Here is a 72,089-nt window from a genome sequence, read left to right on the forward strand (position 1 = left end):
AAAAAAAAGACCAAAAAAAAAAGTTTTCTGAGAAATAGCAGCAGGTCCAGAAACAAGCGTCTATTATACAGTAGAATAATCTATAATGTCGTGTCTATATACCGCCTAGATATACATTATATATATACACTGTCTTCCATTGTACAGGGCTAAAGTGGGAAATTTACATACATTCAATATAGATTACACCTGATTGGCTGCCTCCTCCAGCCACTTTATGATGTCACGGAATACTGTGCTGTTGGCTCCTCCCCACACATTCTGATTGGTTGCCTCTTCCGGCCTCTTTATGATGTCATAGAATATTGTTCTTTTGGCTCCTCCCCGTAAATTCTGATTGGCTACCTCCTCCGGCCTCTTTATGATGTTATGGAATGTTGTGCTGTTGGCTCCTCCCCCGCACATTATGACATCACACACATTATATAAGGGGCTGCAGAGCTGACACTCCCCTGAGGGTTGTAGTTGGTGCTGGAGGTAAGTCTGCTGTGTCCTCAGCTCCTGTTGATTCTGTCATCTTCTTCTATCATGTCTCCTCCTCTTCAGTAATGGCCGCCTCTTTCCTTTTCCTCTTCTGCAGCTTTGGTTGGTGAATTGCTTAGAGTCAGGTAAGTCCATCTTTCCTGTAAGTGTACAATATGTCTGATTACTCTCAGCACCTGAGTATAACCGCATGTAGAAGCTTCACAGATGGACCCAGTAGAAAGGGATGCGGGTGGCAGTGATGTACCTACCGCAGAGGGAGACTTGGTGACTGCTATGGGACAGGGGCTGCTCTATGCATTTGCTTTTTCTGCTTCCTGTTGTGTTTTTCCTGCAGTGGTCACTAGGGGGAGCTCACTGTATTCAGCTCACATGCCGTTTGATTGTAGTTTTATAAATCCGTATGCACTGAGCTCCCCCTAGTGGTGGCTGCCAGCTGCTTTGTTAGGGAAGTAGGAGATTTGGAAGGGACACTCTGTGTTTTGCTATGTGGATCAGGAATATAACTGCTGGGTTTGCAGACATTTCAGTTGCTATGGGGTCAAACAACTAAAGGCCCATTTCCAGTGAGATATAAGGTGCAGTTAATGGTGACTATAGAGGATGGAAGGGGGTGTGGAAAATAGAATGTGGCCCCGTCCTCAGTGTTATTATAGATGCCCCATGGTCATCTCTGTTGTGTGCATCATTCCTGTGTCTGAACTTCATAATTTTTTCACCTATACAGAGTCTCTGTACTGTGACATCGCTGTGTTTATTATCTCTGTATTACCCCAGTACTTTTTGTGTATCGGTAACAGTAAGTAGGTCCTTAGGGTTTTGAGTGCTGGGGAGTTCCTTAGTCGCTGCTATAGGTTAGGGTTTTGATGGTCAGATAAGGGATAAAATGCAAGGACCAATAAGTGAAGACTGAAGATTTGAGGATAGGTCTTGAAGTTTAGATAATACATAAATATTGACAGAAATTTTTCGTTATAGGATCAGGTCCTGAGGTATGGGTACAAGTTGAGGATAGATCTGGTAAATGGGGCTTGTCCATTACTCATTTCCACATGACTATTCATCATTTCTATATCAATAGAGCACATAGAGCATGTCCTGGACTCTCACTGTCTTATCTACTTTTAGATTGGAGGAAGTCAAGGAGGAGAAAAAGGAGAAGGAGGAGATTAAGATTGAGGAGAAGGAGATGGAGAAGATTAACATCGATGATGAGGTGGAGTATGGTAACATCAAGAAAGAGAATGAGAAGATTAACATCTTGGAGGATATAACCATGGAGGATGAGATAGAGGAGATTAACACTGAGGAGGAGTTGGAGCAGATAAACATCAGGGAGGTCGTGGAGGAGATTAAGGTTGAGGAGGCGGAGGAGATTAAGATCATAGAGGCAGAGGAAGTTAAGATCGAGGAGATGGAGGTGATTAAGATCAAGGAAGTGGAGGAGATCAAAAATATGGAGAATAAGATCGAGGAGGTAGAGAAGGTTATGGAGGAGATAAACATCGAAAAGCAGGGGAAAGTGGAGGACAATACAATCAAGGAGGTAGAGGAGAAGAACATCAAGGAAGAAGAAGTACTGGAAGAGATGGTGGAAGTCATCAATACTGAGGAGAAGAATGAAGGCGCGGTGGTGGAAGAGGAAGAAGAAGAAAGTGAGGAGGAAAAATATCAGGTTCTCATGTAAGTACATCAATGTAAAGTTCTGTATATTGAGTTAGGACAGTGATTGAATTGATTAATCAAGAATATGGCAAAGAACCTGTGGAGCAGTTCTCCATAGCAGCTAATTAGGTCACAATTTACATTTTCCAACTGGCTTTCAGAGCTACAATCTGATCTTGCAGCAGTTTGATAAATCTTCCACACTGTGTAGAAGAATTACTGATCCACAACATGCAACATTTATTGTCCTGAACATCACCCCACATTCTACCTATAGGTAAAGCAGCCCAAGGTCAAAAGGTCAGATATAATCTATAATATTTCTATCTCTAGATCTGAATATTAATAGATAAAAGCATTCTTCATCCACAGCTCCACCTTCATATATGAGACGTCGATAGTGGAAAGGACACAGTATAAATCTCCATGCGTTGCACAGTGCACAGAAAACACACTTCAGGCAACCACAAAACATTTCATACAGTCATCAGGCCTCATACATAAAAATGCGGGAAAATGAACACAGAGATCTGATTGGCTGTTACTTTGGAAATCTCAAATGATGTCATATTGTATCATGTCTATGAATGAGAATATTCCTAACCTGTAGATATAATCTCGTTGTATTTCCCTAACAGGTGGAGGTGGACGGTGAAGGGCTCCGAGCTTCCAGTAAGGTGATTATATCATAGAATAATAGGGCAATATAGGCGTCTGCCTTACAAGGTGATGGATGAGTTGTCCCCCACCATATGTGACATGTATATTTATAGAAAGGACAATTCCCCTGTGTCCTCTAAAGGAAGGTAGAAGGAAAGCTTCTGAATTTAATATCAGTCTATTTATCTGAAAGACTCGCTATATTGATGACATTCTCATCATAAAACATTCTAGATGCAAGGGGTTAATTATGTTGTGATGTCATGGATATAAATTATTACTAGTAAATGTGATAATGATCAAAGGGGGCACCAGTCTTGCCACATCTTATATTTGGGGTGTATATTGAGCAGTTCCAGTAACCAGACCTGTTTTCTATTATAGGATACGAACAGTGAAGAAATTGGAGCCACCCTTTAAGATGGACACTATGTAAGTGTATAAACCGGGCAGGGAGGAACTGGCAATGCTGGAGCCTGGGCAAGGGGGGGGGGGGGGGGTTAGTACAAACTTTTTTACCTTAAAACCAGACCATAGAGCATCACACTGATATCCCATCTAATCTCCTCCCCTAATAATGATGAGAACAAAGTCCTGATATAATGTATGTTCTATGTCTAATAGCAAGGAGGAAATAGAACTGGAGGAAGAAGAGGAAGAGAAGAAGGTGGCGGAGAAGGAAAAGGCGGGAGAGGAGGAAGTGAAAGAGGAAAATGCTAGAGAGGAAATGGAAAAGGAAAAGATGGGAGTAGAGGAAGTAGAGGAGAAAGAGACTGTAGAGGAGGAACAAGCTGAGAACACAGCAAGGTGAGTACAGAGTCTATATATAATGAGCTGATAATATTTCCAGATATAGGTATATATAACTATGTGATCGGAGCCCATACATTGTTGTTAGAGCAGTTTTTTTCATTATAGACCATTGGACATAGAGGTGATGCCGGTCCGACCAACTGAGGAGACCACCCAGTAAGTTTATAGAATAAGTAAGACAGAATTTTAGTGGTCACATACTTTCCTGCTTTAAGCTTTGTCTCATTTAGTGTCCACAGGACATGACACAGGACAGTCTCCGTGTACAGAACTGTATAGACTGATCCTGTCATCACATGGAGCTGATCTTATCTACTTTAATCTTTCCTTTAGGACAAGACGCGGTTGGTGGACACCAAATTGCCTGAGAAGGCAAAACAAGAGCAGCAGGTAAGTAATAATTTACCTTCAGTCTACCTGTAACTGCCACTTGAAGGAGCTCACTGCATAGGGGTTTACACAGTGAACTCTATGATACATCAGCATGCAATGAGCTCCCCCTATTGGCCACAGAAATAATTGATTTAATGCATTAAACGTTCATGAACTAGGGAGGGAGCAAGATAGTTTTTTGGGGCACTAGGACCCCACTGTGTTTGCCGATGTAGGGAATCTTTAAAAAAAATCTATTCTTACTTTTCCAAGCAGCATCAGAAAGAGCAGCAGGAACAGACTAACAAGGTAAGTACGCTGGACTCACCGTAATCAGCTCGTATCTCTAGGACCTACTACCCTTCTCTTCATCGGTCCCCACTGTCACCTCTTGACCTGTCCACTCTCATGACCCCCCTCCGGTCTTATCTCCTGCAGATGCCTCAGATTCTTCTGCTGCTGCAGTTATGATGACACCGGCGAATAAGAGAAATATGAGATGTCTGGTCCTCATGGCGTCCTCAGCAACACCATGAACTTCACCTGAAGATCTCAGCAAAGAGGTTAAGAATATGAAGATGGTGCTGGGTCCTGCACTGGAGGAAACTGCTGACATCAGAGGAAATCCCTTCAATAGAGGCGGCTGGTGGGCAGGCAGAGGACACACCAACCATGTCTTCTCTGCATCCCTGTGTACAGACATTATCTGATGGCTGCCCTGAGTCCCCTTTTATATGGGGACATACATCCTGCTGCCTGGACATAGATATAAGAAGAAATACATGTAATAAAAGATAGAATATAGGAATCTAATAAATGGAGAAAAAACAAAAAATAAAGGATAAAAAGTATAACAGTCCATTATCTCTCGTTTAGAAAGAAGGAGAAAAGGTTTGATGAAATACATAACTCCTGGTTACAGGCCCGAGGTTCACTTGTCTTATCCCCTTCTACGGAGACACCACAAGAATACTTCATGGCTGAACATCTTCTGGACTCTTTTATATATAGTCTCATTGCAGATGCAGATATCATAAATTAAATTCTATTGTTGGGGCAATAAGACGGGTACTGTATTTTTCGCCCTATAAGACGCACCTGCCCATAAGACGCACCTGGTTTTAGAGGGTGAAAATAGGAAAAAAAAATATTTTTGACAAAAGGTGTGTCAAAACTTTTAATAAAATAACAGACCAATATTTTAACAATGTAAACATTAACAGTAGTAACCAGCAGCATTAACAACCATCATTATTGACTTAAATGTCCAGGTACAGTACTCCTCTATTCATCAGGGAACCCCAACAACTCCTCATCACTACTGTCCAGGTTAATCGCACTCTGTGGCTCAGTATCACTAGTATCGCTGCCTTCAGATTCGTCGTACAGCATATTGTCCTCAGTGCCATCCAAGGCATTGCTAATGCCACACTTTTTAAAGGATCTGACGACGATTTCATCGTTGACTGCCTGCCATGATGTTTTCACCCACTCAAAGACTTGGGTGATGGTGGGCCTCTTCATCCGTCCAGTGGGAGTCAGGTCATGGTTCCCAGCTGCCATCCACTTGTTCCATTCCTCCCTCATGAACACTTTAAATGGCTTATTAATGGAAACGTCCAGAGGTTGTAGCTGGCTCGTAAGCCCCCCAAGAATTACCGCTAGATGGGTGTTCACTTCCTTAAATCTTGTTTTTGTGGATTCGGTGATATGTGCCCTAAACTGGTCAAGCACTAGTAGGGCAGGTTTCTTCAGAAGTCCTCTAGTGCGTTTGGACCACACCTTTTCGATCCATACTTTCATGCCATTTTCGTCCATCCACCCTTTGTCGTGAACATGGACAATCACTCCTCGTGGGATCACCTCTTTTGGCATGGTCTTCCTTTTAAAAATCAGCATTGGTGGCAGTTTGGTGCCATCTGCGCAGCAGGACAAGACAACCGTGTAATGCGTGTTCTCGTGTCCAGAGGTCTTCACAGTTACGGTTTATGCGCCTCTCACATCGACGGTCCTATTCGATGGAACTTCATCCATGTTCCCAATCTGGCCTATTTCATAGCCATGTTTCTTTCGTGAATCCAGCACAAATTTATGAAAAGAAAGAATCTTGGACTCATATTCTTTGGGCATTTTTTTGGCAATTCTTGTTTTGGTGCGCATAGCAAGGCCACATCTCCTCATGAATCTGTAGCACCATGATGCCGATCCAGTGAAGTCGTCAATACCTCTCTCTGCAGCAAGACGTTTGGCTTCATAGATGATCATTTTTGTGGATACTGAGAAGCCATTGTTCCTGTGACATGTGATCCACTCTTTCATGTCCACGTCTAGCTGTGGCCACTTTGCAGCACACCCACGAAGAGTGTGTTTACTTTTCTCCGCTTTCTCCAACCGATCCTCTTGTTTCCTCCATGCACGAATCATCTTTTCAGTTGAAGGCGGCCCAAAATGTCTCTCCGCTGCCCTGTTTCCATGCTCTTTGGCGTACTTTATCACCTCTAGTTTAAAAGGAATTTTATAAGAAAACCTTTTCTGCTTTGACATCGCTCAGAAATGTACAGTATGCAGCAGGAGACTACCGTAATTTTCTGCAATAGAATACAGTAATGGAAGAACTGTTAGCACTACAATTATGGGGGTACTGTAGCTAAGGACATCAGTGGATGACAATGTTATGGGGGGGATCTGCCACTAACACAATGTTATGGGGGGGATATGCTGCTGACATACAATACCTTCCTTATTGGGAAAGGGGGGATCCAATGACACTTTAAGGCGTCATGCAGAAATCCATGGAGCATGGTCCGTGAAATCCCGTCCTGCTGAGTGCACGAAGGGCACAGCGTCATAGCAACCAATGGCGCCATGCGCTTCGTGCACTCAGCAGGACGGCAGGCTGGGATATCATGGACAGTGCTCCACGGATGTCTGCATGACGCCTTAATAAGGGGGTCACTTTATTAGGAGTCAGCTCACTTTATTAGGGGGGGGGGGCACTTTATTAGGAGTTGGGGCACTTTATTAGGAGGGGGGGCTGTCAAGTTTGGTGTTATGCACATTTCCTTCCCCCCACTTCACATTTAAAATGCTGAAATACATCCCTAAGGAATCACAGAGTTAATAAAGTGCCACCCATAATAATAAAGTGGTGTGCCCTGCCAGAAAGACATCCCTAAGGACCCCACTGTTAATAAAGTGCCCATCTCCTAATAAAGTGGGCACTTTATTAACAGTGGGGTCCTTAGGGATGTCTTTCTGGCAGGGCACACCACTTTATTATTATGGGTGGCACTTTATTAACTCTGTGATTCCTTAGGGATGTCTTTCAGCATTTAAATGTAAAATGGGGGGAAGGAAATGTGCATAACACAGCCTCAATGAACATTTCATACCGATCCTCCAGCGATCCTCTGTCCGACTGAGCGCAGCGTGACGACTGAGACGAGGGGCGGAGCAGACTTCCCTGTCACACTTGCCAGCTCCGCCCCTTGTCTTCCGGCTCCTGCGCTCCATTTCCTCCTGCATAACAGCGCTTCGGGCCGGCCGGTCCCTACAACCCAGCACTTACTGGGGCCGGCCGGCCCATACCAGACCCTCCATACCACCATCACCATCGTCAGCGGATCGCAGCATCGGACTCCCGCACCGCCGCCCGCCGCTCGCCGCCCGCTGGACATGTGAGCGCTGCCAGGGCTGCAAGCGCTACAGGTACAGTCGGCGCAGTGTAATATACAGTCAAATATAAGCGCCGGATATGTTTTTTTACCCCAGGTTTCACCTATATTCACCCCATAAGACGCACTAACATTTCCCGTCTTATAGGGCGAAAAATACGGTAAATTATTAGCGGCCCTTACTAAATCTAGTCAACTTTATAAACCAGTCATCCAGTTGCAGAACCCTCTGACTGGCACAGTTACTGCTAATCCTGTATAAATTGCTTAAATATTCAGTGATTACTATGAAGACCTCTATAGGGCAGTCTCTGCTCTCCTCCCCATTATTAAAGTGGTTATCCAGCTTTAAACCTTTTAACAGATGCCTTCAGAGTGTCCAAACCTCAGGTGGTGTTCATACTTATCTGGTCTCCACCACTGGTTTCTAGCTCCATCGCTCCACATCCACCTCCGCAGGTCCGGGGTCTTTGAGAATCAGCATCCTGTTGACGAGGTGGCACTTGACCGCTGCAGCAAATTACTGTTGTTTCCCAGAGACCCTGGACCTGCATAGGCAGCCATGGAGCAACTAAGCCTAAAGCAGGTACCAAGTAAGTATGACCACCCTACTGTTCCGGCTACTCTAATGGGGACTGAGGAAAAGTTTTAAGTTGGATAACTCCTTTAATTCTTTTCTATACTCATTGGATTCTGCTATCATGGAGGAGGAGGTTCGGTGGGCCATTTTTGTGGCATTGAATAGTAAAACACTGGATCCAGATGGTCTTTTGGCAGAGTATTGCAAAACATCCCCTCCCCTCACAATACCTGTCCTAACTGGACTATTTAACTCGGTTTTTACTCATCTGACTCCTATTCATTGTGTTACTGACTCCTGGACAGATCTCCATGAACCTGGTAGAGATCTCTTGAAGACTCAATTTTTCTGCCCAATTGCATTGCTTGACCACGATTATAAACTGTGGAGATTAGCTGTACAAATGGTAGGCAGTCGGCAGGATTGGATGCAACATAAGGGTTTTATTGGAAAAAACACAACTCAAATTTGGTCCAACAGGATGGCTTGGCTTCAGCCCATCAAAGTTCAGTCACATAAAGCACTTATCTTCAGCCCTCATGTGTCATATAACAGTTCAATTGTTAAACAGGCAAAATACAGGAGTCACCTTTGTGCAGAATCTTGTCTTTTCCCTTCTCAGGAACACTGTGGAGAGGAATGCTCCTAAGTCCTCTGCAGACCAACACCAAACACATACTGACAGTGTGTCTTTTAAATTAGCTTCCAGCTGGGTGAGGTGGTAACACAGGAGATGGAGTATGGGAGTGACCTTCCCACCCAAACTCTTCAGTCACTCCTAAATCCCGGACCCAAGTTCCAGCTACCACAAACTCAGCAATCTAACATCACTGGTTGCCATTTACCTCCGGGATTTACATCACTGAGAGCAGCAGCCTCAGTGACACATACTTACCATCAATAACCTCACCCTTTAGATGCTTACATATCCCCCCCCCTCTGCCCAAGGCCAGGGGACTGGGCACTTGACCCTGATAGACAGTAAATCCTTGACAAGGCATCAGCATTAACATGAAGCTTCCCTGCCCTGTGCTCTACCACAAAATGAAAGTCCTGCAACTCCAGGAACCACCGTGTTACCCTTGCATTGTTTCCTTTATTTCAGCACATCCATTTTAAAGGGGCATGGTCAGATACCAAGCGGAATTTTCTACCTGCCAAATAGTACCTCAAAGCCACGAGGGCCCACTTTATTGCCAAACACTTCCTCTCCACTATTGAGTAGTTTCTCTCACAGGAGGTGAGTTTTCTACTCGAATATATGATGGGGTGTTCTTCCCCATTTACCTCTTGTGACATTACTGCCCCTAAACCAACCTCTGAGGCAATATCCAGCAATCCCCTGGGATGTCTCCCATATAATAACTCAAATGGAGAGAAGCCAGTGGAGGACTGGGGGGACCTCTCGGATGGAGAACATGAGATATGGCAACAGACAATCCCAGTCCCTCCCATCCTTTTCTACCACCCTTCTCAACATCCCCTTTAAGGTTTTATTGAACCTCTCTACGAGGCCATCTGTTTGGGGATGATATACAGAGGTTCTTAGCTGCTTAATTTTCAGCAGGTTGCAAAGCTCCTTCATAACTTTTGACATGAAAGGTGTACCCTGGTCAGTCAGTATTTCTTTTGGTAGGCCAGTTCTGGAAAATATATGAACCAACTCCCGAGCAATGCACTTGGAGGAGGTATTCCGCAACGGAATGGCTTCAGGATACCTGGTGGCATAGTCCAGCACTACCAAAATATACTGGTGGCCTCGGGCAGACCTAACTAACGGCCCCACCAAATCCATAGCTATTCTGTCAAATGGAATCTCAATTATTGGCAGGGGAACCAAGGGGCTCCGAAAGTGACTCACAGGAGCCGTTACTTGGCAGGTAGGGCAGGATCGACAAAACCTTTCAACCTCTTGGTAACAACCTGGCCAATAGAACCTTTGCAGGATTCTTTCCTTTGTTTTGTCAGTCCCCAGATGACCACCAAGTAAATGGGTGTGGGCCATATCAAGGACCATCCTTCTATAAGGTATGGGTACCACCAATTGCTCCACAATTTCATCACGCATCTTAGTAACACGATACAGTAAATTATCACTGACAGCAAAATGAGGAAACCTTTGATCAGCATTAGGCTCCTGAGGTACCTCATTCAGTACAGTTACATTTTCCCATGCATGTTTCAGGGTGGAGTCTCGTAACTGAGCAGTCCCAAAGTTCTCCTGTGACACTTCCAAGTCTGGTACATTCTGCTCAGGGTTAGACTCCTCACCCTCATCCCCAGCCAATACTTCAAGGGGAAAACTGTCTGATACCTCATTGGTCACCCCTACAGCATCTGTTTGGGCTTCTTCCCCTAAAGGAATTGGGCTGAAAGAAGGTGAACATGCAACAGGCGTATCATTACAGTGGGAATGAGACCAGAGTTCCCAGAACAATGGAAAATCACGTCCCACAATCAATGGATGTAATAAGTCTGGTACCACACCCACTTCATGGGTCACTGTCCCGCAGCCAGTCCCTACAGTCACTTTGGCCAGCGGATAATGCTTAGTGTCCCCATGGATACAAACCACCCCCACCCGCCTTTCAGGGATGACCAGGTCATGGGGTACGGCAGCACACAAGAGGGTGACCAGGCTACCTGAGTCCAAAAGGGCCACAACACTAACCCCGTTTACCTGGAGTTGACGCTCCTGGGGACCTGGTTCCTGCAGGGGTGTAGCACTGCAAACAGGATGAGCAAACATGGAGAGGCGGCGGGTGGCACCACACTCCATTGGCTCCTCCCCCTGGGAACAGTGTGCTGAAATATGCCCCGGTTGCTGACACTTCCAACAACGGACTTTAGGTCGGCCTTCGAGTGGGGCTTCAGAACGGGAGGGTACCTTTCTTGGAATGAAAAACCTCTTTCCCCGGGGTGAGCCACCCAGGCTTTGTCTGTTGGCTCGGTCCTCCTGCTCAGAGGTAGAAATGGCTGTGGAGGTTGCCCTCTGTCGACGACCACCAGAGGATCCCACGAACTGCTGTGGTTTACCTTCAGGCCTCAGATAAGTCTCGGTAGTCGTAAACCGCTCCACAAGAGAAACCAATTGATCCAGGGTTTTGGGGTCTCCCTGAGCAACCCAGCGGTGAATGTCCCAAGGAAGTCCACTCACATAGCGGTCGAGCACGATTCGTTCGACCATGTCTGCTGTACTCAGTGTCTTGGGTTGTAGCCACTTGCGCACAAGGTGTAACAAATCAAACATTTGAGAGCGGGGCGGTTTTTTCTCTTCAAAAAGCCATTCATGGACTCTGCGAGCGCGCACAGATAAGGTGACTCCCAGCCTGGCCATGATTTCTGCTTTAAGGATATCATAGTCTTTGGCCTGTTCTGCTGTTAAATCAAAATATGCTTTTTGCGGCTCTCCAGTCAAATAAGGCGCCAGAACCTCAGTCCATTCAGCCACAGGGAGTTTCTCCCTTTCCACAATCCTTTCAAACACCGCCAGATAGGCCTCTATGTCGTCATCTGGGGTCATTTTTTGCAAGGCGCGGTGCACTGCTTTTTTTTCATTCACAGTCCCAGCTAACTCCTCTATATTCCTTGGCTGAGCTGACACACTCTCTCTCAGGACTGTGATCTGTTCCAGCAACAGACGGTTGGTTTCCTGCTGGGCAGCACTGACCTGCACAAACTGCTTAACCAGCTCCTCCATGGCAGGAGTCTCACTGGGCAACAATGTAGCAGCCTTTATCCAAGACATAAGCCGGTTACAGAGTAAAAAAAAATTATGCAGCCGTTACCCTTAACAACCACTTGCCCGCATCCGACACCATATGTGGAGATTAGCTGTACAAATGGTAGGCAGTCGGCAGGATTGGATGCAACATAAGGGTTTTATTGGAAAAAACACAACTCAAATTTGGTCCAACAGGATGGCTTGGCTTCAGCCCATCAAAGTTCAGTCACATAAAGCACTTATCTTCAGCCCTCATGTGTCATATAACAGTTCAATTGTTAAACAGGCAAAATACAGGAGTCACCTTTGTGCAGAATCTTGTCTTTTCCCTTCTCAGGAACACTGTGGAGAGGAATGCTCCTAAGTCCTCTGCAGACCAACACCAAACACATACTGACAGTGTGTCTTTTAAATTAGCTTCCAGCTGGGTGAGGTGGTAACACAGGAGATGGAGTATGGGAGTGACCTTCCCACCCAAACTCTTCAGTCACTCCTAAATCCCGGACCCAAGTTCCAGCTACCACAAACTCAGCAATCTAACATCACTGGTTGCCATTTACCTCCGGGATTTACATCACTGAGAGCAGCAGCCTCAGTGACACATACTTGCCATCAATAACCTCACCCTTTAGATGCTTACAAAACTCTAGGTGAAAAAATTAGCGAATCGTTTCCAGCTAATACTTCCCCGTTTGCTCTGCGATGCTCAGACAGGCCAACTTTTCAACTCTTAGACTGGCCGTCACGTCCACAGTACTGGCCCAAAACCCAGCGCAACCACCTACTATGCTTATGGGTTCTTGATGCTTAGAAGACCTTTAGAAATGCAATGTGGCCTTTTTTACATACAAATAAGGGTCAGTCAGCACATCCCAATGCCATAGCTGCACACACAAAGAAAAAAAGACAATGCAACAGCACTCTTCAAACATAATTAAAGTACAATATTGCCATAGTTCTAGAAAATATTCTGGTGCTAATGCTTTGTTTATTTTGTAAATTTGAGATTCTTGGCAAATATAATTTGTACAAAACTATTTGGTCCAGTCTGCCAAACATCAAGGCAATCTCTATAAGACAGGAATCTAACACTAAATACTACCTGTTTTTAGTACCATACTGGCCGCCATAAAATACAAGAAATGTCAGTTCCACATGCATGCTGGGTCCATACTCGCATACATGTGGTACCTGCATTCCCTGGATTTAATGGATGCCATTTTGGTACAAAAAATGTTAAAAGGCAGAGTGGATCCAGCATGCACGTGGAACCTGCATTCCCTGAATTTTAAGGTGGACCATATGGCACTACACCAGGTAGTATTTAGTGTTAGGTTCCCATCTTATAGAAGTCGCCTTGACGCCGGCAGATGGGCCCAAATAATTTTGTACAAAATGTATTTGCCAAGAATCAGAAATTTACAAAATAAGCATAGCATTAGCACCAGAACAGTACCAGATTGCCCCCTGAAGCCTATTTGCCATCAACACTGGAGCCAGAGGTCCTCCTCTGCTCCAGCAGGATCATCTGGGCAGAAGGGGCCACAGCCTCAGGCAGGCAGGAAACCTGCACTATCGTATCACAGCTGCAGGATATAGAGTGGCTGCCTTAGCTTCAGCATCAGAGGTCCTGTGATGCTATTCCTTTTTCCCCTTTCCTTTCTCAGGTTAATCAAAATTAGCTGAGCCATGGTTTATTAATGTTCAAACAATTTACCCAAGGAAAAAACTCGAGCTCCTTGTGCTTCCCTCACTTGTGTCTACAGGACTCTTGTCAGGAGCGCCCTGTTGTCAGAGTCTTTTAATGGGGACCCGACGGCATGGAAGGCAGCGCAATGCCTTCCTTAGGCATCGTGGCTGCCTTCCGGTGGAGAATACAGAAGTATTGGAATGCATTGTAAAGGGGATCAGACCCCAGAAGTTGAAGTCCCAGAGTGGCACAAAAAATAAAGTGTAAAAAAAAGTTGAATAAATAAATTTTTTCCCAAAAAATTAAAAGTTGCAAGTAAATAAAAAAAGCGTCCTTTTCCCAAAATAATGTAAAAAAAATCTTTGTAAAAAAATTTTTTATAAAGAAAATTGGGAAAAAATTGACATATTAATGTATTGCCGCGTCCGAATCGACTGGCTCTATAAACATATCACATGACCTAACCCCTCAGATGAACACCGTCAAAAAAATTAAATAAATACTGTGCTAAATAAACAAATTTTTTTGTTACCTTACATCACTAAAAGTGCGACACCAAGCGATCAAAAAGGCGTATGCCCCACAAAATAGTGCCAATCTAACCACCACCTAATCCCGCAAACAATGAGCCCCTACCTAAGACAATCACCCCAAAAATAAAAAAAATTATGGCTCTCAGACTAAAACATGATTTTTTTTGTTTCAAAAATGCTTTTTTATGTTAAACGTAAATAAAAATTAAGAAAAGTAGACATATTAGGTATCGCCGCGTCTGTAATAACCTGCTCTATAAAAATATCACATGACCTAACCCCTCACGTTAACATTGTTAAAACAATAAAATAAAAACGGCGACAAAAAGCTATTTTTTGTCACCTTACATCACAAAAAGTGTAATAGCAAGCGATCAAAAAGGCGTATGCACTCTAAAATAGTACCAATTCTAACCATCATCTCATCCCGCAAATAATGAGCAACTACTTAAGATAATCGCCCAAAAAAAATATATATATGGCTCTCAGACTATGGAGACACTAAAATGATTTTTTTTGTTTCAAAAATGATATTATTGTGTAAAACTTAAATACATTAAAAAAAGTAAACATATTATGTATCCCTGTGTCAGTAAGAGCCTGCTCTAAAAAATAGCACATGATCTAACCTGTTAGATGAACGTTGTAAATAAAAAATAAAAACGGTGCCAAAACAGCTATTTTTTGGCAAATTTTCCATTTTAATCCATTTTTTCCAGTAACAAAGCAAGGGTTAACAGTTAAACAAAACTCAATATTTATTGCCCTGATTCTGTAGTTTACAGAAACACCTCCTATGTGGTCTTAAACTGCTGTATGGCCACACGGCAGGGTGCAGAAGGAAAGGAACGCCATATGGTTTTTGGAAGGCAGTTTTTGCTGGACTGTTTTTTTGACACCATGTCCTATTTGAAGCCCCCCTGATGCACCCCTTGAGTAGAAACTCCAAAAAAGTGACCCCATTTAAGAAACTATACCCCTAAGATTTTACAAACTTTGTTAACCCTTTAGGTGTTCCACAAGATTTAATGGCAAATGGAGATGAACGTTCAGAATTTCAATTTTTTTGTTACTTTACATCACAAAAAGTGTAATATAGAGCAACCAAAAATCATATGTACCCTAAAATAATACCAACAAAACTGGCATCTTTCCAAAATGGGGTCACTTTTTGGAGTTTCTACTCTAGGGGTGCATCAGGGGGGTTTCAAATGGGACATGGTGTTAAAACACCAGTCCAGCAAAATCTGCCTTCCAAAAACCATATGGCGTTCATTTCCTTCTGCTCCCTGCCTTGTGCCCGTACAGCAGTTTACGACCACATATGGGGTGTTTCTGTAAACTACAGAATCAGGGCAATAAATATTAAGTTTTGTTTGGTTGTTAACCCTTGCTTTGTTAGCGGAAAAAAAATATTTAAATTGAAAATCTGCCAAAAAAGGGAAATTCTGAAATTTCATCTCCATTTTCCATTAATTCTTGTGGAACAGCTAAAGGGTTAACAACATTTTTAAAATCAGTTTTGAATACCGTAATGGGGGTAGTTTCTAAAATGGGGTCATTTTTGGGTGGTTTCTATTATGTAAGCCTCACAAAGTGACTTCAGACCTGAACTGCTCCTTAAAAAGTGAGTTTTGAAAATTTTCAGAAAAATTTTAAGATTTGCTTCTAACGTCCCCAAAAAATAAAATGTAATTTACAAAATGATCCAAACATGAAGTAGACATATGGGGAATGTAAAGTATTAACTATTTTTGGAGGTATTATTTATTATCTATTATAAAAGTAGAGAAATTGAAATCTGGAAATTTGCTAATTTTTGGTAATTTTATTTTTTTTTATAAATAAAAATGAAAATTTTGGACTTAATTTTATCACTGTCATGAAGTACAATATGTGATGAGAAAACAATCTCAGAATGGAATGGATAAGTAAAAGCATTTAAAATTTATTTCGACATAAAGTGAAACTGGTCAGATTTGCAAAAAATGGCCTGGTCCTTAAGGTGAAAATGAGCCCGGTCCTTAAGGGGTTAAAGACAAAAGCAGAGTTATTTACTGTGACATCATGTTTTGGATGTCATATAACCTTAAAATTTTGTGTTCACAGAAGCAAAAGCTTTAATTTTTAACGTAAATTTGTTTTCCCTTAGTCCTAACAGCAGCACAAGTGGGGAGTTCTCCCCTGTGAAACTAGTAGGACAGGTGGAATTTTTGATGAAAAAAATTTCCTATCAAGCAATAGTTAAATAATTAGTAGAAAACCCACCCCTATAAAGGACAGACTACCCATAATTTAGTGCTTTATAACAAGTAGAAACAAGACAAGGGTGGGAAATTTGTGTGCTGCTGTTAGGACTAAGGGAAAACAAATTTACGTTAAAAATTAACGCTTCCCTTACGTCCTAACCAGCAGCACAAGTTGGGACCTAGCAAGCAACACAACAAATTGTGAGGGCCTTCCTAAAGGTACATAATCTTGTCCTGTTTTTTTTTTTTCTTTTTATGAGAGGGCGGCAGACAGAATGGTACGTTCGAATACTACACCCTCCGAGCGCCTAGAGTCTAGGCGATAATGTCTAACGAAAGTGCTGTGGGAGCTCCAGGAAGCCGCAGCACAAATCTGTTCAAGTGGAACTAGATTTTTTTCCGCAAAGGAAGTGGATATTTCCCTCGTGGAGTGGGCGGTGACAAAGGATGGAGGAGCCAAGCCTTGAGATAAAAAGGCTTCCCGGATTGCCTCCTTTACCCATCTACTTAGAGAGGGTTTGGAGGCTTTTAGACCTTCGCTTTTACCGGAGAAAGAGAGCAGCAGGTGTTCTGATTTCCTAAAGTCCGCAGTCCTGTTCAGGTAGACTTTTAGATTCCTGGAAATGTCCAAGGAGTGAAGTGCTTTTTCTATAGGAGATGATGGGGTAGGACATAGGACCGGCAGAGAGATGGTCTGATTTCGGTTACCGAATGAGGGAACCTTAGGAGCAAAGGTTGGTAAAAATCTCAACAGGACAGAGTCCTGGAGAAAGAGGGTATAAGGCTCAGCGGCCGCTAGGGCCTCTAACTCTCCAATTCTCTTGGCCGATGTTATGGCCAGTAAAAATGCGACCTTTAAGGACAGATACCTAAGATCTACATTCTCTAAGGGTTCAAAGGGGGGAGAGGATAGCCCCTTTAGAACAATAGATAAATACCATTCAGGGATAGGTCTCAGGATTCTAGGTTTTAATCTTTCGGCTCCCTTGAGGAACCTCCTGAGTAGGGGGTCTTGAGATAATGGTCTGTCTAAAGAGGCAGAGAGAGCACAAATGTGGACTCTGAGAGTAGACGGGCTTAGACCCTTGTCCAGGCCGTCCTGCAGGAATTGTAAAATAGCTGAAAGAGGAGGATCTGAGAGTGCTACCTCTTTAACAGCACACCACTGAAGAAAGATCTTGTGAATTCTTGAGTACGCCTTGTTTGTAGACTCCGCACGGGAGTGTGAAATAGTTCTCAAGACCTCCGCAGAAAGCCCTCCTGCTTCTAGTAGGGACCTATCAATCTCCAGGCTGTCAGATTGAGTTTCCTCAGATCTAGGCAGGAACCTGTGTCCTGATACACTAGGTCCTGCATTAGGGGAAGTCTCCAATATGTGCCCTGACTCATCTTCATGAGCTGGGTGAACCAAGACCTCTTCGGCCAAAACGGTATTATTGCAATATCATGGAAAGAGGAGGGAATATGTATGCCAGCCTGAACCTCCGTGTAATGGACAGAGCGTCTATCGCCAGAGGGTTGTCCTCCTTGTAGAGGGAGCAGAACTTGTCCATCCTTCGCGTTCAACCGGGTCGCCATTAAGTCGATCTCTGGAGTGCCCCACTGTAGAGTGATCTGGGAGAAGATGTCTCTGTTCAGTGGCCATTCGCCTGGAACGGGTAGACCCCGGCTGAGTCGATCCGCAACTATGTTGAGATCTCCCCTGATGTGAACCACGGAAAGGTGGGATAGACTGAGCTATGCCCAAGAGAGAATTAGACTAACTTCCTGGAGAAGAGGTTGAGATCTCGTACCTCCCTGTCTGTTGACATCAGCGACCACAGTCGTGCTGTCCGAACGGACTCTCACCGCCTTTCCGCGGATGAGAGGAGCAAAGTGATAAAGAGCTAGACGTACAGCTCTTAGTTCTCTCATATTAGACGAGAGAAGCCTCTCCTGTGGAGTCCAGATACCTTGTAATGGACTGTCTTCCAGATGGGCTCCCCAACCTAGAAGGGAGGCGTCTGTGGTCAACGTGATCCAACGAGGTTGAATCAAGGATCTCCCATCTGATAGGTTCCTCCACCATTTGAGTGAGGACCGGACTTTGACAGACAGGGAGTGAGTCTTGTCCAACCCCTTGGGGTTGTGGTTCCAGACTGCTAACACTTCCTCTTAAAGTGGACTGAGGTGCCAAAGGGCCCAAGGAACTGCTTCTGCAGATGCTGACATATGGCCCAACATCTTCATCAGTATTCTGATGGACACTCGACGAGGTGCCATGAGAAACTGAGCGGCTCTTATAACTCGATCTTTCCTTTCTGGGGAGAGAAACAGTGTCATTCTCTGAGAATCCACTATAAATCCCAGGAATATCCTGGAAGTGGAAGGTAGGATTTGGGATTTTTCCCAATTTATCAGCCAGCCTAACTGCTGGAGAGTCTGAAGAGCCAGATAGAGATGGGTTTGAAGAATATCTAGAGAGGCGGCTTTTAAAAGCCAGTCATCTAGATATGGCACGATTTCTAGCCTTTGAAGCCTGAGTTTGGCAACGACCGGAGCCACGTCCTTGGTAAAGGTGTGGGGAGCGGAAGAGATGCCAAAGGGTAGAACAGCAAATTGTTTTTTTGTGAAGATAAAGGAGGACCGCGTCCTCTAGGATATTTTGTTTGATTTGGGGTAACGGTCGGGTTAACACAAATTTCTCCTGAGGGGGAGACAAGAAATCTATCGTGTAACCGAACAAAATTATATTTAGGACCCACTGGTCCGGAATTTCTTGCAGCCAAGTCTGCTGAAAAAAACTTAAACGACCTCCGACCGGAGGAACACTTGGAAGTTGTGCATCGCATGGAGGGTCTGGAGGGGAAGAGGGAAGGTAAGTGGGAGAGTCATAGGTCCGCCTTGCGTTCGCTGCCCCTACCACGTCTACGTCTGGAGGACGCCTGACGTCTCTGGGATCTCGAGAGGCCCTGAAGTCTTGTGTTTCTAGACCTACTGCGACCCCGAAAGGACTGTTGAGGGAGATTTTTTTTTAATCTGCCAAGCTTTCCATGAGCTTGTCCAGCTCAGAACCAAATAGCCTTCCTGGCTCATAGGGCAGGCCGCATAAGTTAAACTTAGAGGTGTTATCAGCGACCCATGGTCGTAACCAGAGGGGCCTACGGCTGGGAGAAGAAAGCACCATACTTTTCGCAGTCAGCTTCAAATGCTGCGCAGAGGCGTCACATAGAAAATCTGCTCCTAACAGGAGGGTCTTAAATTGATCCAGAATGTCCGTTCTGGCCGCTCCGGCCTCTAGGTCAGCTTGAATTCTTTGGATGCGGGAGCGTATACAAAGTCCGCGGTCTCAGAAGAGGCAATACTGACGCGGAGGCTGCCGCAGCAGAATAATTGCGCCTTAAGGTGCATTCGACCCTACGGTCTAACGGGTCCTGGAGATTACTTACCGTCATCTGACGGGACTAGGGTCCTTTTGGACAATTTGGATATTGCCATATTGACCTTTCGATTCGGTACCCAAAGGTCGGACTCCGATTCGTGGAGGGGAAACATGAGTTTGAACCTCTTGTTGAGGACTGGACCCTTCTCTGGGTGTTTCCATTCAGTAAGCATGAAACGCTTAAGGGTTTCGTCCACTTTGAATGTTCTTAACCCCCTAGAGATGGATGGTGGAGCTTCCCCTTGCTCAACATCACGATCCCTTGATCGGATGGAGCGTAAAAGCCTTTGAGTTTTTTCAGCTGGAAACAGGAACAATGAATCTTCGTCGTCCGAGGAAGAGGAAGAATGGTCGTCCACGGGGATTGCTTCCAGCATGGGCATCGAATCTGGAGATGATGCTCTTGATCTCTTGGAGGCGAGGGCGCTCTTAATTTCGGAAATAGAATTTTCCATAAAGTCCTTCATCCACCCAAACATGTCGCTTACGGTTGCGACGGAGGGGGACGACATAACGGACACCTATTGTACTCATAGGAGTCCGGCATTGGCATCTCGCAGGAAGCGCAGACTAACTGTCTCTGCTTATGGGCGGATTTCCCGCGCTGATCACCGTTAGGGGACCCCATCTAGAAAAAAACTTTAAGTTTAGTAGTAGTAGCCACAGAACTGCAGCTTAGCTCTCTGCTCAAGTAGTAGTAGCCACAGAACTGCAGCTTAGCTCTCTGCTCAAGTAGTAGTAGCAGTCACAGAACTGTAGCCTTAGCTCTCTGCTCAGAAGAGGAAGTACTCCTCTTAATGTGGGCTTATATAGGTGGACTAGCTCCACCTCTGACGTTAGCTCTGCCCCCTCCCCTGAAAACCCTGCCTTTCCTACCCTTTCCTGAACCCTCAGGAAAATTACCTCTGGACTACCTATATTTTGTATATTTGTTAAAATTGTGTAGTCCGCGGCGCTTATTTTGCAGAAAAATCATCTGCAAGTGGCATAACAAACCCGGCGTGAGCACCGGAAGTCGTCGATGACGCACTTCCGGTCGGCCGTGTAGCGGCGTGCAGCGGAGCCGGCGATCCACAGCCTTACCAACGGGGAAAGTGCCACAAGGCTCCGCCCCTGCAGCATGGACTGCCGCTACTAGAGCAATAAACGAATCGCGGACAACAATACCGTCGGCGGAGGGACCGAGGACGACTTGGGGCGAGCTAACATCAAGTGGTAGGAAAACTCTGTATCAAAGAAAGAAAAAATTAATCCTCTAAAAAATTATGTTGGACTGCTCCCTGCACCGTAATCGTCGCAGGCGCAGTGAAGATGCCGGCGCAGGGAGACAGTCACTGCGCCTAATACAGAAGCAGGCGCGAGAATTCGGCCGAGATGCAGAGAAGTAGTCTGTCAATCTAGAGGAGAGGGGCGGGCTGGAGCGCGCTGGGCGGCAGAAATGGTGAGTGGACGGAGCCTCTAGGTGCTGAAAAGACGCCCCCATAGCACCTAGAGGCTCCTTTGTATAGCAATAAAACTACATTTTTTAGGGTAACCGCTGCACAGAAAGGGATTACAATAGCAGGGTTAGGTAGAGCAGACACTAGCAGATCGCTAGTGTCTGACAGCTAAATAGGTGAAAATGTGGTGGTAGAAACCCTTTAAGTATAAATCCTTCTGCCCTTCAGCTTACTTGTCTGGCTGGTATACTGACCCTGCTTTGCTTGTGGGAACTTGGTTTCTCAGGAGGCAACTCTTCCCCTGGTGACAAATCTTCTGAGCTAACTCTGGCTCAATATCCTCAGGCTGGCTGATCCACACTCACTAGCCTCCTGGTGTCAACTAGAAACCTGGGCTGTCTAGTTGCATGTCAGAGCCTACACCTCAGCCCCACTCTGGCTAAAGTGTCTTCTGGCCTCTGACTCTACACTCACTACTCTTCTCCTAAACAGGACCTGACTATTTATGTAAGGGGTTCCCTAGCTCCCTCTACTGTCCTGGAGGTAGTACTACGCCCCAACAGGCCTGATACTCAGATAAACAGGGACATACACATAAAAGCATAGCAATACACACTAAAATGGACTGTAAAATACCACGCCACTGTTCCACAGGAGGTGGAGTATGACGTGGCCCAATTAACCCTTGTGTAGTGCCCACATTTACCTAGTGGGACACTACAATAGTACCCCAGACCTAGGGTGGTACTATTGTAACTGCAATGGTTTATAATGTAATGACTTGTAATATTCATGTTATGTCACCTTTCATGCAATACACTTTGTTCTCCAGCAGATGAGGTACGGTTGTCTGTGTTTGGCAACAGGAATGGGACTTACCACCCATTCTTCCCCTTTTGGTAGGAGGGGGCTGGTCTGGCTTCCTGCCAAGGGAGGGCAGAGCAAGTTAGAGCAGTTTTAGAGTTGGAGAGATGAGAGTGAGGAGTGAGGACGCATGGGTTCCTTGAAAAAGTATTCATACCCCATGAACTTTTGCAAATTTTTTCACGTTACACCCACAAATGTAAATGAATTTTTGGGGGATTTTATGTGATAGACATAAAGTAGCAAGTATGTGTGAAGTGAAAAGAAAATAATACATGGATTTCAAAATGTTTATTAAATAAAAATCTGAATAGTGTGGAGTGCATTTGTATTCAGCCCCCTGTACTCTGATATCCCTATATAAAATTCAGTGTGACCAACTGCCTTCAGAAGTCACCTCGCCTGTGTGTAATTTACTTTCAGTATTACTCCAGCTGTTCTGTGAAGGCCTCAGATTAGAGATGGGCGAATTTCCTTGCACTTTGTGGTAACAAATTGTATTTTTTCTAAAATGGCTGCTGCACATGTTAGAAAGAGGAAGTAAGTAACCCGGGAATAAAGATCACCCATAATGTCATGCAAGTAGCCAATCAGCAGATAGCCGGCCCCTGTGATGTCAAAGCCCTATATAAAGCCTCCTCCTGCCCGGTCTTCACCATTTTACAGTGAATTTAGTGCAGCGAGAGACGTTACAGGCACTAGGCACCGGGATTAGGAAACAATTTATTCACAAAAAAAAACTATTGAGCTTTTCAGGGAAAGATTATTCATAGTGTAGGGATATACTAGGGAGGCTTTATCCACAATGTAGGGAGAGAGCAGGGACAATAGAAGAGTGTAGAGCCTGGGTAATAGGAGCTATTCCATTACATCTTGCTACACTAATTGGAGATACAAAGTGCTCTAATACCACAGATTTTAGGATGTTTGCATTCTTTAATACATCAATTATTCCAGTAATCCTTGTTTCTGTTATTGGGGTGAAACTGCGGTCTAATAATCCAGAATTTGGGGCGTTCACAGTGTTTTATATATAATTTAATCCGTTAATCCTTGATTGTCTACTTGGGGTTAAATTGTGGCCTGATACTACAGATTGTAGGGTGCTCACATTTTATTATACATAAATATATCTGTTAATCCCTAATAGTGTAATTGGGGTGAAATTGCAGCCTAATACTACAGATTTTTGGGGGCTCATGTTCTCATATATAAGTACATCAATTCATCCTTGTTTCATGGATAAAATTGTGGCCTGACACTACTGCTCTTTTACAGTAACACAGTTACAGTACAGAATGTCGAACAGACAGGTGACAGGCCCTTCTAAGGGAACGGGCAGTGGCCAAAATGTTTCTGGAGCAGCCAGAAGTAGCACCTGAAGAAGAGTTGGTGGTAGCAGCAGTTGCAGCGACAGACCAGAGCTGTCAGTGTCATCCAGTGGTCGTGTTTTCACCAGCAACCCAGTTTTCCTTGAATGTTTGACTCGGTCTTCAACATCATCTCAAGAGACTTCAGACACCCCCATCCAGGAGTAGTTGGGTTCCACTGACACCACGCTTAGTTGGTACGGCCCCGGAACAAGCTCTGTGCCCCCACCTATCCTGAACCTGCCTCTTTAATTTTCTGTTCCTTCTGCTTGGGAAGTATTATTTGCTGTCGGCTTTGCTTTGCTTTTTAACAAGGACGGGCTTCTAGAGGAGAGATAGCAGCTACTGCTCAGCCAAGATGTGGAGGAGAGATCCGCTGCTTCCTCTGGTAGGCAGGCAAGTAGTGATGATTAGAGTTGCGTGAGAGCTGGTGTTGTGAGCGGTCAGGCACGTGGACCTAAGACTGGTAAGGGTGATATCAGTGACATACAGACCGTAGTGGATGATGATGTAGCTAATCCTGGTGGGAGCCGGGTGAAGAGAGTGCTTCATCATCATCATCAGGGGATGAGGGTGGTTGCTTGTGTGCGAGGCAGCGGCTGAGCCAGCAGGGTGGTAGCGTGGCTGTGAATCAGCAGGGTGGCAGCAGTGTGAGGTCTGGAGCCAAACATGCCCAGTGTAGACCGCCTGCTACTCAGGACCCTACCTGTCCGGAAAGAACTATGTAACATCCCAGAGTATGTCACTAAACTCTGTCACCCAGCTTCATTATGTTAAGATGTGAATGTGTTAATATCTGATGTAATCTCAATGTGCATTGCCATGCATTTATCTGTATTTTATATATTTGCTGTAATTTCCATGTACACCAGCAGGTGGCAGCAGTATGTAGCAGATAGTCTGTAGGCCAGTTAGTATATCTAGACTGGAATATACCATTCCAGGCTAGCTTCCCCAATCTGAGGAGGAGTGGAATGTTCCCACTCTTACTTCAGAGGGAGGACAGAAGGTTCTAGGCAGGGTGTGTGCAGAGTGTGCACCAGCCCCCCTGTTGGGGTAGACTGTGTGTGAATAGGAGCTCCCAGAAACAGGGATCCCAACAAAGGATTCAGGCCTAACCTGAGGCCTAAAGCAACCTTCCCAGCCTGAGTTCCTTACCTCAGCTGGATGACCAAGAAAGCAGCAACTGCAGAACTTCTAGATCTCCAGGACGAAACCACCATTCCCTGCGAGCAGTCCTGTAAGTACAGATTCCAAATACAAGGAGACGATAAGTACCTCCATAGCTAGTCAGGCCCAAACTAAGCAGAACCCAAGACAGAGCAGAAGACAGATACCTGCCAGAACTATAGGCGTATGTTCAGATGCAGAATATATAGATATAATTCCTGCCACATATTGCCAACACCTGCTGGGACCCCTAGACTATTGCTGTAAATTGTATGGATCTAAAGCTGCATAAGATAACATCAAGTAAAGACAAGTTGGACCCTATTGTCTGTGTGGAATTCCATCATTCCTCAGTTACTCCTATTTACAGCTCTCAATTTATTGCATGTGAGCCAGGATACAGGAGTCCAGCCGTACCAAGGTAGGAGACACCGTTGACACTACAATATCTCCCACACAGAGATAATATCCCCCTCTGGCATTCCTCACCTAGTACGTGTGCTCATACCATCTTAAAGGGCCCTGCTACAGTACCTGCGCAAGCTGCAATTGGCGTCACAAACTCAAAACCTTTAATATTGCGCCAGTGTGCATCTGTCCCAATCCGGCTTACTGCATATTTAGGCGTCACGAACAGGATCGGATTGAATTGTGTGCCATCCCTGTCCATCAGAATCGCAGCTAATTGTGCGCAAAAACGGACTTAAAAATCGCATGCTGCACAGTATAACTATAAGGGCTGAAGATTGCACCAAAACCTCTTATAAAGTGTCTTGCTTACTTACATTGCTGTGGCCAGAAAAGCGCTGCACGTGCGCTGCAGCACTTGAAGAGTTAATTCGGTATTGTGAAGATTCGCCATATTCGTTCCAAGATGGCGCGGCGTCTTCATGCGGAAAGACAAAGAAAGCCAGAAACGCCCTCCCAGGAGCGCGAAAATTAGGAATACGCCCCCCAGAAGCGGGAAAATATGACTGCACCCCCTCAGGAAAGGCGCAAAGATATCGAATACGCCCCCTCAGGAGCGGGAAAAATCGAGCCTGCCCACCATGAACTTTCTATTGTGCACCGAGGTGATAAAGTCTCCACCCCTTGGGCTGCACCCTCAGAACCTACTATTTGCCAGGAGAAAGAAGAGGCCAAGATGGCGTTTCCCCAGCCAAGATGGAATCAAATGGCCATCTGTGGAGAAGCTGTATATGAGGAACACCCACCGGAGATCCATGTCTCTCAAATAACGAAGAAAGGTGGACCCTCAATATTCGCCACCATGCTGGAGGCTGTGGATTCCTCCCAGGTCAAGGCCGAAGCACCCCTCACCTTACCTAGCATTCCGGAGGAGGCCGCCACTGAAGTCCCGGCTCCTGCTTCCAAAGACCTGAACCTGATAGAGTTTCCGGAGGCCATGGATCCCTCCGCGCTGTCAAGTGCTCCAGCGGAAGGCGACGCCCCTCTGAAGATGGAAGTGGATGTCGTGCCTGCGCCCGCGGAGGACGTCGCTGACGTCGCCACTCCAGTCTGCAGCCCAGATGAAGATGATCTCTACTGAGGACGTCCAGAAGGCACCGGAACCGGCCGCCCGGCCGCAACCACAGGTAGGAGCTGCCGCGCTCCCTGAGGCCCCTGCCCGGTCCGTGCCCATCCATCCGCCACGTCCCGAAACCCCAGCACCGGCCATTAACCTTAGGCCTGCCACGCCACTACCGCCAACTGGTGCGGCGGAGGCGGCTGGAGATTCCACTCCGCCGCCCAGCTATGAGCAGCTCCGCAGCCTCAATCCGGAGGTTCCCCATGAAATCACGGCCTTTGCCCAGACCGCATGGGAATACAAATCCGCGGTTGAAGAGTGGGTGAAGCAAGTGATATATAACCCCCAGGCCGGAGATCCCAAGCTCACCCGACGAACCAGAACCGTCCTGTGGTTCTCTGTGGAACGTGGTGTTGGATTTGTGCAGGACAGTCACTCCGGCACAGAGCTATTTGTAGGCCGCCGTTCAGTTAAAAGGCACTACTTGCCCCAGGCCCGACATAATCTATATTCAGGGGACCAGATTGAATTCACCCCCATGCGGTCCATGCAAGGACTTTTCGCTACTGGAGTCACCTTGCTCCAGAAACCACTCTCTCCTGCCATCACCCCAGAGACCTTGCAGGAGGATCCAGGCTCTGCGGCCAGGACCCGTTGCCTGCAGGAAACCCCAGATGGCCGCCTAATCTTCAGGGAACAGCCTCAACCGGAACCCGCACCTCTCATTCCGGGTTTGTCACCGCCACCAACTCTGATGGTAGGACAAATCAACAACAGCGTCCTGACCTTTAACCCTAAGGTCCAGCCGTGTTTTATGCCTCCCTATACGCTCCCTTGGAAGCAGCCTGCACAAGCTGTTCCAGCTCTCCCTGCACCCATGCAGCCAGTGGTTCTGCCAACCCCCACACCGGCTGTGGATTCCGGTCTGCAGCAAGCCACCGCCACATTCTCCAGATTGGCAGTACAGCCTATACCCACTGTCACAGGTAGAGGTCGCTGGCGTGCTACCGTCAACACCACTCTCAGCCATCAACAGAGGCTAGAGCAACCTCTGATGAGGTTCAGCAGTTCTAGTAGCGAGGAGGAGATGGATGCCTACCTGTAAGGTGTCCCCACTATGAAGAAAATATACCAGTGACGTTGTTCTGGGAGCCACTCCATGGACTGATAACCTGACGGGTGAGGACCTGTTGGCATTGTTGTGTGATGTTTTAACCGTTTTGTTCCAGGTTGCCATTGTTTGTCCTCATCCAGATGGTCATGTCAGTAAGGACTCCCCCCATCAGCACTTTAACCCCCTCAACTCCAAGTTGAATGTTTTATCCCCTTTCTCAGGTTACCTGATAGTCTGCTGCTATTTTATGTCATTTCAGCCCTTTGGATTACAATTGACTCTTTTGCCCTGTGGATTGCAAAGGAACTTTTATTCAGTTTCCAGAGGATTCTGCAACTTCAAGCACTTCCAGGAATATGGACTCAAGTTATTGTTGAGCCTATCCTTGCACTTATAAAAAAAAATTGCACTATTTTATAAAATGTTTTATTGCAACATAAAAGCTTGCACTTTATAACTTATGCTATTGTAACCAGTTTACAAATGTTATGTAATATTCAAGATATCCTGCCCATTGTGTGTATTATCTCTCCAGGTGCCACAATGTGAAATTATGCACTATTCCAAATGATTGCACTTACCATTGCACTTAACAAAAAAAATGTAGCAACTTACCTAAAGTGTGCCTTTCCACAGCTCTTGTTCTCTCCCCCCTTATATGGACTGACATCATACGAACGTTGTACACCAATGGCCTACACCCGGTGAAGTATACCCATAGGTACCCAGGGTAGGACCAAATGGTAAGTCCTGACAGGTCTAGTTATTTCACAGGTACCCCTGCTGCTTCGGGAATCGTTAGAAGCCCTAGGCTGCTCCTTCCCGCTTGTTTTATGTTCCGGATTGTTCCCATCCAGAGGTGTCTCATTCCAGGAGCGCACAGGATTAAAGACCCTCCTCTTCTGAGCCTTTTGCCTAAGGTATGGTACCTCAAGCCTTAGAGCCACAACTTAGCTTCCTCATAGTCATCATAGTGATCGTGCTATAAGCCAAATTTCTTCAGGCTATGATGCAGGGAAGGGAAAACAGGATAAAGCCACCCTTCTATTTGCGGGCTTTGCATTACAAAATGGTGGGATTACAGAGTAAAGACACCCCCATGCTTTCTTTGAAGTTTGAAGGATCCAGAACATACAAAGTCAGTCAGCGATGCATGCTTTGTGCAGTTATAGGTTCACTGGTTATACCAAGATAAGGAAACTGTGTGTTGGACACCTTACTCTAGCGGGCAGGAACCTCGAGGAAACCGTTCAATGTTTTGTCTATGTAATGTCTTATGTGTATATTCACGCACCACTTTGTATTAATTGGGTACCCAGAGCTTATTCCTTTACCGCCTATCTTGCTCCGAGGACGGCTTCACTTAAAGTAAGCGGGTATGTAACATCCCAGAGTATGTCACTAAACTCTGTCACCCAGCTTCATTATGTTAAGATGTGAATGTGTTAATATCTGATGTAATCTCAATGTGCATTGCCATGCATTTATCTGTATTTTATATATTTGCTGTAATTTCCATGTACACCAGCAGGTGGCAGCAGTATGTAGCAGATAGTCTGTAGGCCAGTTAGTATATCTAGACTGGAATATACCATTCCAGGCTAGCTTCCCCCATCTGAGGAGGAGTGGAATGTTCCCACTCTTACTTCAGAGGGAGGACAGAAGTTTCTAGGCAGAGTGTGTGCAGAGTGTGCACCAGCCCCCCTGTTGGGGTAGGCTGTGTGTGAATAGGAGCTCCCAGAAACAGGGATCCCAACAAAGGATTCAGGCCTAACCTGAGGCCTAAAGCAACCTTCCCAGCCTGAGTTCCTTACCTCAGCTGGATGACCAAGAAAGCAGCAACGGCAGAACTTCTAGATCTCCAGGACGAAACCACCATTCCCTGCAAGCAGTCCTGTAAGTACAGATTCCAAATACAAGGAGAAGATAAGTACCTCAGTAGCTAGTCAGGCCCAAACTAAGCAGAACCCAAGACAGAGCAGAAGACAGATACCTGCCAGATCTATAGGCGTATGTTCAGATGCAGAATATATAGATATAATTCCTGCCACATATTGCCAACACCTGCTGGGACCCCTAGACTATTACTGTAAATTGTATGGATCTAAATCTGCATAAGATAACATCAAGTAAAGACAAGTTGGACCCTATTGTCTGTGTGGAATTCCATCATTCCTCAGTTACTCCTATTTACAGCTCTCAATTTATTGCATGTGAGCCAGGATACAGGAGTCCAGCCGTACCAAGGTAGGAGACACCGTTGACACTACAATATCTCCCACACAGAGATAATATCCCCCTCTGGCATTCCTCACCTAGTACGTGTGCTCATACCATCTTAAAGGGCCCTGCTACAGTACCTGCGCAAGCTGCAATTGGCGTCACAAACTCAAAACCTTTAATATTGCGCCAGTGTGCATCTGTCCCAATCCGGCTTACTGCAACTAGCGCTGCACTGGTTCACAGAGGCAGCAGTAGCAGGCACTCAGCACGGAGTGGTAAAAGGAGAATGCCATACAAGGCGGTGTAGGAATTTTTCATCAAAGCCGCCGGAGAACGGCAGCATGGCCATTTGTAAAATCTGTGGGCAAAAGGTGAAGCGTGGCCAGGATGTTGGCACCACGGCCCTGTGTCAACACATGCAGCATCACCATAAAGTGGCCTGGAAAACCCGTGGCACTAATGTAGCTGTCCAGCCTGATGCAGCAACTACTGCTTCACCCAGTGGCCTGCACCCCTTCTCCAGCAGCCAAGGCTCCACCACTTCAGCAGAAGGGAGCTGTGTTTCCTTCCCATCATCTACTGGTCCTGATGCTCCTCCTCCTTCTCCTCATCACTCGTTTCGTCAGCAATCGATCACCGAGACAATTGCTAAAAAGACAACAGTATACATGCACTCATCCAACAGTGCAGAAGCTGACCATGCTCCTGGCCAAGTTGCTGGTACTACAGGCCCTCCTTTTCCATGTGGTGGACCCTGCACCGTTCTTAGAACTGATGGCTTGTGTCGAGCAAAGGTGGAGAGTCCCAAGTCGTCATTACTTCTCCAAAAAGGCTTTACCAGCCCTGCACACGTATGTTGAGCAGAAGATGGGATAGTCCTTGAGCCTGTCTGTGTCTGCTAAAGTTCACGGTAGCGCCGACATGTGGGGCTATCCTTTATGTGTAAATGTGGGTCCTGCCCATCCACACCAGCAACCTGGCCAGGTTACGGCACTGCCGCCAACACATTCTCAAGCTGTGAGACCTGTGCCAATGTCCTGCTCTGCCTTCTCATCCTCCACCTTGTCCTCAGCCTCCACTGCAGGCACAATTCGGAGTGCAACTTCAGCATACCACCTATAGCACGGGGGTGTCACGCTGTCCTGCACCTGGTTTTCCTGGGCTAACGGAGTCACACTGGGGAGTTATTGCCCGCGAACCTACAAGAGAAAATCAAATCCTTTCTTTCTGTTCTTCAACTGAAAAACGGAACTATGGTGACCGACAACGGGAAGAATATTGTGTCGGCACTGCGTTAAAGAGGGCTGAGTCATGCGCCCTGCATGGTGCACATCTTCAATCTGGTTGTAAAGTGCAACGTGACGCCCACCAGGGCCGATTGAGTCCCAGGTTTTTAGGAATGCTGAGTGGTAATTCGGCCTTATCAGTTTTGTGTGTGTCACGGTGCTCCTACCTGGATACCGGCGGTCCCCAGAGTTAGGCTCTGCAGCAGTAAAGGGGAGAGTGATAGTTGGTGGAGTAAGAGTCCAGACTTGGTAAACGTTTAACAGCTTTCCTTGAATGAACTTGCATCCACACAAAACTGTGCAGCCTCTTGTACCTAATGTAGGGGAGTGATTCCCCGAAACACGTTGCATTGCTGCAATAAAATACTTGATTCCTGATCCTGGTGACCTGTGGTTGGTCTTTGCGCCGTGGGATGTTTATCTCTGCAAATACGCACCTTCTTGGGGATTCCAGGGATCTCCGATAAAAAGACTACCTTTCCTGTGGCTGCAGACCACCACCCTCCAGGTTTTCAGGACCCTTCTGATGAGCGTTAATTAGAGTTGTGCCTATAACTAGCATAACCCAACAAGGTGAGCCTTGCAATTTATTTCATATTATCCTGTCTATCCAGAATTACCCTATGGTGCGCACATCTGTTTAATTACAGCACGAATTAAGCCTATATATTGAGACTCTGGCTTCGGTTTGGTAGCTGGACTTTCTCAAAGTACTGGTAACTTTGAGCGGGCTGCCTTTGGCTGTTGACCCCCTTGTTATACTCTGTCTTTAACATGTAAGGAGTCAGGGTGCTTTGCAAGCTGCTTCTCCTGGAAGACTCCTGCTGCAAGAGAGGGGAGATCCCATTACTGCGACATGTCTGCTCTCCTTCCAATTCTCAACTTCACTCTCGACTGACTATAGCTTCCCACAACCTCTCCCTTGGTAGGAAGAGACTAGCCCACTTCTGCCCAAAAGGGGAGAATGGAATCTCCCCCTAGATCTCTCACTGCCAGATACACTGCCGCCTGCTTGACAACCAGGCACAGTGAATGCACTACAATACATAGGTTACATAGCCATGTTATTAAAGCACAATATCAAAAAACCTGGAATAAATACACAGATGATTGTATTGGTTAGCCAATAGAGACAGTAGCAAGGTGTAGGAATGGTAGTGCCCACTCTGGGGTACTACAAACGCAGTTCCTAAAGTCTTCCACCCAACTACAAGACATCAAAAAAATTGTCAGGAAACTGTGCATACAATTTAGCCCCTCTTACACTGCAAAACACGTCCTCCTTGAGCTGCAAAGGCAGAATAGCATTCCGCAACATCGCCTTATATGCCGTGTTTCCGCCTGTTGGAACTCCATCCTCCACATGTTGGACCGACTTAAGAGGAAGAGGAAGGCAGTAAACAATTTCTTGATGTTGCAGGTGGACAGAAGTACTCCCCTGTGTAACTTCGAAGTTAGCCAGTGGCAGCTCATGTGTGACAACTGCTGTTTCCTGAAGACCTTTGAGGAGGCCACTTTATTTCTTAGCCGCCAGGACTACGAGATGAATGACATCATTCCATTCCTTCATGTCCTGGAGCAGATGCTGATAAATCTGTCTTACCAGGGGACAGGAGACGTGGCGTCTACATCTCAAGGCCACCTGAGCCCTGTGGGTGCTGAACTGGCTGAGGAGGACATTCACGCACAAGCAATGTATACAGAAATTGGTGGTTTTTCTGCACAAGTGACAGGATAGGAACAGGAGGAGCATGAGGAGCTGGATGACGATGAGGAAGACAAGGCAGATGACCTCGAGACACTGTGGCAGTATGCAGTGGAGATGGAGGCAGGGAGTCCCTCCAAGTACCTTGCACAAATGGCCAGCTGCAAGCTTTTAGGGATGACTTAAAGGCTCAAAAATGGGGACCTTTTTTTTCACCCGATGAGAGGAAGGATAAACTCAACTACTATTGAGACATCCTATGTAAGTCAATTGGCTGCTGCCTATGTGCGCCATTGCCCATCCTCATGAAGGTCTGACTGGGGGGGGGGGGCCCTCTGCGCTCATGCTTCACTGCAATGAATGCTGCAGGGGGGATCAGGAGCAGCACCAGCTCCATCAGCACCAAAAGTCTGGAGTCTCTAATGAGCAATTTTCTTCACCCACCTACTGAAGAAACCACCCACCAACAGCAGCAGCAAGACATGGAGCAGAACCTGACTGCACAGTGCCACCCCACATCCAAGATCCCATGGCCCCATCACTGACCCCATAGCTGCTGCCTTCATATATTAATTCTTTGTTAACATTACAGATCTGCAACGTGCAGCTGTTGTGGAGCTACAAGTCCCAGCATAGGCAGACAGTCTGCATTTTCCATGGCATGCTGGGAGTTGTAGTTAAACATCAGCTGGAGAACAGCAGGTTACACATCACTGGTTCAGGTGTCAGTGACACAAAATAACGAATCAGGAGAAAATTGTATCAATGTCGAGAGCGACAATAAAATACAATGATAATATATGGAGCAGGGATGGCGCCGCCACTGATATCCCGCTGCTGGGGAATAACTCCCATCATGCATGGGGAAGACCCACTTATGGGACGCTATGGATATGTGCCTATAGGCCCCAATGTACAGGGTGGGCCATTTATATGGATACACCTTAATAAAATGGGAATGGTTGGTGATATTAACTTCCTGTTTGTGGCACATTAGTATATGTGAGGGGGGAAACTTTTTAAAATGGGTGGTGACCATGGCGGCCATTTTGAAGTCGGACATTTTGAATCCAACTTTTGTTTTTTCAATAGGAAGAGGGTCATGTGACACATCAAACATATTGGAAATTTCACAAGAAAAGCAATGGTTTGCTTGGTTTTAACATAACTTTATTCTTTCATGAGTTATTTACAAGTTTCTGACCACTTATAAAATGTGTTCAATGTGCTGCCCATTGTGTTGGATTGTCAATGCAACCCTCTTCTCCCACTCTTCACACACTGATAGCAACACCGCAGGAGAAATGCTAGCACAGGCTTCCAGTATCCGTAGTTTCAGGTGCTGCACATCTCGTATCTTCACAGCATTGACGATTGCCTTCAGATGATACGAGATGTGCAGCACCTGAAACTACGGATACTGGAAGCCTGTGCTAGCATTTCTCCTGCGGTGTTGCTATCAGTGTGTGAAGAGTGGGAGAAGAGGGTTGCATTGACAATCCAACACAATGGGCAGCACATTGAACACATTTTGTAAGTGGTCAGAAACTTGTAAATAACTCATGAAAGAATAAAGTTACATTAAAACCAAGCACGCCATTGTTTTTCTTGTGAAATTCCCAATACGTTTGATGTGTCAAATGACCCTCTTCCTATTGAAAAAACAAAAGTTGGATTCAAAATGTCCGACTTCAAAATGGTCGCCATGGTCACCACCCATCTTGAAAAGTTTCCCCCCTCACATATACTAATGTGCCACAAACAGGAAGTTAATATCACCAGCCATTCCCATTTTATTAAGGTGTATCCATATAAATGGCCCAGACTGTATTGTATCTGCGGAAAAATGAATAAAGTTTATTGGGGAAAAAAAGACAAACATAAAAAAGTTTTCAGAGAAATAGCAGCAGGTCCAGAAACAAGCGTCTATTATACAGTAGAATTATCTATAATGTCCTGTCTATATACCGTCTAGATATACATTATATATATACTGTCTTCCATTGTACCGGGCTAAGGTGGGAAATTTACATACATTCAATATAGATTACACCTGATTGGCTGCCTCCTCCGGCCACTTTATGATGTCACGGAATACTGTGCTGTTGGCTCCTCCCCACACATTCTGATTGGCTGCCTCTTCCGACCTCTTTATGATGTCATAGAACATTGTGCTTTTGGCTCCTCCCCTCAAATTCTGATTGGCTACCTCCTCCGGCCTCTTTATGATGTTATGGAATGTTGTGCTGTTGGCTCCTCCCCCGCACATTATGACATCACACACATTATATAAGGGGCTGCAGAGCTGACACTCCCCTGAGGGTTGTAGTTGGTGCTGGAGGTAAGTCTGCTGTGTCCTCAGCTCCTGTTGTGTCTGTCATCTTCTTCTATCATGTCTCCTCCTCTTCAGTAATGGCCGCCTCTTTCCTTTTCCTCTTCTGCAGTTTTGGTTGGTGAATTGCGTATAGTCAGGTAAGTCCATCTTTCCTGTAAGTGTACAATATGTCTGATTACTTTCAGCACCTGAGTATAACCGCATGTAGAAGCTTCACAGATGGACCCAGTAGAAGGGATGCGGGTGGCAGTGGTGTACCTACCGCAGAAGGAGACTTGGTGACTGCTATGGGACAGGGGCTACTCTATGCATTTGCTTTTTCTGCTTCCTGTTGTGTTTTTTCCTGCAGTGGTCACTAGGGGGAGCTCACTGTATACAGCTCACATGCCGTTTGATTGTAGTTTTATAAATCCGTATGCACTGAGCTCCCCCTAGTGGTGGCTGCCAGCTGCTGTGGTAGGGAAATAGGAGATTTGGAAGGGACACTCTGTGTTTTGCTATGTGGATCAGGAATATAACTGCTGGGTTTGCAGACATTTCAGTTGCTATGGGGTCAAATAACTAAAGGCCCATTTCCAGTGAGATATAAGGTGCAGTTAATGGTGACTATAGAGGATGGAAGGTGGTGTGGAAAATAGAATGTGGCCCCGTCCTCAGTGTTATTATAGATGCCCCATGGTCATCTCTGTTGCGTGCATCATTCCTGTGTCTGAACTTCATTATTTTTTCACCTATACAGAGTCTCTGTACTGTGACATCACTGTGTTTATTATCTCTGTATTACCCCAGTACTTTTTGTGTATCGGTAACAGTAAGTAGGTCCTTAGGGTTTTGAGTGCTGGGGAGTTCCTCAGTCGCTGCTATAGGTTAGGGTTTTGATGGTCAGATAAGGGATAAAATGCAAGGACCAATAAGTGAAGACTGAAGATTTGAGGATAGGTCTTGAAGTTTAGATAATACATAAATATTGATAGAAATGTTTCATTATAGGCTCAGGTCCTGAGGTATGGGTACAAGTTGAGGATAGATCTGGTAAATGGGGCTTGTCCATTACTCATTTCCACATGACTATTCATCATTTCTATATCAATAGAGCACACAGAGCATGTCCTGGACTCTCACTGTCTTATCTACTTTTAGATTGGAGGAAGTCAAGGAGGAGAAAAAGGAGGAGGAGGAGATTAAGATTGAGGAGAAGGAGATGGAGAAGATTAACATCGATGAGGAGGTGGAGTATGGTAACATCAAGAAAGAGAATGAGAAGATTAACATCTTGGAGGATATAACCATGGAGGATGAGATAGAGGAGATTAACACTGAGGAGGAGTTAGAGCAGATAAACATCAGGGAGGTCGTGGAGGAGATTAAGGTTGAGGAGGCGGAGGAGATTAAGATCATAGAGGCAGAGGAAGTTAAGATCGAGGAGATGGAGGTGATTAAGATCAAGGAAGTGGAGATTAAGATTGTGGAGGTGGAGGAGATTAAGATCAAGGAGGTGGAGGAGATCAAAAATATGGAGAATAAGATCGAGGAGGTAGAGAAGGTTATGGAGGAGATAAACATCGAAAAGCATGGGAAAGTGGAGGACAATACAATCAAGGAGGTAGAGGAGAAGAACATCAAGGAAGAAGAAGTACTGGAAGAGATGGTGGAAGTTATCAATACTAAGGAGGAGAATGAAGGCGCGGTGGTGAAAGAGGAAGAAGAAGAAAGTGAGGAGGAAAAATATCAGGTTCTCATGTAAGTACATCAATGTAAAGTTCTGTATATTGATTTAGGACAGTGATTGAATTGATTAATCAAGAATATGGCAAAGAACCCGTGGAGCAGTTCTCCATAGCAGCTAATCAGGTCACAATTTACATTTTCCAACTGGCTTTCAGAGCTACAATCTGATCTTGCAGCAGTTTGATAAATCTTCCACACTGTGTAGAAGAATTACTGATCCACAACATGCAACATTTATTGTCCTGAACATCACCCCACATTCTACCTATAGGTAAAGCAGCCCAAGGTCAAAAAGTCAGATATAATCTATAATATTTCTATCTCTAGATCTTAATATTAATAGATAAAAGTATTCTTCATCCACAGCTCCACCTTCATATATGAGACGTCGATAGTGGAAAGGACACAGTTTAAATCTCCATGCGTTGCAGAGTGCACAGAAAACACACTTCAGGCAACCACAAAACATTTCATACAGTCATTAGGCCTCATACATAAAAATGCGGGAAAATGAACACAGAGATCTGATTGGCTGTTACTATGGAAATCTCAAATGATGTCATATTGTATCATGTCTATGAATGAGAATATTCCTAACCTGTAGATATAATCTCGTTGTATTTCCCTAACAGGTGGAGGTGGACGGTGAAGGGCTCCGAGCTGCCAGTAAGGTGATTATATCATAGAATAATAGGGCAATATAGGCGTCTGCCTTACAAGGTGATCTAGGAGTTGTCCCCACCATATGTGACATGTATATTTATAGAAAGGACAATTCTCCTGTGTCCTCTAAAGGAAGGTAGAAGGAAAGCTTCTGAATTTAATATCAGTCTATTTATCTGAGAGACTCGCTATATTGATGACATTCTCATCATAAAACATTCCAGATGCAAGGGGTTAATTATGTTGTGATGTCATGGATATTCATTATTACTAGTAAATGTGATAATGATCAAAGGGGGCACCAGTCTTGCCACATCTTATATTTGGGGTGTATATTGGGCAGTTCCAGTAACCAGAGCTGTTTTCTATTATAGGATACGAACAGTGAAGAAATTGGAGCCACCCTTTAAGATGGACACTATGTAAGTGTATAAACCGGGCAGGGAGGAACTGGCAATGCTGGAGCCTGGGCAAGGGGGGGGGGGGGGGGGGTGGCACAAACTTTTTTACCTTAAAACCTTACCATAGAGCATCACACTGAGGATTATTGAGGTTTATCCCATTCTCTAAGAGGAATAAATATCCCATCTAAACTCCTCCCCTAATAAAGGTGAGAACAAAGTCCTGATATAATGTTCTATGTCTAATAGCAAGGAGGAAATAGAACTGGAGGAAGAAGAGGAGGAGAAGAAGGTGGCGGAGGAGGAAAAGGCGGGAGAGGAAATGGAAAAGGAAAAGGTGGGAGTAGAGGAAGTAGAGGAGAAAGATACTGTAGTGGAGGAACAAGTTGAGGACACAGCAAGGTGAGTACAGAGTCTATAGATAATGAGCTGATAATATTTCCAGATATAGGTATATATAATTATGTCATCGAAGCCCATACATTGTTGTCAGAACTGTTTTTTTCATTATAGACCATTGGACATAGAGGTGATGACGGCCCGACCAACTGAGGAGACCACCCAGTAAGTTTATAGAATAAGTAAGACAGAATTTTAGTGGTCACATACTTTCCTGCTTTGAGCTCTGCCTCATTTAGTGTCCACAGGACATGACACAGGACAGTCTCCGTGTACAGAACTGTATAGACTGATCCTGTCATCACATGGAGCTGATCTTATCTACTTTAATCTTTCCTTTAGGACAAGACGCGGTTGGTGGACACCAAATTGCCTGAGAAGACAAAACAAGAGCAGCAGGTAAGTAATAATTTACCTTCAGTCTACCTGTAACTGCCACTTGAAGGAGCTCACTGCATAGGGGCTTAAACAGTGAACTCTATGATACATCAGCCTGCAATGAGCTCCCCCTATTGGCCACAGAAATAATTGATTTAATGCATTAAACGTTCATGAACTAGGGAGGGGGCAAGATAGTTTTTTGTGGCACTAGGACCCCACTGTGTTTGCCGATGTAGGGAATCTTTAAAAAAAATCTATTCTTACTTTTCCAAGCAGCATCAGAAAGAGCAGCAGAAACAGACTAACAAGGTAAGTACACAAATTAACATGACCCCCGTGCTCCTTCTATGAGGGCAAATGCAGAAAATATTTGAGGGTCCCAGAATAGTTCCCTAAATGTTTCCTCCAGTAATACCAGCTGATTGTGGGGGGACTCAGCAGCAGGACTCACCGTAATCAGCTCGTATCTCTAGGACCTACTACCCCTCTCTTCATCAGTCCCCACTGTCACCTCTTGACCTGTCCACTCTCATGACCCCCCTCCGGTCTTATCTCCTGCAGATGCCTCAGATTCTTCTGCTGCTGCAGTTATGATGACACCGGCGAATAAGAGAAATATGACATGTCTGGTCCTCATGGCGTCCTCAGCAACACTATGAATTTCACCTGAAGATCTCAGCAAAGAGGTTAAGAATATGAAGATGGTGCTGGGTCCTGCACTGGAGGAAACTGCTGACATCTGAGGAAATCCCTTCAATAGAGGCGGCTGGTGGGCAGGCAGAGGACACACCAACCATGTCTTCTCTGCATCCCTGTGTACAGACATTATCTGATGGCTGCCCTGAGTCCCCTTTATATAGGGACATACATCCTGCTGCCTGGACATAGATATAAGAAGAAATACATGTAATAAAAGATAGAATATAGGAATCTAATAAATGGAGAAAAAACTAAAAATAAAGGATAAAAAGTATAACAGTCCATTATCTCTCGTTTAGAAAGAAGGAGAAAGGGTTTGATGAAATACATAACTCCTGGTTACAGGCCCGAGGTGCGCTTGTCTTATCCCCTTCTACGGAGACACCACAAGAATACTTCATGGCTAAACATCTTCTGGACTCTTTTATATATAGTCTCATTGTCAGATGCCGATATCATAAATTAAATTCTATTGTTGGGGCAATAAGACGGGTACCGTATTTTTCGCCCTATAAGACGCCCTATAAGACGCACCTGGTTTTAGAGGGTGAAAATAGGAAGAAAAAAAAAATTGACAAAAGGTGTGTCAAAACTTTTAATAAAATAACAGACCAATATTTTAACAATGTAAACATTAACAGTAGTAACCAGCAGCATTAACAACCATCATTATTGACTTAAATGTCCAGGTACAGTACTCCTCTATTCATCAGGGAACCCCAAAAACTCCTCATCACTACTGTCCAGGTTAATCGCACTCTGTGGCTCAGTATCACTAGTATCGCTGCCTTCAGATACGTCGTACAGCATATTGTCCTCAGTGCCATCCAAGGCATTGCTAATGCCACACTTTTTAAAGGATCTGACGACGATTTCATCGTTGACTGCCTGCCATGATGTTTTCACCCATTTACAGACTTGGGTGATGGTGGGCCTCTTCATCCGTCCAGTGGGAGTTATGTCATGGTTCCCAGCTGCCACCCACTTGTTCCATTCCTCCCTCATGAACACTTTAAATGGCTTATTAATGAAACGTCCAGAAGTTGTAGCTGGCTCGTAAGCCCCCCAAGAATTACCGCTAGATGGGTGTTCACTTCCTTAAATCTTGTTTTTGTGGATTCGGTGATATGTGCCATAAACTGGTCAAGCACTAGTAGGGCAGGTTTCTTCAGAAGTCCTCCAGTGCGTTTGGACCACACCTTTTCGATCCATACTTTCATGCCATTTTCGTCCATCCACCCTTTGTCGTGAACATGGACAATCACACCTCGTGGGATCACTTCTTTTGGCATGGTCTTCCTTTTAAAAATCAGCATTGGTGGCAGTTTGGTGCCATCTGCGCAGCAGGACAAGACAACCGTGTAATGCGTTTTCTCGTGTCCAGAGGTCTTCACAGTTAAGTTTTTTGCGCCTCTCACATCGACGGTCCTATTCGATGGAACATCGAAGGTTAACGGAACTTCATCCATGTTCCCAATCTGGCCTATTTCATAGCCATGTTTCTTTCGTGAATCCAGCACAAATTTATGAAAAGAAAGAATCTTGGACTCATATTCTTTGGGCATTTTTTGGGCAATTCTTGTTTTGGTGCGCATAGCAAGGTCACATCTCCTCATGAATCTGTAGCACCATGATGCCGATCCAGTGAAGTCGTCAATACCTTTCTCTGCAGCAAGACGTTTGGCTTCATAGATGATCATTTTTGTGGATACTGAGAAGCCATTGTTCCTGTGACATGTGATCCACTCTTTCATGTCCACGTCTAGCTGTGGCCACTTTGCAGCACACCCACGAAGAGTGTGTTTACTTTTCTCCGCTTTCTCCAACCGATCCTCTTGTTTCCTCCATGCACGAATCATCTTTTCAGTTGAAGGCGGCCCAAAATGTCTCTCCGCTGCCCTGTTTCCATGCTCTTTGGCGTACTTTATCACCTCTAGTTTAAAAGGAATTTTATAAGAAAGCCTTTTCTGCTTTGACATCGCTCAGAAATGTACAGTATGCAGCAGGAGACTACCGTAATTTTCTGCAATAGAATACAGTAATGGAAGAACAGTTAGCACTACAATTATGGGGGTACTGTAGCTAAGGACATCAGTGGATGACAATGTTATGGGGGGATCTGCCACTAACACAATGTTATGGGGGGGATATGCTGCTGACATACGATACCGTACTTATTGGGAAAGGGGGGGATCCAATGACACTTTAAGGCGTCATGCAGACAACCATGGAGCATGGTCCGTGAAATCCCGTCCTGCTGAGTGCACGAAGGGCACAGCGTCATAGCAACCAATGGCGCCATGCGCTTCGTGCACTCAGCAGGACGGCAGGCTGGGATATCATGGACAGTGCTCCACGGATGTCTGCATGACGCCTTAATAAGGGGGTCACTTTATTAGGAGGGGGGGCACTTTATTAGGAGGGGGCACTTTATTAACAGTGGGGTCCTTAGGGATGTCTTTCTGGCAGGGCACACCACTTTATTATTATGGGTGGCACTTTATTAACTCTGTGATTCCTTAGGGATGTCTTTCAGCATTTAAATGTAAAGTGGGGGGAAGGAAATGTGCATAACACTGCCTCAATGAACATTTCATACCGATCCTCCAGCGATCCTCTATCCGACTGAGCGCAGCGTGACGACTGAGACGAGGGGCGGAGCAGACTTCCCTGTCACACTTGCCAGCTCCGCCCCTTGTCTTCCGGCTCCTGCGCTCCATTTCCTCCTGCATAACAGCGCTTCGGGCCGGCCGGTCCCTACAACCCAACACTTACTGAGGCCGGCCGGCCCATACCAGACCCTCCATACCACCATCACCATCGTGAGCGGATCGCAGCATCGGACTCCCGCACCGCCGCCCGCACACGCCGCCCGCTGGACATGTGAGCGCTGCCAGGGCTGCAAGCGTTACAGGTACAGTCGGCACAGTGTAATATACAGTCAAATATAAGCGCCGGATATGTTTTTTTACCCCAGGTTTCACCTATATTCACCCCATAAGACGCACTAACTTTTTCCCCCCATTTTAGGGGGGGGGGGAGTGCGTTTTATAGGGGAAAAATACGGTAAATTTTTAGCGGCCCTTACTAAATCTAGTCAACTTTATAAACCAGTCATCCAGTTGCAGAACCCTCTGACTGGCACAGTTATTGCTTAAATATTCAGTGATTACTATGAAGACCTCTACAGGGCAGTCCCTGCTCTCCTCCCCATTATTAAAGTGGTTATCCAGCTTTAAACCTTTTAACAGATGCCTTCAGAGTGTCCAGACCTCAGGTGGTGTTCACACTTATCTGGTCTCCACCACTGGTTTCCGTCTCCATCGCTCCACATCCGCCTCCGCAGGTCCGGGGTCTTTGAGAATCAGCATCCTGTTGACGAGGTGGCACTTGACCGCTGCAGAAAATTACTGTTGTTTCCCAGAGACCCTGGACCTGCATAGGCAGCCATGGAGCAATGACCACCCTACTGTTCCGGCTACTCTAATAGGGACTGAGTAAAAGTTTTAAGTTGGATAACTCCTTTAACCCCTTAAGGACCGGGCTCATTTTCACCTTAAGGACCAGGCCATTTTTTGCAAATCTGACCAGTGTCACTTTAAGTGCTCATAACTTTAAAACGCTTTGACTTATCCAGGCCGTTCTGAGATTGTTTTTTCGTCACATATTGTGACTGGTAAAATGAAGTAAAAAAAATTATTTTTTTTGCACAAAAAAATACCTAATTTACCAAAAATTAGGAAAAATTTGCAAATTTCAAAGTTTCTTTTTCTCTACTTCTGTAATACATAGTAATACCCCAAAAAATTGTGATGACTTTACATTCCCCATATGTCTACCTCATGTTTGAATTGTTTTGGGAATGATATTTTATTTTTTGGGGATGTTACAAGGCTTAGAAGTTTAGAAGCAAATCTTGAAATTTTTCTGAAATTTACAAAAACTCAATTTTTAGGGACCACTACAGCTCTGAAGTCACTTTGCGAGGCTTACATAATAGAAACCACCCAAAAATGACCACATCTAAGAAACTACACCCCTCAAGGTATTCAAAACTGATTTTGCATACATTGTTAACCCTTTAGGTGTTGCACAAGAGTTATTGGCAAATGGGGAGGAAATTTGAGAATTTCATTTTTTTGTCTAATTTTTCATTTTAACCCATTTTTTCCACTAACAAAGCAAGGGTTAACAGCCAAACAAGACTGTATCTTTATTGCCCTGACTCTGCCGTTTACAGAAACACCCAATATGTGGCCGTAAACTACTGTACGGCCACACAGCGGGGCGTAGAGTGAAAGGTGCGCCGTATGGTTTTTGGAAGGCTGATTTTTATGGACTGTTTTTTTGACACCATGTTCCATTTGAAGCCCCCTGATGCACCCCTAGAGGAGAAACTCCCTAAAAGTGACCCCATCTAAGAAACTACACCCCTCAAGGTATTTAAAACTGATTTTACATACGTCGTTAACCCTTTAGGTGTTGCACAAGAGTTATTGGCAAATGGGGATGAAATTTCAGAATTTCATTTTTTTGCCTAATTTTCAATTTTAACCCATTTTTTCCACTAACAAAGCAAGGGTTAACAGCCAAACAAGACTGTATCTTTATTGCCCTGACTCTGCTGTTTACAGAAACACCCCATATGTGGCCGTAAACTACTGTACGGCCACACAGTAGGGCGTAGAGTGAAAGGTGCGCGGTTTGGTTTTTGGAAGGCAGGTTTTGCTGGACTGGTTTTTTGACACCATGTCCCATTTGAAGCCCCCTGATGCACCCCTAGAGTAGAAATTCCATAAAAGTGACCCCATCTAAGAAACTACACCCCTCAAGCTATTCAAAACTGATTTTACAAACGTTGTTAACCCTTTAGGTATTGCACAAGATTTAATGGAAAATAGAGACACAATTTCAAAATTTCACATTTTTGGCAGATTTTCCATTTTAATATTTTTTTTCCAGTTACAAAGCAAGGGTTAACAGCCAAACAAAACTCATTATTTATGGCCCTTATTCTGTAGTTTACAGAAACACCCCATATGTGGTCGTAAACCGCTGTACGGGCACACGGCAGGGCGCAGAAGGAAAGGAATGCCATACGGTTTTTGGAAGGCAGATTTTGCTGGACTGGTTTTTTGACACCATGTCCCATTTGAAGCCCCCTGATGCACCCCTAGAGTAGAAACTCCAAAAAAGTGACTCCATTTTAGAAACTACGGGATAGGGTGGCAGTTTTGCTGGTACTAGTTTAGGGTACATATGATTTTTGGTTGCTCTATATTACACTTTTTGTGCAGCAAGGTAACAAGAAATAGCTTTTTTGGCACTTTTTTTTTTTGTTATTTACAACATTCATCTGACAGGTTTTATCATGTGGTAATTTTATAGAGCAGGTTGTCACGGACGCGGAGATACCTAATATGTATACTATTTTTTTTATTTATGTAAGTTTTATACAATAACTTCATTTTTAAAACCAAAAAAATGTTTTAGTGTCTCCATAGTCTAAAAGCCATAGTTTTTTCAGTTTTTGGGCGATTATCTTGAGTAGGGTCTCATTTTTTGCGGGATGAGATGACGGTTTGATTGGCACTATTTTGGGGTGCATATGACTTTTTGATCGCTCGCTATTACACTTTTTGTGACATAAGATGGCAAAAAATGGCTTTTTTTACACCGTTTTTGTTTTTATTTTTTTACGGTGGTCACCTGAGGGGTTAGGTCATGTGATATTTTTATAGAGCCGGTCGATACGGACGCGGCGATACCTAATATGTATACTTTTTTTTTATTTATGTAAGTTTTACACAATGATTTCATTTTTGAAACAAAAAAAATCATGTTTTAGTGTTTCCATAGTCTAAGAGCCATAGTTTTTTCAGTTTTTGGGGTCTCATTTTTTGAGGGATGAGATGACGGTTTGATTGGTACTATTTTGGCGTACATGCAACTTTTTTGATCACTTTTATTACCTTTTTTGGGAAGTAAGGTGGGCAAAATTTCAATTTTCTCATAGTTTTTATTTTTTTATTTTTATGGCGTTCACCGTGCGGGGAAAGTAACATGACTGTTTTATAGATCAGGTCGTTACGGACGCGGCGATACCTAATATGTGTAGTGTATTTTATTTTTTTTATTTTTATTCAGTGATAAATGTTTTTTTTTTTATCTTTACTTTTTTTTACATTTTTGTGACCCAGACCCACTTGGTTCTTGAAGATCCAGTGGGTCTGATGTCTGTATAATACAGTACAGTACAATATATATTGTTCTGTACTGTATTTTACTTACACTGAACAGATCTATGCTTTTAGCACAGATCTGTTCAGCACCATGGCCAGCAGGACGCCTGAGCAGGCGTCCTGTTGCCATGGGAACCTTCCCCGTCTGCTCAGAACTTCGCAGACGGGGAAGGGTGAGCACAGGGCTGAGGGGGGCTCTCTGGGGGCTCTCTCCCTCTCCATCGGGGGGCTACAAAGGCACAGCAGCCCCCCGATGGAGAGGGAGGGAGCTCCCTGACCGATGACAGTTAACTTTTTCCATACCGCGGTCCGTACGGACCGCGGTATGGAAAGGGTTAAACGGCTGACATCTACACAGATGTCAGCCGTTTATACCAGGGTGCCAGCAATGTGCTGGCACCCTGGTATAACCACTAGAAGCCAACGATCATTCATGGGGAGGCGGGCGGGGGATCGCGATCCCGCCTGCCGCACCGCCCGCCTCCCGCAACGCCCCCACCGCATGCGACACCCCCCCCCGCACCACCCACCGGCATAAAATCGTGCAGGGGTGCAGGGGGGGGGGTGAAAAATAATGATTTTAGGCACTCAAAAGTTTCTGATCCCCGCGGTCAGGGCCCGCGGGGATCAGAAACTGCAAAAAGCGCAGCAAACCGCAGGTCTGAATTGACCTGCGGTTTGCTGCGATCGCCGATACGGGGGGTCAAATGACCCCCCCCTGCATTGTTACGGGATGCCGGCTGAATGATTTCAGCCGAAATCCCGTTCCGATTAACCCCTGGGGCGCCGGAATACAGATTTTAAGTCAGGACGTACCGGTACGTCCTGGGTCCTTAAGGACTCGGGAAATAGGGCGTACCGGTACGTCCTGGGTCCTTAAGGGGTTAATTCTTTTCTATACTCATTGGATTCTGCTATCATGGAGGAGGAGGTTCGGTGGGCCATTTTTGTGGCATTGAATAGTAAAACACTGGATCCAGATGGTCTTTCGGCAGAGTATTACAAAACATCCCGTCCCCTCACAATACCGGTCCTAACTGGACTATTTAAATCTGTTTTTACTCATCTGACTCCTATTCATTGTGTTACTGACTCCTGGACAGATCTCCATGAACCTGGTAGAGATCTCTTGAAGACTCAATCTTTCTGCCCAATTTCATTGCTTGACCCCGATTATAAACTCTAGGTGAAAACATTAGCGAATCGTTTCCAGCTAATACTTCCCCGGTTTTCTCTGCGATGCTCAGACAGGACTTACTTAGGGCAGAAGCAACTTTTCAACTCTTAGACTGGCCGTCGCGTCCACAGTACTGGCCCAAAACCCAGCACAACCACCTACTGTGCTTATGGGTTCTTAACGCTTAGAAGACCTTTAGAAATGCAGTGTGGCCTTTTTTACATAAAAATAGGTGTCAGTCAGCACATCCCAATGCCATAGCTGCACACACGAAGAAAAAAAGACAATGCAACGGCACTCTTCAAACACAATTAAAGTACAATAATGCCATAGTTATAGAAAATATTCTGGTGCTAATGCTTTGTTTATTTTGTAAATTTGAGATTCTTGGCAAATATAATTTGTACAAAATTATTTGGGCCCGTCTGCCAAACATCAAGGCAATCTCTATAAGACAGGAATCTAACACTAAATACTACCTGTTATAGTACCATACTGGCCGCCATAAAATACAGGAAATGCCGGTTCCCCATGCATGCTGGGTCCATACTCGCATACATGTTGGTACCTGCATTCCCTGGATTTAATGGATGCAATTTTGGTACAAAAAATGTTAAAAGGCAGAGTGGACCCAGCATGCACGTGGAACCTGCATTCCCTGAATTTTAAGGCTGACCATATGGCACTACACCAGGTAGTATTTAGTGTTAGGTTCCCATCTTATAGAGATCGCCTTGACGCCGGCAGATGGGCCCAAATAAATTTGTACAAAATGTATTTGCCAAGAATCAGAAATTTACAAAATAAGCATAGCATTAGCACCAGAACAGTACCAGATTGCCCCCTGAAGCCTATTTGCCATCAACACTGGAGCCAGAGGTCCTCCTCTGCTCCAGCAGGATCATCTGGGCAGAAGGGGCCACAGCCTCAGGCAGCCAGGAAACCTACACTATCGTATCACAGCTGCAGGATATAGAGTGGCTGCCTTAGCTTCAGCATCAGAGATCCTGTGATGCTATTCCTTTTTCCCCTTTCCTTTCTCAGGTTAATCAAAATTAGCTGAGCCATGTTTTATTAATATTCAAACAATTTACCCAAGGAAAAAACTCGAGCTCCTTGTGCTTCCCTCACTTGTGTCTACAGGACTCTTGTCAGAAGCGCCCTGTTGTCCGAGTCCTTTAGGACACAGGGCGTACCTGTACGCCCTGTGTTTTTCCAATCACCGCCGCGCGGCGGGCGGTGATCAGAACAGAGTGCCGGCTGAAATAATTCAGCAGGCACCCTGTGACAATGCCGAGAGGGGTCCTGTGACCCCCCCGTATTTGTGATCGCTGCAAACCACAGGTCAATTCAGACCTGCGGTTTGCAGGTTTACTGGTCATTCCGGCGGCGATTGTGGAAGCAATCGGGTCCCCGTGCTGCTGTAATGGGGACCCGACGGCATGGAAGGCAGTGCGATGCCTTTCTTAGGCATCGTGGCTGCCTTCCGGTGGAGAATGCAGAAGTATTGGAATGAATTGTAAAGGGGATCAGAATACAGAAGTATTGGAATGCATTGTAAAGAGGATCCCAGAAGTTGAAGTCCCAGAGTGGCACAAAAAATAAAGTGTGAAAAAAAAGTTAAATAAATACATTTTTCAAAAAGAAATTCAAAGTTTCAAGTAAATAAAAAAAAGCGTCCTTTTCCCAAAATAATGTAAAAAAAAAATTGTAAAAAAATAGGGAAAAAAAGAAAAGTACACATATTAATGTATTGCCGCGTCCATATCGTTGGCTCTATAAACATTTCACATGACCTAACCCCTCAGATGAACACCGTCAAAAAAATAAAATGAAAACTGTGCAAAATAAAAATAAATTTGTTACCTTACATCACTAAAAGTGCGACACCAAGCGATCAAAAAGGCGTATGCCCCCCAAAATAGTGCCAATCTAACCGCCACCTCATCCCGCAAAAAATGAGCCCCTACCTAAGACAATCGCCCAAAAAAAAAAAAAAAACTATGGCTCTAAAAACTATAACCTGCTCTATAAAAATATCACATGACGTAACCCCTCAGGTGAACACTTAAAAAAATAAAAACGACTTAAAAAAAAGCTATTTTTTGTCACCTTACATCACGAAAAGTGTAATAGCAAGCAATCAAAAAGGCGTATGCACCCTAAAATAGTACCAATCTAACCGTCATCTCATTCCGCAAATAATGAGCCCCTACCTAAGACAATCGCCCAAAAAATAAAAAAAAACTATGGCTCTCAGACTATGGAGACACTAAAATGATTTTTTTTGTTTCAAAAATGATATTATTGTGTAAAACTTAAATAAATAAAAAAAAAAGTAAACATATTATGTATCCCTGCGTAAGTAAGAACCTGCTCTATAAAAATAGCACATGATCTAATCTGTTAGATGAACGTTGTAAATAATAAAAAATTAAAACAGCTATTTTTTGGCAAATTTTTCATTTTAAACCATTCCAGTAACAAAGCAAGGGTTAACAGCCAAACAAAACTCAATATTTATTGGCAAAAAAAGGGGGTTAGTCAGCACCTCCCAGTGCGCAGAAGCACACTGCCATGGCAAAGACCTAGAGGAAAAAAAGAGACAATGCAGCAGCACTCTGCAAATCAGACAAAGTACAGTCGTGGCCAAAAGTTTTGAGAATTGGATAAATATTGGAAATTGGAAAAGTTGCTGCTTAAGTTTTTATAATAGCAATTTGCATATACTCCAGAATGTTATAAAGAGTGATCAGATGAATTGCATAGTCCTTCTTTGCCATGAAAATTAACTTAATCCCAAAAAAAAACTTTCCACTGCATTTCATTGCTGTCATTAAAGGACCTGCTGAGATCATTTCAGTAATCGTCTTGTTAACTCAGGTGAGAATGTTGACGAGCACAAGGCTGGAGATCATTATGTCAGGCTGATTGGGTTAAAATGGCAGACTTGACATGTTAAAAGGAGGTTGATGCTTTAAATCATTGTTCTTCCATTGTTAACCATGGTGACCTGCAAAGAAACGCGTGCAGCCATCATTGCGTTGCATAAAAATGGCTTCACAGGCAAGGATATTGTGGCTACTAAGATTGCACCTCAATCAACAATAGGATCATCAAGAACTTCAAGGAAAGAGGTTCAATTCTTGTTAAGAAGGCTTCAGGGCGTCCAAGAAAGTCCAGCAAGCGCCAGGATCGTCTCCTAAAGAGGATTCAGCTGCGGGATCGGAGTGCCACCAGTGCAGAGCTTGCTCAAGAATGGCAGCAGGCAGGTGTGAGCGCCTCTGCACGCACAGTGAGGCGAAGACTTTTGGAAGATGGCCTGGTGTCAAGAAGGGCAGCAAAGAAGCCACTTCTCTCCAAAAAAAAACATCAGGGACTTGTAGGATGACAGGCCGAACTGGATGGACAAATGTCTTTTTTCGGCCTTATGTACTATGTTACTATGTTACTATGACAGATTATGGTGAATGGACTGCTGAGGACTGGGGCAAAGTCATATTCTCCAATGAAGCCTCTTTCCGATTGTTTGGGGCATCTGGAAAAAGGCTTGTCCGGAGAAGAAAAGGTGAGCGCTACCATCAGTCCTGTGTCATGCCAACAGTAAAGCATCCTGAGACCATTCATGTGTGGGGTTGCTTCTCATCCAAGGGAGTGGGCTCACTCACAATTCTGCCCAAAAGCACAGCCATGAATAAAGAATGGTACCAAAACACCCTCCAACAGCAACTTCTTCCAACAATCCAACAACAGTTTGGTCAAGAACAATGCATTTTCCAGCACGATGGAGCACCGTGCCATAAGGCAAAAGTGATAACTAAGTGGCTCGGGGACCAAAACGTTGACATTCTGGGTCCATGGCCTGGAAACTCCCCAGATCTTAATCCCATTGAGAACTTGTGGTCAATACTCAAAAGGCGGGTGGGCAAACAAAAACCCACTAATTCTGACAAACTCCAAGAAGTGATTATGAAAGAATGGGTTGCTATCAGTCAGGAATTGGCCCAGAAGTTGATTGAGAGCATGCCCAGTCGGATTGCAGAGGTCCTGAAAATACTGACTCTATGCATAAATGTCATGTAATTGTCAATAAAAGCCTTTGAGAATTGTGCGTGTAATTATATTTCACTACATCACAGAAACAACTGAAACAAAGATCTAAAAGCAGTTTAGCAGCAAACTTTGTGAAAACTAATATTTTTGTCATTCTCAAAACTTTTGGCCACGACTGTACAACAATGCTTACAAACATTATGGTGCTAATACTACGCTTATTTATAAAAGCGAGATGCTTGGACAATGCATTTTGTACAAAACCATCTAAGCCCGTCTGCCGAACGGACGGGCTTAGATGGTTTTGTACAAAATGCATTGTCCAAGTAGTAGTATTAGCACCATAATTTTTGTAAGCATTGTTGTACTTTGTCTGATTTGCAGAGTGCTGCTGCATTGTCTCTTTTATTCCTCTAGGTCTGTGCCATGGCACCATGCACCTTCGCACTGGGAGGTGCTGACTAACCCCCTTTGTTTGCAGATTTACAATGCTGGAGATGTGGCACTCCAGCGAGTCGTGCACTCCTGATTAGCCTGTCTGCCCCATAGGCTGATTTTAATTATTTTCAGTATAAAGCTGTAGCCTGCTCTCACTACATTCATTGAAAGCTGTCTAGCACCAGGAAGGGTATAGAGTGGGCTCAGCATGCATGTTGGTACCTGCATCCCTTGTAATGGAGGCCATTTTGGCACAAAAAATGGAAAAAGGCAGAGTGGATCCAGCATGCACGTGGGTCCAACACTCCCTGAATTTTATGGCGGTCATTATGGCACATAACAGGTGGTATTTAGTGTTAGGACCCGTCTAACAGAGATCGCCTTGACGTTCGACAGACGGGCTTAGATGGTTTTGTACAAAATGCATTGTCCAAGCATCTCGCTTTTATAAATAAGCGTAGTATTAGCACCATAATTTTTATAAGCATTGTTGTACTTTGTCTGATTTGCAGAGTGCTGCTGCATTGTCTCTTTTTTTCCTCAATATTTATTGCCCTGATTCTGTAGTTTACAGAAACACCCCCTATGTGGTCTAAAACTGCTGTATGGCCACACGGCAGGGCGCAGAAGGAAAGGAACGCCATATGGTTTTTGGAAGGCAGTTTTTGGTGGACATTTTTTTTTACACCATGTCCCATTTGAAGCCCCCCTGGTGCACCCCTAGAGTAGAAACTCCAAAAAAGTGACCCTATTTAAGAAACTACACCCCTCAACGTATTCAAAATTGATTTTACAAACTTTGTTAACTCTTTAGGTGTTCCACAAGAGTTAATGGCAAATGGAGATGAACGTTCAGAATTTAAATTTTTTGTTACTTTGCCTCACAAAAAGTGTAATATAGAGCAACCAAAAATCATATGTACCCTAAAATAGTACCAACAAAACTGGCACCTTTCCAAAATGGGGTCACTTTTTGGAGTTTCTACTCTAGGGGTGCATCAGGGGGGCTTCAAATGGGACATGGTGTCAAAAAACCAGTCCAGCAAAATCTGCCTTCCAAAAACCATATGGTGTTCATTTCCTTCTGCGCCCTGCCGTGTGCCCGTACAGCAGTTTATGACCACATATGGGGTGTTTCTGTAAACTACAGAATCAGGGCAATAAATACTAAGTTTTGTTTGGCTGTTAACCCTTGCTTTGTTAGCGGAAAAAAATGATTAAATCGGAAATTCTGCCAAAAAGTCAAATTCTGAAATTTCATCTCCATTTTCCATTAATTCTTGTGGAACAGCTAAAGGGTTAACAACGTTTGTAAAATCTGTTTTTAATACCTTAATGGGTGTAGTTTCTAAAAAGGGGTCATTTTTGGGTGGTTTCTATTATGTAAACCTCACAAAGTGACTTCAGACCTGAACTGCTCCTTAAAAAGTGGGTTTTGGAAATTTCCTGAAAAATTAAAAAATTTGCTTCTAAACTTCTAAGCCTGCTAACGTCCCCAAAAAATAAAATGTAATTTAGAAAATGATCCAAACATGAAGTAGACATATGAGGAATGTAAAGTAATAACTATTTTTGGAGGTATTATTATCTATTATAAAAGTAGAGAAATTTAAAATTGATACTACAGATTTTAGGGTGCTCACATTTTATTATACATAAATATATCTGTTTATCCCTAATTGTGTAATTGGGGTGAAATTGCAGCCTAATACTACAGATTTTTGGGTGCTCATGTTCTGATATATAAGTACATCTATTCATTCTTGTTACAGGGGTAAAATTGTGACCTGACACTACTGCTCTTTTACAGTAACACAGTTACAGTACAGAATGTCGAACAGACAGGTGACAGGCCCTTCTAAGGGAACCGGCAGTGGCCAAAATGTTTCTGGAGCCGGGAGAAGTAGCAGCTGAAGAACAGTTGGTGGTAGCAGAAGTCGCAGCAACAGACCAGAGCTGTCAGTGTCATCCAGCGGTCATGTTTTCCCCAGCAACCCAGCATTCCTTGAATGGTTGACTCGGTCTTCAACATCATCTCAAGTAACATCAGACACCCCCAGCCAGGTGTCGTTGGGTTCCACTGACACCACGCTTAGTTGGTACAGCCCCGGAACAAGCTCTGTGCCCCCACCTATCCCGAACCTGCCTCTTTAATTTTCTGTTCCTTCTGCTTGGGAAGTATTATTTTCTGTCGGTTTGGCTCTGCTTTTTAGCAAGGACGGGCTTCTAGAGGAGAGATAGCAGGTTCTGCTCAGCCAAGATGTGGAGGAGAGATCCGCTGCTTCCTCTGGTAGGCAGACAAGTAGTGATGATTAGAGTTGCGTGAGAGCTGGTGTTGTGAGCGGTCAGGCATGTGGACCTAAGACTGGTGCGGGTGATATCAGTGACATGCAGACAGTAGTGGATGATGATGTAGCTAATCCTGGTGGGAGCCAGGTGAAGAGAGTGCTTCATCATCATCATCATCAGGGGATGAGGGTGGCTGCTTGTGTGCGAGGCAGCGGCTGAGTCAGCAGGGTGGTAGCGTGGCTGTGAATCACCAGGGTGGCAGCAGTGTGAGATCTGGAGAAAAACATGCCCAGTGTAGACCGCCTGCTACTCAGGACCCTACCTGTCCGGAAACAACTAGCGGTGCACTGGTTCACAGAGGCAGCAGTAGCAGGCAGGCAGCACGGAGTGGTAAGGGGAGAATGCCATACAGGCCGGGGTAGGAATTTTTCATCAAGCCGCCGGAGAACGCCAGCATGGCCATTTGTAGAATCTGTGGGCAGAAGGTGAAGCGTATCCAGGAGGTTGGCACCATGGCCCTGTGTCAACACATGCAGCATCACCATAAAGTGGCCTGGGAAACCCGTGGCACTAATGTAGCTGTCCAGCCTGATGCAGCAACCGCTGCTTCACCCAGTGGCATGCACCCCTTCTCCAGCAGCCAAGGCTCTACCACTTCAGCAGAATGGAGCTGTGTTTCCTTCCCATCATCTACTGGTCCTGATGCTCCTGCTCCTCCTCCTTCTCTTCATCACTCGTTCGTCATCAATTGATCACCGAGACAATTGCTAAAAAGACAACAGTATACATGCACTCATCCAACGGTGCAGAAGCTGAACATGCTCCTGGCCAAGTTGCTGGTACTACAGTCCCTCCTTTTCCATGTGGTGGACCCTGCACCGTTCTTAGAACTGATGGCTTGTGTCGAGCAAAGGTGGAGAGTCCCAAGTCGTCATTACTTCTCCAAAAAGGCTGTACCAGCCCTGCACACGTATGTTGAGCAGAAGATGGGATAGTCCTTGAGCCTGTCTGTGTCTGCTAAAGTTCACGGCAGCGCCGACATGTGGGGCTATCCTTTATGGGTAAATATGGGTCCTGCCCATCGACACCAGCAACCTGGCCAGGTTACGGCAATGCCGCCAACACATTCTCAAGCTGTGAGACCTGTGCCAATGTCCTGCTCTGCCTTCTCATCCTCCACCTTGTCCTCAGCCTCCACTGCAGGCACAATTCGGAGTGCAACTTCAGCATACGTCCTATAGCACGGGGGTGTCACGCTGTCCTGCACCTAGTTTTCCTGGGCTAACGAAGTCACACTGGGGAGTTATTGCCCGTGAACCTACAAGAGAAAATCAAAATCTTCTTTCTGTTCTTCAACTGAAAAACGGAACTATGGTGACCGACAACGGGAAGAATATTGTGTCGGCACTGCGTTAAAGAGGGCTGAGCCATGCACCCTGCATGGTGCACATCTTTAATCTGGTTGTAAAGTGCAACGTGACGCCCCCCAGGGCCGATTGAGTCCCAGGTTTTTAGGAATGCTGAGTGGTAATTCGGCCTTATCAGTTTTGTGTGTGTCATGGTGCTCCTACCTGGATACCGGCGGTTTCCAGGGTTAGGCTCTGCAGCAGTAAAGGGGAGTGTGATAGTTGGCGGAGTAAGAGTCCAGACTTGGTAAACGTTTAACAGCTTTCCTTGAATGAACTTGCATCCAGACAAAACTGTGCAGCCTCTTGTACCTGATGAAGTGGAGTGATTCCCCGAAACGCGTTGCATTGCTGCAATAAAATACTTGATTCCTGATCCTGGTGACCTGTGGTTGGTCTTTGCGCCGTGGGATGTTTATCTCTGCAAATACGCAGCTTCTTGGGGATTCCAGGGATCTCCGATAAGAAGACTACCTTTCCTGTGGCTGCAGACCACCACCCTCCAGGTTTTCAGGACCCTTCTGATGAGCGTTCATTAGAGTTGTGCCTATAACTTGCACAACCCAACAAGGTGAGCCTTGCAATTTATTTCATATTATCCTGTCTATCCAGAATTACCCTATGGTGCGCACATCTGTTTAATTACAGCACGAATTAAGCCTGTCTAATGAGACTCTGGCTTCGGTCTGGTAGCTGGACTTTCTCAAAGTACTGGTAACTTTGAGCAGGGTGCCTTTGGCTGTTGACCCCCTTGTTATACTCTGTCTTTAAAATGTAAGGAGTCAGGGTGCTTTGCAAGCTGATTCTCCTGAAAGACTCCTGCTGCAAGAGAGGGGAGATCCCCTTACTGCGACATGTCTGCTCTTCTTCCAATTCTCAACTTCACTCTCGACTGACTATAGCTTCCCACAACCTCTCCCTTAGTAGGAAGAGACTAGCCCACTTCTGCCCAAAAGGGGGAGAATGGAATCTCCCCCTAGATCTCTCACTGCCAGATACACTGCCGCCTGCTGGACAACCAGGCACAGTGAATGTACTACAATACATAGGTTACATAGCCATGTTATTAAAGCACAATATCAAAAAACCTGGAATAAATACGCAGATGATCGTATTGGTTAGCCATTAGAGACAGTAGCAAGGTGTAGGAATGGTAGTGCCCGCTCTGGGGTACTACAAACGCAGTTCCTAAAGTCTTCCACCCAACTACAAGACATCAAAAAAATTGTCAGGAAACTGTGCATACAATTCAGCCCCTCTTACACTAAAAAACACGTCCTCCTTGAGCTGCAAAGGCAGAATAGCATTCCGCAACATCGCCTGATATGCAGTGTTTCCGCCTGTTGGAACTCCATCCTCCACATATTGGACCGACTGAAGAGGAAGAGGAAGGCCGTGAACAATTTCTTGATGTTGCAGGTGGACAGGAGCACTCCCCTGTGTAAGGCCACCTGAGCCCTGTGGGTGCTGAACTGGCTGAGGAGGACATTCACGCACAAGCAATGTATACAGAAATTGGTGGTTTTTCTGCACAAGTGACAGGATAGGAACAGGAGAAGCATGAGGAGCTGGATGACGATGAGGAAGACCAGGCAGATGACCTCGAGACACTGTGGCAGTATGCAGTGGAGATGGAGGCAGGGAGTCCCTCCAAGTACCTTGCACAAATGGCCAGATGCATGCTTTTAGGGATGACTTAAAGGCTCAAAAATGGGGGCCTTTTTTTCGCCCGATGAGAGGAAGGATAAACTCAACTACTATTGAGACATCCTATGTAAGTCAGTTGGCTGCTGCCTATGTGCGCCATTGCCCATCCTCATGAAGGTCTGACTGGGGGGGGGGCCTCTGCGCTCATGCTTCACTGCAATGAATGCTGCAGGGGGGGGGGGATCAGGAGCAGCACCAGCTCCATCAGCAGCAATGTCTGGAGTCTCTAATGAGCACTTTTCTTCACCCACCTACTGAAGAAACCACCCACCAACAGCAGCAGCAAGACATGGAGCAGAACCTGACTGCACCCTGCCACCCCACATCCTGGATCCCATGGCCCCATCACTGACCCCATAGCTGCTGCCTTAATGGTATATTAATTCTTTGTTAACATTACAGATCTGCAACGTGCAGCTGTTGTGGAGCTACAAGTCCCAGCATAGGCTGACAGTCTGCATTTTCCATGGCCTGCTGGGAGTTGTAGTTAAACATCAGCTGGAAAACAGAAGGTTACACATCACTGGTTCAGGTGTCAGTGACACAAAATAACGAATCAGGAGAAAATTGTATCAATGTCGAGAGCGACAATAAAATACAATGATAATATATGGAGCATGGATGGCGCCGCCACTGATATCCCGCTGCTGGGGAATAACTCCCATCATGCTTGGGGAAGACACACTTATGGGACGATATGGATATGTGCCTATAGGCCCCAATGTATTGTATCTGCGGAAAAATGAATAAAGTTTATTGGAAAAAAAAAGACAAACATAAAAAAGTTTTCGGAGAAATAGCAGCAGGTCCAGAAACAAGCGTCTATTATACAGTAGAATAATCTATAATGTCCTGTCTATATACCGCCTACATATACATTATATATATACTGTCTTCCATTATACAGGGCTAAAGTGGGAAATTTACATACATTCAATATAGATTACACCTGATTGGCTGCCTCCTCCGGCCACTTTATGATGTCACGGAATACTGTGCTGTTGGCTCCTCCCCACACATTCTGATTGGCTGCCTCTTCCGGCCTCTTTATGATGTCATAGAATATTGTTCTTTTGGCTCCTCCCCGCAAATTCTGATTGGCTACCTCCTCCGGCCTCTTTATGATGTTATGGAATGTTGTGCTGTTGGCTCCTCCCCCGCACATTATGACATCACACACATTATATAAGGGGCTGCAGAGCTGACACTCCCCTGAGGGTTGTAGTTGGTGCTGGAGGTAAGTCTGCTGTGTCCTCAGCTCCTGTTGTGTCTGTCATCTTCTTCTATCATGTCTCCTCCTCTTCAGTAATGGCCGCCTCTTTCCTTTTCCTCTTCTGCAGCTTTGGTTGGTGAATTGCGTAGAGTCAGGTAAGTCCATCTTTCCTGTAAGTGTACAATATGTCTGATTACTCTCAGCACCTGAGTATAACTGCATGTAGAAGCTTCACAGATGGACCTAGTAGAAGGGATGCGGGTGGCAGTGGTGTACCTACCGCAGAGGGAGACTTGGTGACTGCTATGGGACAGGGGCTGCTCTATGCATTTGCTTTTTCTGCTTCCTGTTGTGTTTTTTCCTGCAGTGGTCACTAGGGGGAGCTCACTGTATTCAGCTCACATGCTGTTTGATTGTAGTTTTATAAATCCGTATGCACAGAGCTCCCCCTAGTGGTGGCTGCCAGCTGCTTTGTTAGGGAAATAGGAAATTTGGAAGGGACACTCTGTGTTTTGCTATGTGGATCAGGAATATAACTGCTGGGTTTGCAGACATTTCAGTTGCTATGGGGTCAAACAACTAAAGGCCCATTTCCAGTGAGATATAAGGTGCAGTTAATGGTGACTATAGAGGATGGAAGGTGGTGTGGAAAATAGAATGTGGCCCCGTCCTCAGTGTTATTATAGATGCCCCATGGTCATCTCTGCTGTGTGCATCATTCCTGTGTCTGAACTTCATTATGTTTTCACCTATACAGAGTCTCTGTACTGTGACATCACTGTGTTTATTATCTCTGTATTACCCCAGTACTTTTTGTGTATCGGTAACAGTAAGTGGGTCCTTAGGGTTTTGAGTGCTGAGGAGGTCCTCAGTCGCTGCTATAGGTTAGGGTTTTGATGGTCAGATAAGGGATAAAATACAAGGACCAATAAGTGAAGACTGAAGATTTGAGGATAGGTCTTGAAGTTTAGATAATACATAAATATTGATAGAAATTTTTCGTTATAGGCTCAGGTCCTGGTGTATGGGTACAAGTTGAGGATAGATCTGGTAAATGGGACTTGTCCATTACTCATTTCCACATGACTATTCATCATTTCTATATCAATAGAGCACACAGAGCATGTCCTGGACTCTCACTGTCTTATCTACTTTCAGATTGGAGAAAGTCAAGGAGGAGAAAAAGGAGGAGGAGGAGATTAAGATTGAGGAGAAGGAGATGGAGAAGATTAACATCGATGAGGAGGTGGAGTATGGTAACATCAAGAAAGAGAATGAGAAGATTAACATCTTGGAGGATATAACCATGGAGGATGAGATAGAGGAGATTAACACTGAGGAGGAGTTGGAGCAGATAAACATCAGGGAGGTCGTGGAGGAGATTAAGGTTGAGGAGGCGGAGGAGATTAAGATCATAGAGGCAGAGGAAGTTAAGATCGAGGAGATGGAGGTGATTAAGATCAAGGAGGTGGAGGAGATCAAAAATATGAAGAATAAGATCGAGGTGGTAGAGAAGGTTATGGAGGAGATAAACATCGAAAAGCAGGGGAAAGTGGAGGACAATACAATCAAGAAGGTAGAGGAGAAGAACATCAAGGAAGAAGAAGTACTGGAAGAGATGGTGGAAGTTATCAATACTGAGGAGGAGAATGAAGGTGCGGTGGTGAAAGAGGAAGAAGAAGAAAGTGAGGAGGAAAAATATCAGGTTCTCATGTAAGTACATCAATGTAAAGTTCTGTATATTGATTTAGGACAGTGATTGAATTGATTAATCAAGAATATGGCAAAGAACCTGTGGAGCAGTTCTCCATAGCAGCTAATCAGGTCACAATTTACATTTTCCAACTGACTTTCAGAGCTACAATCTGATCTTGCAGCAGTTTGATAAATCTTCCACACTGTGTAGAAGAATTACTGATCCACAACATGCAACATTTAATGTCCTGAACATCACACCACATTCTACCTATAGGTAAAGCACCCCAAGGTCAAAAGGTCAGATATAATCTATAATATTTCTATCTCTAGATCTTAATATTAATAGATCAAAGTATTCTTCATCCACAGCTCCACCTTCATATATGAAACGTCCATAGTGGAAAGAGCACAGTTTAAATCTCCATGCGTTGCAGAGTGCACAGAAAACACACTTCAGGCAACCACAAAACATTTCATACACTCATCAGGCCTCATATATAAAAATGCGGGAAAATGAACACAGAGATCTGATTGGCTGTTACTTTGGAAATCTCAAATGATGTCATATTGTATCATGTCTATGAATGAGAATATTCCTAACCTGTAAATATAATCTTGTTGTATTTCCCTAACAGGTGGTGGTGGACGGTGAAGGGCTCCGAGCTGCCAGTAAGGTGATTATATCATAGAATAATAGGGCAATATAGGCGTCTGCCTTACAAGGTGATCTAGGAGTTGTCCCCCACCATATGTGACATGTATATTTATAGAAAGGACAATTCTCCTGTGTCCTCTAAAGGAAGGTAGAAGGAAAGCTTCTGAATTTAATATCAGTCTATTTATCTGAGATAAAACTTTCCAGATGCAAGGGGTTAATTATGTTGTGATGTCATGGATATAAATTATTACTAGTAAATGTGATAATGATCAAAGGGGGCACCAGTCTTGCCACATCTTATATTTGGGGTGTATATTGAGCAGTTCCAGTAACCAGAGCTGTTTTCTATTATAGGATACGAACAGTGAAGAAATTGGAGCCACCCTTTAAGATGGACACTATGTAAGTGTATAAACCGGGCAGGGAGGAACTGGCAATGCTGGAGCCTGGGCAAGGGGGGGAGGGGGGCACTAACTTTTTTACCTCAAAACCAGACCATAGAGCATCACACTGAGGATCATTGAGGTTTATCCCATTCTCTAAGAGGAAAAAATATCCCATCTAAAATCCTCCCCTAATAAAGGTGAGAACAAAGTCCTGATATAATGTATGTTCTATGTCTAATAGCAAGGAGGAAATAGAACTGGAGGAAGAAGAGGAGGAGAAGAAGGTGGCGGAGGAGGAAAAGGCGGGAGAGGAGGAAGTGAAAGAGGAAAAGGCTAGAGAGGAAATGGAAAAGGAAAAGGTGGGAGCGGAGGAAGTAGAGGAGAAAGAGATTGTAGAGGAGGAACAAGCTGAGAACACAGCAAGGTGAGTACAGAGTCTATATATAATGAGCTGATAATATTTCCAGATAAAGGTATATATAACTATGTGATCGGAGCCCATACATTGTTGTCAGAACAGTTTTTTTCATTATAGACCATTGGACATAGAGGCGATGCCGGCCCGACCAACTGAGGAGACCACCCAGTAAGTTTATAGAATAAGTAAGACTGAATTTTAGTGGTCACATACTTTCCCGCTTTGAGCTCTGCCTCATTTAGAGTCCACAGGACATGACACAGGACAGTCTCCGTGTACAGAACTGTATAGACTGATCCTGTCATCACATGGAGCTGATCTTATCTACTTTAATCTTTCCTTTAGGACAAGACGCGGTTGGTGGACACCAAATTGCCTGAGAAGACAAAACAAGAGCAGCAGGTAAGTAATAATTTACCTTCAGTCTACCTGTAACTGCCACTTGAAGGAGCTCACTGCATAGGGGTTTACACAGTGAACTCTATGATACATCAGCCTGCAATGAGCTCCCCCTATTGGCCACAGAAATAATTGATTTAATGCATTAAACGTTCATGAACTAGGGACGAGGGAAAGATAGTTTTTTGGGGCACTAGGACCCCACTGTGTTTGCCGATGCAGGGAATAAAAAAAAAATCTATTCTTACTTTTCCAAGCAGCATCAGAAAGAGCAGCAGAAACAGACTAACAAGGTAAGTACACAAATTAACATGACCCCCTGTACTCCTTCTATGAGGGCAAATGCAGAAAATATTTGAGGTTCCCCCGTCAGCATCCTCTCTATCATCCCGAGCAGAGATGCATCACAGAGGGCCCCTCTCGCTATAGAGGACATTTCCTACCCTCTGGTGATCACTTGACTGTCCCAGAAGAGTTCCCTAAATGTTTCCTCCAGTGATACCAGCTGATTGTGGGGGGACTCATCAGCAGGACTCACCGTAATCAGCTCGTATCTCTAGGACCTACTACCCCTCTCTTCTTCAGTCCCCACTGTCACCACTTGACCTCTCCACTCTCATGACCCCCCTCCGGTCTTATCTCCTGCAGATGCCTCAGGTTCTTCTGCTGCTGCAGTTATGATGACACCGGCGAATAAGCGGAATATGAGAAGTCTGGTCCTCATGGCGTCCTCAGCAACACCATGAACTTCACCTGAAGATCTCAGCAAAGAGGAGAAGAATATGAAGATGGTGCTGGGTCCTGCACTGGAGGAAACTGCTGACATCAGAGGAAATCTCTTCAATAGAGGCGGCTGGTGGGCAGGCAGAGGACACACCAACCATGTCTTCTCTGCATCCCTGTGTACAGACATTATCTGATGGCTGCCCTGAGTCCCCTTTATATGGGGACATACATCCTGCTGCCCGGACATAGATATAAGAAGAAATACATGTAATAAAAGATAGAATATAGAAATCTAATAAATAGAAAAAAACTGAAATAATAAATAAAGGATAAAAAGTATAACAGTCCGTTATCTCTCGTGTAGAAAGAAGGAGAAAGGGTTTGATGAAATACATAACTCCTGGTTACAGGCCCGAGGTGCGCTTGTCTTATCCCCTTCTACGGAGACACCACAGGAATACTCCATGGCTGAACATCTTCTGGACTCTTTTATATATCGTTTCATTCTCTGATTCTTTTATTAAAGCATAATTTCTTTATGTTCAATGGAGACTTCTTCCTCCAGATTTCTGGAGTTTCCATGGGTGCTAAATTCTCACCATCAGTTGCAAATATTTTCATGGCATGGTGGGAGAAACATTTTTATTTGCAGAGACTAATCCATTTTTTATCTCCATCAAATGGTATGGACGCTACATCGATGATTTGTTGATGGTGTGGAGAGGAGATGTGGCTGACATACCATTGTCTGGAGACTTCTTAAACCAGTGCACAGACTCTATAAAATTTAGTTTGTCCTATAATACATCTATTTCGTTTTTGGATCTTTGCCTCCAGGGGGACGTTACCACGGGAGTGGTTTGACTTCCACTTTCAGGAAAGACACTGCAGGCAGCACCACTCTTCTGGCAATGCCTTGCCACCCCCCCCTCCCCATAGGGTAAAAAATATACCAAGGAGGGAAATGATCCGATGATTTGGGTTATATGGAGTAGGCACAAGTCATTGGAAGGAGATTGCAGGCGAGACAATACCGCACCAAAGATATAGAGGTTGCCATTGCATCAGCCCTGTCCCTTAATAGACATGATCTAGTGTTTCCAAATAAACAGTCAACTAGTAAAAATAAAAATAATAAAAATAAAATAGGAATAGGAACAAACAAAAAAAATAAAAAATTTGGCCTCTGACAGAGAAAAAACAATTACCTTTGTAACCAATTACAGTGAAGAATACATGAAGGTTTGTCACTTACCAGTCCTTACTGGTGATCAGGGGTGGGACGGGATAGTGTCCTCGGGAGTCCGGTGTGTAGCACACAGGGCCCCTACGGCGGGACAAAAGATTAACCCGAGTCTATTCTATGACCACCCTAAATCCCAGCAGACATGGTTATCCTATAAAGGGAACTATAAATGCGGCAGTAATAGGTGTATATGCTGTGGGTATATGGATATCAGTAAAAGTATCATGTACACAACCAATGGTAAAATCCATAAGATAAAACAACTCCTCAATTGCAACATTGACTTTGCGATATATGTCATTACATGTAATGAATGCCATCTACAATACGTGGGATGTACCACAAAGCAGATTAAAACTAGGGTACGTAAACATCTTTCAGACATTCCCCATTTTAAAATGCGAAATGTTTCTGCCGCCCGTTTACATTTTGCGAGTTCACAAGCAGAATACTGCGGCTTTTTCTGTCCAGGGAAGAGAGTCTCGGCCTATCAGAGGAGGCGACCATAAGCGCAAGCTCTTGAGCAGAGAAGCATATTGGATGTTCAGTTTGGGGAGCTACGCACCCAATGGTTTGAACAAGAAATATGACTTCGTTTTATAATATAAATAGCAACTTTTACAAGTAATTTTTAATGCACGTATTGGGTGTTTTGCTGAGGTTCCCCTCCCCCTCACAACCATGTGACGTAAGTGAATAATCAGCATCAGGTGTTACTATGTTTAAAAGGAAGTGTTCTTTCTCCCTTTTGTAAGTCATGATTAAGGACTAATATTTCACTGTCCGAAACGCGTAGAATTTTGGTGTCATGAATATGCTTTTACCGCTAAAGAAATAAAGACATTGGCCCAGATTCAAGAAGCACTTGCGCGGGAACAAGTGTGATTTGCGCCGCGCAAGTACTGATTTGCTCCTATGCAAATTTGCGGCTGATTCTGTAAACCAGTTAACCACTTGCCATCCGGGCCATTTGCCCCCTTCCTGACCAGGCCAAATTTTGCAAAACTGACATATCTCACTTTATGTGGTAATAACTTTGGAACGCCTTTATTTATCCAAGTCATTCAGAGATTGTTTTCTCGTGACACATTGTACTTCATGATAGTCATAAATTTGAGTCAAAATATTTCACCTTTATTTATGAAAAAATCCCAAATTTACCCAAAAATGAGAAAAATTCGCAATTTTCTAAATTTCAATTTCTCTGCTTTTAAAACAGAAAGTGATACCTCATAAAATATTTATTATTTAACATTCCCCATATGTCTACTTTATGTTGGCATCATTTTGGAAATGTCATTTTATTTTTTTAGGACGTTAGAAGGCTTAGAAGTTTAGAAGCAATTCTTCAAATTTATAAGAAAATTGCCAAAACCCACTTTATAAGGACCAGTTCAGGTCTGAAGTCACTTTGTGGGGCCTACATAGTGGATACCCCCATAAATGACCCCATTGTAGAAACTACACCCCTCAAGGTATTCAAAACCGATTTTACAAACTTTGTTAACCCTTTAGGCGTTCCACAAGAATTAAAGGAAAATGGAGATCAAATTTTTAAATTTCACTTTTTTGGCAGATTTTCCATTTTAATCAATTTTTTTCTTTAACACATCGATGGTTAACAGCCAAACAAAACTCAATATTTATTACCCAGATTCTGCGGTTTACAGAAACACCCCACATGTGGTCATAAACTGCTGTATGGGCACACGGCAGGGCGCAGAAGAAAAGGAACTCCACATGGTTTTTAGATGCCATGTCCCATTTGAAGCCCCCTGATGCACCCTTACAGTAGAAACTCCCAAGAAGTGACCCCATTTTGGAAACTAGGGGATAAGGTGCCAGTTTTATTAGTACTATTTTTGGGTACATATGATTTTTTGATCATTCATTATAACACTTTATGGGGCAAGGTGACCAAAAAATTGGTTGTTTTAGCACAGTTTATATTTATTTATTTTTACAGCGTTCACCTGAGGGGTTCAGTCAAGTGACATTTTTATAGAGCAGATTGTTACGGACGTGGCGATACCTAATATGTATACTTTTTCTCATTTATTAAAGTTTTACACAATAATAGCATTTTTGAAACAAAAAAATTATGTTTTAATGTGTCCATGTTCTGAGAGCTATATTTTTTTTATTTTTTGAGAGATTTTCTTATGTAGGGGCTCATTTTTTGCGGGATGAGGTGACGGTTTTATTGGTACTATTTTGTGGGACATACGCATTTTTGATCACTTGGTGTTGCACCTTTTGTGATGCAAGGTGACAAAAATTGCTTGTTTTGACACAGTTTTTTTTTTTTTTTTTTTTACGGTCTTCACCCGAGGGGTTAGGTCATGTGATATTTTTATAGAGCTGTTTTTTACGGACGCGGCAATACCTAATATGTATACTTTTTTTTATTTGTTTCACTTTAACACAATAATAGCATTTTTGAAACCAAAAAAATGATGTTTTAGTGTCTCCATGTTCTAAGAGCTATAGTTTTTTTATTTTTTAAGAGATTTTCTTATGTAGGGGCTCATTTTTTGCGGGATGAGGTGACGGTTTTATTGGTACTATTTTGTGGGACATACGCGTTTTTGATCACTTGGTGTTGCACCTTTTGTGATGCAAGGTGACAAAAATTGCTTGTTTTGACAGTTTTTTTTTTTTTACGGTGTTCACCCGAGGGGTTAGGTCATGTGATACTTTTATAGAGCTGGTTTTTACGGACGCGGCGATACCTAATATGTCTATTTTATTTTATTTTTTCTATTTTTAATTTTTTTTTTTTATTCCTTACTTGGGAACTTTTTTTTTTTTACATGTGAAACTTTATTTTATTTTATTTTTTCAACCCTTTATTTTTTTTATTTTTTTTAACCCTTTTCGTCCCCCATAAGGTCATACAAGACCTCTGGGGGACATTTGCTTCACTTTTTCTTTTTTTTTTTCACAGTTGATTTCTCCTGTAACTGGGGCTGACATAGTAGCCCCAGTTACAGTGGAAATGCACCCCTAGAGAGGCTGTACAGCAGCAATCCAGCGCTGTACAGCCTCACAGCAGGGCTGATCGAGGTCTCTGAGAGACCTCACACAGCCCCTGCACTCTCCGGTCCCGGCGGTCACATGACCGCCGGGCCGGAACAGGAAGCGCACAGCGCTTCCTTCTCTGCAGACACAGCGCTCGGTGAGCGCTGTGTCTGCAGCGATCGTGAAGGCAGGGACACCTGGGAACTGTCCCTGCCTTGCCTTAGGGTTGCCCTGCTGTCACTGACAGCGGGCAACCCGATCAGCAGCTGCACGATTAGCGTGCAGCTGCACTTTCTGAAAAGACGTTCTGGAACGTCCGTTCAGAAATAGACGTCCACCCATAGGACGTTTATAGTCTATGGGCGGACGTGAAGCGGTTAAGCCTGAAATGCGGCCATTTTCCCGCGCACGCAGCCTAGCTGTTCCTGCGCAATTTTCGTGCAATTTTGCGCGGGGTGTAAGTTGCGCCTTCATGGAATTCCCTCAGCGAATATGCAAATTAGGTACTGCCGATGATTCAGAAACATGCGCGTGTGATGCGCATCTTGCGCTGGAAGCGTGCAAGCTTTTTTCCCTGGGCAAACTTGCTCCTGTTAAAAGCAGGGGCAAGTTAGCAAAAGATGGCCAAATGTCATCTGAAGGAGCGCGCAACTTCAGCAGCACCTAGACAGACGATCTGAACAAGCAGAGCACCCACATTTTCGGGTGTAGGGACTACAAATAAATATAAAAACTCATATCCTGAGCATATAAAAAAAAATAGAAACTCATATCCTGAGCATATAAATAAAAAATAATCTCATACCCTGAGCATATAGAAAAATAATAAAAAAATCATATTGTGTTGAGCAAAAAAATGTAGACATAAAATTATTTTTTTGTTTTTTTCTTTGGGCCAAGGGTGCCCCGGCTCTGGCTCCTCAATCTCCGTGGTGCGGAGGAGGCATGGGGTGGGGATGGTGGGGTGGGGGGAGGAGGGGGGGGGAGGAAAAAGCAGGATGAAATTCAGCAAAGAACCTGCGCAAGTCTGCTCCTATTTATTTGCTCAGTGCAAGCAGCTGAGCAGGATTTGCCCTGAAATTATGCTAGCAAACCTCTGCTGAGCCGAAAATTCCTCATTTACATAGGGGCACACCCACTTTTACTTGCACGGCCTTGCGCCCTCAGCTTTGCCTTAAACAGGAGCAAATTAAATGAACAAACGATTCCTGAATCAGGTGGCAATTTGGCAAAATTGCTCCAGCGCAGAGAAATTCAGCTGAGCGGCTCAGGTGTAAGTAATGGGCAAATCTACCTGAATCTGGGCCATTGTTTTTATGGGAAGCTGGATTCCACGATTATTTTCTTCACATTGTCAGATGCAGATATCATATATTAAATTCTATTGTTTGGGCAATAAGACGGGTAAATTATTAGCGGCCCTTACTAAATCTAGTCAACTTTATAAACCAGTCACCCAGTTGCAGAACCCTCTGACTGGCACAGTTACTGCTAATCCTGTATAAATTGCTTAAATATTCAGTGATTACTATGAAGACCTCTACAGGGCAGTCCCTGCTCTCCTCCCCATTATTAAAGTGGTTATCCATCTTTAAACCTTTTAACAGATGCCTTCAGTGTCCAGACCTCAGGTGGTGTTCACACTTATCTGGTCTCCACCACTGGTTTCTAGCTCCATCGCTCCACATCCACCTCCGCAGGTCCGGGGTCTTTGAGAATCAGCATCCTGTTGACGATGTGGCACTTGACCGCTGCAGCAAATTACTGTTGTTTCCCAGAGACCCTGGACCTGCATAGGCAGTCATGGAGCAACTAAGCCGTAACGCAGGTACCAAGTAAGTATGACCACCCTACTGTTCCGGCTACTCTAATGGGGACTGAGTAAAAGTTTTAAGTTGTATAACTCCTTTAATTCTTTTCTATACTCATTGGATTCTGCTATCATGGAGGAGGAGGTTCGGTGGGCCATTTTTGTGGCATTGAATGGTAAAACACCGGATCCAGATGGTCTTTCGGCAGAGTATTACAAAACATCCTGTCCCCTGACAATACCGGTCCTAACTGGACTACTTAACTCGGTTTTTACTCATCTGACTCCTATTCATTGTGTTACTGACTCCTGGACAGATCTCCATGAACCTGGTAGAGATCCCTTGAAGACTCAATCTTTCTGCCCAATTTCATTGCTTGACCACGATTATAAACTCTAGGTGAAAACATTAGCGAATCGTTTCTAGCTAATACTTCCCCGTTTGCTCTGCGATGCTCAACTTTTCAACTCTTAGACTGGCCGTCACGTCCACAGTACTGGCCCAAAACCCAGCACAACCACCTACTATGCTTATGGGTTCTTGATGCTTAGAAGACCTTTAGAAATGCAGTGTGGCCTTTTTTACATAAAAATAGGGGTCAGTCAGCACACCCCAATGCCATAGCTGCACACACAAAGAAAAAAAGACAATGCAACAGCACTCTTCAAACACAATTAAAGTACAATAATGCCATAGTTATAGAAAATATTCTGGTGCTAATGCTTTGTTTATTTTGTTAGTTAGAGATTCTTGGCAAATATAATTTGTACAAAATTATTTGGTCCAGTCTGCCAAACATCAAGGCGATCTCTGTAAGACAGGAATCTAACACTAAATACTACCTGTTATAGTACCATACTGGCCGCCATAAAATACAGGAAATGCCGGTTCCACATGCATGCTGGGTCCATACTCGCATACATGTGGTACCTGCATTCCCTGGATTTAATGGAGGCCATTTTGGTACAAAAAAATGTTAAAAGGCAGAGTGGATCCAGCATGCACGTGGAACCTTCATTCCCTGAATTTTAAGGCGGACCATATGGCACTACACCAGGTAGTATTTAGTGTTAGGTTCCCATCTCATAGAGATCGCCTTGACGCCGGCAGATGGGCCCAAATAAATTTGTACAAAATGTATTTGCCAAGAATCAACCAACAAAATAAGCATAGCATTAGCACCAGAACAGTACCAGATTGCCCCCTGAAGCCTATTTGCCATCAACACTGGAGCCAGAGGTCCTCCTCTGCTCCAGCAGGATCATCTGGGCAGAAGGGGCCACAGCCTCAGGCAGGCAGGAAACCTGCACTATCGTATCACAGCTGCAGGATATAGAGTGGCTGCCTTAGCTTCAGCATCAGAGGTCCTGTGATGCTATTCCTTTTTCCCCTTTCCTTTCTCAGGTTAATCAAAATTAGCTGAGCCATGTTTTATTAATGTTCAAAAAATTTACCCAAGGAAAAAACTCGAACTCCTTGTGCTTCCCTCACTTGTCTCTACAGGACTCTTGTCAGGAGCGCCCTGTTGTCCGAGTCCTTTAGGCGGTGATTAGAACAGAGTGCTGGCTGAAATAATTCAGCAGGCATCCTGTGACAATGCTGAGAGGGGTCCTGTGACCCCCCCCTATTGGTGATCGCTGCAAACCGCAGGTCAATTCAGACCTGCGGCTTGCAGCGTTTACTGGTCATTCCGGCGGCGATTGTGGAAGCCATCGGGTCCCCGCGCTGCTGTAATGGGGACCCGACGGCATGGAAGGCAGCGCGATGTCTTCCTTAGGCATCGTGGCTGCCTTCCGGTGGAGAATGCAGAAGTATTGGAATGCATTGTAAAGGGGATCAGACCCCAGAAGTTGAAGTCCCAGAGTGGCACAAAAAATAAAGTGTAAAAAAAAGTTAAATAAATACATTTTTCAAAAAAAATTCAGTTTCAAGTAAATAAAAAAAAGCGTCCTTTTCCCAAAATAAAGTAAAAAAAAATTTGTAAAAAAATAGGGAAAAAAATAAAAGTACACATATTTATGTATTGCCGCATCCGTATTGTTGGCTCTACAAACATATCACATGACCAAACCCCTCAGATGAACACCGTCAAAAAAATAAAATAAAAACTGTGCAAAATAACCAATTTTTTTGGTACCTTACATCAGTAAAAGTGCGACACTAAGCGATCAAAAAGGCGTATGCCCCCCCAAAATAGTGCCAATCTAACCGCCACCTCATCCCGCAAAAAAATTGCCCCTACCTAAGACAATCGCCCCAAAAATAAAAAAAATTATGGCTCTCAGACTAAAACATGATTTTTTTTGTTTCAAAAATGCTTTTTTATGTTAAGCATAAAAAAAAAGAAAAGAAAAGTAGACATATTAAGTATCACCGCGTCTGTAATAACCTGCTCTATAAAAATATCACATGACGTAACCCCTCAGGTGAACACTGTTAAAAAAATTAAAAATAAAAACGACGTAAAAAAAAGCAATTTTTTGTCACCTTACATTACAAAAAGTGTAATAGCAAGCAATCAAAAAGGTGTATGCACCCTAAAATAGTACCAATCTAACCATCATCTCATCCCGCAAATAATGAGCCCCTACCTAAGACAATAACCCAAAAAATAAAAAAAAACTATGGCTCTCAGACTATGGAGACACTAAAATGATTTTTTTTGTTTCAAAAATGATATTATTGTGTAAAACTTAAATAAATAAAAAAAAGTAAACATATTATGTATCCCTGCGTCAGTAAGAACCTGCTCTATAAAAATAGCACATGATCTAATCTGTTAGATGAACGTTGTAAATAATAAAAAATAAAACAGGGCCAAAACAGCTATTTTTTGGCAAATTTTTCATTTTAAACCATTCCAGTAACAAAGCAAGGGTAACAGCCAAACAAAACTCAATATTTATTGCCCTGATTCTGTAGTTTACAGAAACACCCCATATGTGGTCTAACACTGCTGTATGGCCACACGGCAGGGCGCAGAAGGAAAGGAACGCCATATGGTTTTTGGAAGGCAGTTTTTGCTGGACAGTTTTTTTGACACCATGTCCCATTTGAAGCCCCCCTGATGCACCCCTAGAGTAGAAACCCCCAGTATAAGCAGAAAGTGGCGGAAATGTTACCAACTTACCGAAAGTCAGAAAGGATGCAGCAGTTCAAAACAAAACAAAAAAATATGCTTTACACAGCGTATAAGGGGGATGTCACAGCACAACGGGAATCTAACAGGGGAAGAGGTGAAAGTAATCCTCCTCCTACCACGACCACGGCGGCAAGGACAGGATGCTTTACAGATGTGTTGTTGATGGAGGACATGCAGAGCTTTTTCAGTCCTACACATCGCCACAGCCCTTCGGGATCCAGCCTTAGAGAACGACTCGACCGACAGGTAGCAGACTACCTCGCCTTAACTGCAGATATCGACACTCTGAGGAGCGATGAACCCCTTGACTACTGGGTGTGCAGGCTTGACCTGTGGCCTGAGCTATCCCAGTTTGCGATAGAACTTCTGGCCTGCCCCGCTTCAAGTGTCCTGTCAGAAAGGACCTTCAGTGCAGCAGGAGGCATTGTCACTGACAAAAGAAGTCGCCTCGGTCAAAAAAGTGTTGATTACCTCAACTTCATTAAGATGAATGAGGCATGAATCCCGAAGGGACTGACAGTGGGGGATACGTTTGACTAACAAAAGACCTGATGACATGCCTTGGCCTCAAAATGGTCCCCACGCTGCTGTATTTAATGTCTGCATACCGGATGACTTTTGTGAATTCTCCGCCACCAACTAGGGTTCAAGCCGCAATGTTTTAGTCACCTTTCTGCCTTGAAAATATCAATTTTTCCGACCGCTGCTACAACAGCGGCTGCAACAATAACATTATTTTTCAGGCATGTGTACATGCCTAATTTTTCTGGCCTCTGGTGCTGCACTGTGGCTGCAAAAACAAAACAAAAAAAAAAAGGCACATACAAGTGTCAATTCCTCTTCGTGATCGTTACCTTGTTGTGGTGAAGGGGCTTGCGTATCACAATGAA

At 44.4% G+C, this 72,089-nt stretch overlaps 2 long non-coding RNA genes across 2 annotated transcripts; both read left to right on the forward strand.

The window, feature by feature from the left end:
* Positions 1-3,551: 3,551 nt before the first annotated feature.
* LOC121000761 lies at positions 3,552-38,488 on the forward strand. Its single transcript, XR_005778895.1, has 3 exons — positions 3,552-3,615; positions 3,727-3,777; positions 38,432-38,488. It is a non-coding gene; the product is annotated as an uncharacterized LOC121000761 (long non-coding RNA).
* Positions 38,489-60,727: 22,239 nt separating this feature from the next.
* On the forward strand, positions 60,728-61,326 carry LOC121000762. Its single transcript, XR_005778896.1, has 3 exons — positions 60,728-60,860; positions 60,972-61,022; positions 61,200-61,326. It is a non-coding gene; the product is annotated as an uncharacterized LOC121000762 (long non-coding RNA).
* The last annotated feature ends 10,763 nt before the right edge of the window (positions 61,327-72,089 follow it).

Source organism: Bufo bufo, chromosome 5 (genome assembly GCF_905171765.1).
Source record: "Bufo bufo chromosome 5, aBufBuf1.1, whole genome shotgun sequence".
Classification (NCBI taxonomy): domain Eukaryota; kingdom Metazoa; phylum Chordata; class Amphibia; order Anura; family Bufonidae; genus Bufo; species Bufo bufo.